We start from the raw sequence: 60,735 nt of genomic DNA on the forward strand, positions 1-60,735 counted from the left end.
GTGTTATACGTTGTTTTTTTTTCTTACGTTCTCTCGAGGCTATCTGTATAAGGACGCCTCTGGTAAAGGCCTTGTGAGCGCACCATATCATAGTCGGGGAGCACTCCTCACTAGTATTGAGATGAAAGAACTCCTTGATCTTTGCTTCTATCTCGTCTCTAATAAGGGGACGAGACAGAAGAAAGGTATTGTTACGCCAGAGAGGTCTACTAGCAGTTTTGTTGATGTCCACAACTTCAATTGTCACTGAAGCATGGTCCGACCATGTGATGTTATGGACATCAGTTCTAACAACATTTTGTAAGATATACATATCCGTGAGAAAAAAATCAATCCTTGAATAGCTATCAAGTACTGTAGAGTAATACGTATAGTCCTTCTCAGTGCCCCTCGTGCAGCGCCAGGGATCAAAAAGTCTTTCCTCATGGCAAAAGTTACCTAGGCAAGGTCGCTGCTTGAGGGCCACAGAGGAGGAGTCAAGTTCAGCATTAAGCACTACATTAAAATCACCACATATTATTAAGTAACCTTTCTGCATTGCTTTAGCCTTATGCACCACTTTACGTATAAAGTGTATAGACTTCACATTTGGTGCATAGAGGTTTACCAGTGTATACACAGAATTATTAATTTCAGCAATCAGGATAATATATTGACCGCGAGGGTCAGTGTGTTCCTGCAATAAAGAGAAGGTTACAGTGTCCCTTATGGCGATCATTACTCCATTCTTTTTCGTCTGATCGTTTGCAGAAAATACATGTGGGAATTTCCTATGTGTGCATCTAGGTGGATTAGAACTGGCAAAGTGAGTTTCTTGCACACATAGAATATCACAGTGCATGTCAGAAGCAGATTTCCAGAGCGCCCTACGTTTGTGGGGGCTATTAAGGCCTCTCACATTGTGAGACATGAGTTTAATGTTCATTCCAAGGTAGGTGAGCTATCCATTGCCATCCAGGTGTAAGAGTTAGACGTGAGACCAGGTAGTCATTACAGATGATCAGGTGAGTAGTAAATGACAGCATGTTTGACAGAGATGGTAGGGGAACGAGGAACTGGGAACAAGACCATGAGCGGTCAACAAATAACTGGGTAGGATCATCCGTATGGAGGTCCAATGAACAGAATACAGGGTTCATCCTGTAAATGCTTAAAGGGGGAAAATAAATGTTCACAATTAGCCGTTCAGCGGGTGCTTAGTTGAACCAATGCCTGGATAGTCAACTATAATATAGGCACTTGGGTGATAAAGTGCGGAAAGGCTGGGAGAGGAGGTCTCAGCAATAAAGCACTGTTGTGCTAGTCGTGTACTTATCTGTTCCGTCTGTGGTGCCGGTGGTAGTTCCGCCGGTCCTGCAGGGGGTCAGGGTCCGCCGCTTCTCCATTGGTCGGTAGAAGACGCCACTTCTTGAGTAGTTCCATGCCTTTTTCTACAGAAGCAATCACATGCGATTCATTATTAATTTCCAGAAGGAGCTTAGCTGGTAAGCCCCACTTATACAATATCTTATGGTTACGCAGGATCTTGGTGATGGGGACTAGATTATGTCTAGCCGTGAGAGTAGCTTGTGACAGGTCAGCATATAGAGCGATCCCTGTAAAGGGATCCGGGAGTTACGGCTGTTGTCTAGCATATCGCATTAGCTGATCTTTCACGTGGTAGAAGTGGATTCTTGCTATAACATCTCTGGGGACTTGCTCAGATAAGAATGGGGGTTTAGGCAGTCTGTGTGCTCTGTCAATGATAACATCTGCAGGTCCCAGCATTGGAAGAGCAGTGGTCATAAGCTTTTGTAGATAGGCAGTAAGTTCAGCTGGTTTAACAGTTTCCGGGACTCCTCTAAACTTCACATTGTTCCTGCGTGCCCTGTCTTCAATATCCGCCATTTTAAGGCGCATAGATTTTATTTAATCTTCAACATCAAAATGAGCATCAACTAGTTCATTATGTGCAAAAGTGAATTGCTCCATTTTGCGTTCCACATATGTCACTCTAGCTTTAACTGCAGACAGCTCTGCTTTAGTGGTGTGTACAAACGAAGCCATGTCTTGCTGCAGGGCCCCCCTCAGTGTTTGTAGCATCTCCTTCATAGTGGTATCTAATATGGGTTGCCCTGATGTGGGGAAAGTATCCAGCTGCTGTGCAGATATGGAGGATTCCTCCATTCCATCCCCCTCTGCTGCCTGGGTGTCCTCACCCTCCCCTATCCTTCTTTTCTGTTTGACTGGGCTCACAAATGGGGAGGGGGGCATTGGGGGGAGTAATGAGCATGACTCACCCAGGTCCGTCTGAGCTGCATGGGCTGTGTGTCCAGGGGAGGCCGCAGCGCTGTGTGCATCGCGGGCGCCATCTTGGATCTCTCTGCCTGCTACTGGAGGGAAGAAATCGGTCAGTTTTCGTGGCCCTTCTCATTCCTTCCTCTTGCTCATGGTGATCGGCGTGTGCCTGGTAGGTTCCCCATTCAGAGGATGCTATTTTGAGGCTTGTAGGTTCGCTGTGTGCCGCGTTAGAATCCCCGCTGTGTCGGAGCTCTCCTCTCACACCACAATGCGCTCCGGCTGCTGGCTCCGCCCCCCCATTTTTGTTTCATTTTTGCATATGGCCATTATATTATTTCCTTGGTATATATCTTTTGGGATGTGATTGAGCTGAGATCCACATACGTGCCATTTGATGATATATTTGGAAGAGATTGGACTGTTGAGTCGGTCTGAGAATAGGAGGAAATCCAGAACTTAAACGTATATGGTTGTGCTTTATGTGCATGATTAAAGGGGTTGTAAAGGTAAATGTTTTTTCACCTTAATGCATTCTATGCATTAAGGTGAAAAAACATCTCACACTGCCGCCACCCCCAGTCCCCCCGTTTTACTTAACTGACCCCTCGAAAGTCCCACGCTCGCCCCCGCCGTCCTCTTCACCACTCAGCCTGGCTGCTGATTGGCTGGAGTGGATGGATTGAAAGCAGCGCAGCCATTGGCTCACGCTGCTGTCAATCACATCCAATGACACAGGGTGCAGGGCCGTGTGATACAGTGAGCGGCTATAGCTGCTGGCTGTACCACGGGAGCACGCCCGCAGGTGCTTCTCACCATGCGAGGGAGCTCGTATGAACGTGAGAAGTACCTGCGGGAGGAAGCAGAGACAGCTGCCGAGGGACCCCAGAAGAGCAGGTTCGGGGCCACTCTGTGCAAAACGAGCTGCACAGTGGAGGTAAGTATAACATGTTTGTTATTTTTATTTTATTTTTACTTTACAATCCCTTTAAATGTACTGATGGTAAGAGTCAGTGTGATTGGTGCTGGTGATGGTCTCCTTCTCTCATCTTTTGGACAAGCACAGATTTCACCATGCAATAATGTTTATGAACTTTTTCTTTATATTGTTTATCATATTTATTTAAGCGTTACACTGAACCTTTTGATTATTTTGTATTGTATCCAACAATATTGTGTTAGCAGCTACCTTCTTGACCTTAAGCTTTATAGCGCAACAAATTTCTTCTTTTAATAATTATTTTAGTATTTTTCAATTACAGGGGCGGCTGGTGCTCAAATTTTTTTTTGGGGGTGGCGCAAACAAACTGAAAAAAAACATCAATTGCACCCTCACTATGCCCAACAAACGCAGCCACTGTGCCCATCAAACGCAGCCACTGTGCCCATCAAACGCAGCCACTGTGCCCATCAAACACAGCCACTATGCCATCAAACGCAGTCACTGTGCCCATCAAATAGTGCCACTGTGCCCATCAAATAGTGCCACTGTGCCCCATCAAATAGTGCCACTGTGCCCATTAAATAGTGCCACTGTGCCCCATCAAATGCTGTCACTGTACTCATCAAATAGTGTCACTGTGCCCCATCAAATCTTGCCATTGTGACCCCCGCCCGCTCGCCCTCTGCCCTGCACTTACCCTGTCTTAGTGGCGGGTCAAGCATTTGGGTGATGGCGGCGAGCAGCGGGACCTTGCAGCGGGTCAGACAGCAGCTCCTGTGTACTCCATGCGTCTCCTCCCCTCTTCCTGATAGGTGTCCAATCACAGCACCTGTCCATTCAGCCAATCAAGGAATGAGTAACAGACCCATGCACCTGATTGGCTGAGAGGAGGTTCAGTGTTAAGAAAGCGAATATTCATTCGCTGTTCTAACACTCCTGGGTAAACTGTAAGCGCAATGCTCTGCGCTCGCATTTTTACCTTTTTTAAAGCCCATAAGAGCCTATGGCTCTAATCAGGTGTTTCAAAAACACCACCCGCCACTGTAATTCAGATGCTCTGCATTTTAAAAGGGGCTGGAGGCCTGAATAGGGTGTGGTGCCGGCGGGCAGTGATAGATTCATGCAATGCATGAATCTATCCATTAGTCATAGAGGGGGGTGGCTGGAGAGAGGGGACAGCACCCGTGCACCCTTAATGGACGCACCGCCACTGTTCAATTGAACGAATACAAAAATAAAAGTTTACAATACAGTATAAACTTTTCATTAGTTGAACATAACCCGCTGCCTCCTAGCCCTTTAAGAAGTTTCAGATGCCGGGCGGGGGAGCTGGGTTTATGATCATGTGACAGCTGTGATTGGCTGTCATGGCGGTAACATGATAGGAAAGCTCTTAATCGCAAGTAGCAAAACTGAGCTTTCCGTTAGCAGCCGTAATTGTGTGTGGCAGTATACACCAATTCATGCAAATATGTGGCTGCTTGGCGCCAAGGCCCACCTACAGAGAGGACGCATATTTGTGTGCGGCCAGCGCCAACAGGTTAAAACTGTATTTATGTATTGCTCTGCTATGTCTTGTAAAGAAGCCTAAGCCCTTGATTTCTTATTTTAGGTGAAAGAGGTTATTTTAAAAGGAGAAGGTAAGTGAAGTAATGCAAAATACATTGGCCTTGCCTTAGCCATAATTTTTGTTAACGTGAGACCCATATTTCCCAGTGCTTAAAGAGAGACAATAGAAAAGGCTGAAGTCACATGACAACTCAGTACTTGTGTCCCAATAAAATTTAACAAAAAAAATAAAAATGGAAACCATTCATTAAGAAGAAAGCATTGGCGTGGGTCCAAAAGTGGTCAAGGTATCCAGGACCTGATGTTTAACCTCAGGCAAACCTTGGAGAAGATAGAAGAGCACAAAAGAAAGGCCAATATGTGATTGTTATACCCGGAGATGGCGTTTTATTACATACCATGTAAAGTTTTGCAAAGTGCTCCAAAAAAATAAAAAATCAGTCAGAGCCTAATTACAATTAATTGAAGCTTTTAAAGAAGACAACCTACAGTATCTCTGTTGTCCATAATGCTGACTGGGTGGACTCCCCATGAGACCAATGGGAATTCCCTGAATCAGCTAGCCCTGGTGTTATTGCCTTTACATGTTAGTATCCATTTATATTTTGTGCATTTATAGAAATTAGGTGAGCTGGAAGTCTTTCTGCAGTCACGGAGTTCACTAGATGTTCAATGTTGGCAGAGGCTACAGCCAACAAGATCGGTGTTGGATTCATGCAAATCCTCAGATAGACATGAGAGGCAAAGTGTAGTCAGGAATGAAGAGGTTGGGAAAAAAAGTGGTTGAACCGTCAAGGGGATGAGGCAGAAAGACGTGAAATACAAAACTAGGTAGGATTATATGAGAGCAAATAAAAATTGAGTATTCGGCAAACACAGAAAAAAATAAATCTGTTGATCAGGCACTGGGTGGAACTTCAGAGTTTTGTGGAGTCGGGAAACACATCCTTTAATCCATTCCATTCTATCCTTTAATCCATTCCTGCCCAACCCTAGGTTTCCATGGATTTGGTATGATGTCTTCAGGATTTCAGCACTGTTCACTTAGGGAACTCCTGCAGGGAAACCCAGCCAGGCAACAAGCAGCACTCCCCGGAAGCTTTTAGCCCTTGTACACACGGTAGGAGATTCTGATGGAATGTGTCCGATCGGACCGTTTTGTCGGATATTCCGACTGTGTATGGTCTCCATCGGACTGTTTACGTCTGAGTATCCGACGGACCAAGTTTTCCAACTTGTTGGTAAAATTTTCCGACAAAATGCTCCGATCGGACATACTCCGATCATGTGTAGAGAATTCCGATCGGACAAAGTGCCACGCATGCCCAGATCAAATTCCTACATCAAAGCTATTGGCTACTAGCCTGAACGTAGTCCCGTCGTAACGAAATATCGTCATCACGTTCTGAACGAACGGATTTTCCAACAACTTTGTCCAACCGTGTGTATGCAACTGTTTCGGACAAAATCCATCCGACAAAATCCGACGGATTTGGTTGTCGGAATGTCCGACCGTGTGTACAAGGGCTAATGCCGCGTACACACCACCGGACTTAGGTCCGACAGACTTTCGACGGAGTTCTGACAGAGTTCTGACGGACTTTCCGAATGCACGGACTTGGCCACACACAATCACACCAAAGTCCGACGGATTCGAACGTGATGACGTACGACTGGACTAGAATAAGGAAGTTCATAGCCAGTAGCCAATAGCTGCCCTAGCGTCAGTTTTTGTCCGTCGGACTAGCATACACACAAGCGGATTTCTCGGTAGGAACTGGGTCCGGCGGAGTTCTGGCGGAAAAATTTGAAACATGTTCCATTTCTAAAGTCTGTCAGACTTTTGCAAATCAAAAGTCCGCTGCAGCCCACACACGATCGAATAGTCTGCCGGAATCATTCCGTCAGACTTTTGATGTTGAAAAGTCTGGTCATGTGTACGCGGCATTACACCCTTCCTGGCTTAGCTGGTAATGAACCCAACTGTGACCCCCAATAAAGGGACTATTTCCAGGAGATGTCCCTATGTAGATTAGAAGTAGCAGTCCACACCAGGAAGTGTCTTTATAACAGTTTATAATTCAGTCATGTGAAGTGCATGTAGGCAGGTGCAGTCTGTACTCCCTACTGCAGGTGATGCATGACAGAAGCAGTAGTGAAGAAAAGGGAAGGAAGTTGTGAGGAACTTGGTTGCTCTATGACTTCCTGTGGTCACAAGGAGACAGCTGTCCGATTGGACGCTGGTGCCCCATGTGACTTCAGTGGCCATCTTGGGTCAGGCAGAGTCTATTTAAGACTGTGGCTCCCAGGTTTGGCATGCTTTATGCAAGTGACTACTCTACATCTACCTTGCTTTTGGAAGCCTTCACTTTGGGTGTGGACGGGCCAGGCCGCATTCCGCTCCTCGTTGCAGATGCTATCAGCATCTTTCAAGTCTTCAAACCACTATTACAGTTTATAAGTGGAACCGGATGGTTGTGCCTACCAGCTGGGCCTAGTTGTATTGTTTTGGAATTTCCTATAATATATCGCTATTGCCTAACTTGTAGTGCATCTTGCTTACATGCAGGTCAGCCTCTCATGATGGGTGAAGGCACACAGATTCAAGGCTACCACAAGTCTATAGTAGAATCCAGAGAGTGTAGAGTTAAGCAGAAAGTACCATACCTACAAGATCAACGTCCCAGAGTCCAGCATCTCCAAATAAGGAATATGGGTAGTCCTAAAGGGCAAAGTCCATGCACTGCCTGGCTTCTCCAGAGGGAAAGCACCAGCTACATACTGAGTCTTGATAGTCCAACAGAGAGCATACAGGTGACCATTTCTCCAGTAATGGCAACAAATTGCTAGCTCAAGGGGTGGTAGTGTCTAAAGAGAAAAGAACTGTTCTTCACAGGCTGGATCCCAGTGAAAGAAGACACAGAGCTCGCTGAAAGCCTTGCATGTTTTTTACTTACCTTGCTAGTTGGTGAGCCTGGTCTGTTGTCCTTTGAAATGGGCTGGAGCTAAGCACTTATCTGCTTCTGTTTAAACACTGTGTATTGTGGTGATAAGAACCTAATTATATATACTCACAATATCTCACAAAAGTGAGTACACCCCTCACATTTTTGAAAATATTTTATTATATCTTTTCATGTGACAACACTGAAGAAATTACACTTGTCTACAACGTAAAGTAGTGAGTGTACAGCTTGTATAACAGTGTAAATTTGCTGTCCCCTCAAAATAACTCAACACACAGCCATTAATGTCTAAACCGCTGGAAACAAAAGTGAGTACACCCCTAAGTGAAAATGTACAAATTGGGCCCAAAGTGTCAATATTTTGTGTGGCCACCATTATTTTCCAGCACTGCCTTAACCCTCTTGGGCATGGAGTTCACCAGAGCTTCATAGGTTGCCACTAGAGTCCTCTTCCACTTTTCCATGATGACATCATGGAGCTGGCGGATGTTAGAGACCTTGCTCTCCTCCACCCCAGAGATGCTCAATAGTGTTTAGTGCTTGATGCATGCTTGGCCAGTCCATCACCTTTACCCTCAGCTTCTTTAGCAAGGCAGTGGTCATCTTGGAGGTGTGTGTGGGGTCGTTATCATGTTGGAATGCTGCCCTGAGGCCCAGTCTCCAAAGGGAGGGGATCATGCTCTGATTCAGTATGTCACAGTACATGTTGGCATTCTTGGTTCCCTCAATGAACTGTAGCTCCCCAGTGCCGGCAGCACTCATGCAGCCCCAGATCATGACACTCTCATCACCATGCTTGACTGTAGGCAAAACACACTTGACTGTACTCCTTACCTGGTTGCCTCCACACACGCTTGACACCATCTGAACCAAATAAGTTTATCTTGGTCTCATCAGACCACAGGACATGGTTCAAGTAATCCATGTCCTTAGTCTGCATGTCTTCAGCAAACTGTTTGTAGGCCTTCTTGTGCTTCATCTTTAGAAGTGGCTTACTTCTGGGATGACAGCCATGCAGACTGATTTGATGCAGCGTATGACGTATGGTCTGACCTCTGACAGGCTGACCTCCCACCCCTTTAACCTCTGCAGTAATGCTGGCAGCACTCATACGTCTGTTTCCCAAAAACAACCTCTGGATATGATGCTGAGCACGCAACCTCAACTTTTTTGGTCAACCATGGCAAGGCCTGTTCTGAGTGGAACCTGTCCTGTTAAACAGCTGTATGGTTTTGACCACCATGCTGCAGCTCTGTTTCAGGGTCTTGGCAATCTTCTTATAGCCTAGGCCATCTTTATGTAGAGCAACAATTCTTTTTTTCAGATCCTCAGAGAGTTCTTTGCCATGAGGTGCCATGTTGAACTTCCAGTGACCAGTATGATAGAGTGAGAGCAATAACACCAAACTTAACACACCTGCTCCACATTCACACCTGAGACCTTGTAAAACTAACGAGTCACATGGGGGAAATGGCTAATTGGGCCCAATTTGGACATTTTCACTTAGGGGTGTACTCACTTTTGTTTCCAGCGGTTTATACATAAATGCCTGTGTGTTGAGTTATTTTGAAGGGACAGAAAATTTACACTGTTATACAAGCTGTACACTCACTACTTTACATTGTAGCAAAGTGTCATTTCTTCAGTGTTGTCACAGGAAAAGATATAATAAAATATTTACAAAAATGTGTGGGGTGTACTCACTTTTGTGAGAAACTGTATATATATATATATATATATATATATATATATATATATATATATATATATATATATATATATATGTTTATTCACAGTGGCTTCCCTAAAGTCCCCATAGGGACTTCTAGTGGCATGTCAGGGCAACTATCACAGACCACACCCATGCCCTACCCTATAAGAATACTCTAAATGGGTCGTTAACCATTCTATGGAACTGCTACAATGGACAGTAGACACCACCAGGTATCACATCTCAAGACTCATGATTGCAACAAGGTACAATACAGAATAAATATGCAAATAGAAACAATGCATCCAATGACACATCCAAAGATTGTTAGTTTCATTGTTTATGTAGATCTGAGAAAACCTTTGAAAAAACCTTTCAAACCTCTCATAATGAATTACTGTTCAGATTTTCAAATTAGTAGTGGGGAGACTCTGTTCACGGTGCACCGGGAACCCCGGAGTTGTGACTGTTGTCGTGGACCGTTCCCAAACATAAAGCTCAGAGACCAATTTAAGAAGGAGGTGATATGGCTGCATTCTGGCGAAAAATTGTCCTCTTGTAATTACAATGTAAGTCCAATTTCTAAACCACCAAAATAAAGTATTTAATATACAGCAAAGTGACCAATGGGAAGCAAGCAAACTGCGCACGGGAAACATTTGCATGGCAGTTTTCCCAGTGAAAGTGCATGGGAATTCATTCTGTGTGAATGGGGCAAAAAAAACCCCCAAAAACTAATAGGCACTACCTGTGTCAATTTAAAGCGGAGTTCCACCCAAAAGTGGAACTGCTGCTTTAAGCACTCCTCGCCCCCCTTACATGCCACAATTGGCATGTAATTTTTTTGGAGGGGGGGAGTGGGTAACTTCTTTTTAGTGGGACTTCCTGTCCCACTTCCTTCTTCCTTTTCTTGGCTGCCTAGGCGACCCCTCCCTGCCAGCAATCTTCTGGGACACGTCGCAGGTGCTACCAACACAAAGTGGCACATAATAGTGAAGTGGAAGGAAAATGATAAATGGTTTTCGACCCTTTTTACAAATAAATATGTGAAAAGTGTGGGGTGCATTTGTATGGTGCCCCTTGGAGTCAGTACTTTGTAGAACCACCTTTCACTGCAATTACAGCTGCAAGTCTTTTTTGGGGATGTCTCTACCAGCTTTGCACATCTAGAGAGGGACATTTTTGCCCATAAAATAGCTAAAGCTCTGTCAGATTGAATGGAGAACTTCTGTGAACAGCAATTTTCAAGTCTTGCCACCGATTCTCAATTGGATTTAGGTCTGGACTGTGACTGGGCCATTCTAACACATGAATATACTTTGATCTAAACCATTCCATTGTAGCTCTGGCTGTATGTTTAGGGTCGCTGTCCTGCTGGAAGGTGAACCTCCACCCCAGTCTCAATTCTTTTGCAGACTCTAACAGGTTTTCTTCTACAATTGCCCTGTATTTGGCTCCATCCATCTTCCCATCAACCCTGACCAGCTTCCCTCTGCCTGCTGAAGAAAAGCATCTCCACAACATGATGTTGCCACCACCATGTTTCACAGTTGGGATGGTGTGTTCAGGGTGATGTGCAGTGTTAGTTTTCCGCCACACATAGCGTTTTGCTTTTAGGCCAAAAAGTTAATGTTTGGTCTCATCTGATCAGAGCACCTTCTTCGACGTGTTTGCTGTGTCCCCCACATGGCTTCTCGCAAACTGAAAACGGGACTTCTTATGGTTTTCATTCAACAATGGCTTTCTTCTTGTCACTCTTCCATAAAGGTCAGATTTGTGAAATGCACGACTAATAATTGTCCTGTGGACAGATTCTCCCACCTGAGCTGTGCATCTCTGCAGTGTTACCATGGGCCTCTTGGCTGCTTTTCTGATGAATGCTCTCCTTGCCCGGCCGGTCAGTTTAGGTGGACGGCGTTGTCTTGGTAGGTTTGCAGTTATGCCATACTCTTTACATTTTCAGATGACGCATTAAACAGTGCTCCGTGAGATGTTCAAAGCTTGGGATATTTTTTATAACCAAACCGTGCTTTAAACTTCTCCACAACTTTATTCCTGACCTGTCTGGTGTGTTCCTTGGCCTTCATGATGCCGTTTGTTCACTTAAGTTCTCTAATAAAGCTCTAAGGGCTTCACAGAAAAGCTGTGTTTATAGGGAGAATAAATTACACGCAGATGGACTCTATCTACGAATTAGGTGACTCCTGAAGGCAATTGGTTCCACTAGATTTTAGTTAGGGGTATGAGAGTAAATGGGGCTGAATACAAATGTACACCACACTTTTCAGATATTTATTTGTAAAATAATTCACAATTATGTTCCACTTTGTGTTGGTCTATCACATAAAATCCCAATAAAATACATTTATGTTTTTGGTTGTAACGTGACAAAATGTGGAAAATGTCAAGGGGTATTAATACTTTTGCATTGCATTGTGTTCCTTCTCTTTGTGTCCTGGAACTGTGCTTTAATGTGCAGCTTTCTTTTTTTTTTCCCCATGGTTCCTCTCCTCTTTCTTTACAGTTAAAAGTGGTCACCCTCCCAGAACAGACAATTGGTTATGTTAAAATTAATTCCACATTGGTAAACTTCAACGTTGGCATTTAGCGGAAAATGGATGAACCTGTGTGTACCGTAAGTCTACCAGTGTCCAACACAACTGCATGGAACAACTCCATAAAGGTGGGTCACGTTTCTCAACATACTGTATGTATAAAATGTTTTATTTGTTGGGTTTTGTAGGCTGAAACAGAGACCTGACAACATGAGACGTGAGCAAAAAAAATAAATTCAAAATATCCAAAACTTCTAATTAAGTTAGGGATCAGAAGTGGATTCAAGCGGAACTTCACTCTATCAATTTTTAATCCTTATGCTGCTAGCATTAATAAATAGGAATTTATATTATATTTACTTGTTTTAAACTTTTTTTTTTTTTACATTTCTTCAGTCACTTCCTGGCTTTCAGGCCTTGGCAGGTGATGTCATACATCCCAGGAGTCTTCAGGAGGGGAGGAGGTGTTTTCTCAGCTAAGCACCCTGCTGAGGGCAGATGGATCCAGGAAGTAAATGCTTCGTGAATCATCTGCCCTTACCCAAGATGGCCGCAGACAGAAATGCTGGGGGGGGTGTTTTTCAAAATGATTTCTCAGCAAAGTAAAGCATGGAGACATGGAGGGGGGGGGGGGGGGGTTGCTTTGAATATTTAAAAAGAGGGAAATAGCATTTTTGGGTTTGTGGTGCTCAGATGCAGTGAAGATCCATTTTAAGGTAAATTGGGCTGTAGGCAAGTGTTATAATAGGCACAGAGAAACTGTTCCATTTGTATTGTCATGGCCCCCATCTGAGGCCAAGTGTATCCCCCCCAGGTGCACAGCCTTCACCAAATGCACTGTGCCTATTGTACTGCAGGAGCATGGAGGTTGTAGCTGGGCCACTTGGGCATCCACCTGGCCCTAGTCGTCTGCCTAGTTTTCCTTGTGCATAATCTGGCTATATTTGGAAGGGATGTTAGTTTGAGACAGAGTGGGTAAGAGTCAGAAATCGGTCAAGTTTCAATGGCTATGTCTACACTGGGTAGATGTCCCCTTTTTCCTGTTCTGATGGCACCAGGACAAGAAAAGAAATGGTGCAGATGTCACTGTAATAAAAAGGTACAACAGTAAAGAATATTCTCCCTGAGTTTTCAAATCAAAGAATACCCAACCCTTCCGGAAATGTCACTCTCCTGGTCCCTGATAGTGCTCAGCAGCTCCTCCCACCAACTTCCTTAAAAATGCCAATTTTCCAATTTAATAATCACATGCTGACACTGCTGGCAGCTAAATATGAAAAAGTGTTTCTGAGTTCCTGTTGCATATTATTCTGTCCATCCATGGATTTTAAGGAAATTAATTCATTTTGGTTTCGCTCTCCCTTAGATACGTAGTATGTATGGATCTGCTCCTGGTGTCCAAATAAACAAGGTGAAGAAGAAAAATTCCTCACAATTTGTCTTCCAGTTTCCATCAGACATGGAGGCCGTTCTGAAAGGGCTCATCCTGAGTGCCTACCTGTACATGGTGAGTGTGACAACACTTCCACAAGTATTTCATGTTTAGTGGTGTCACTGGAAGGAAAATTGGCCCTGTATCGTGGGATTATTGGAAGGAAAAATGGCCCTGCGTTGGTGGTGTCAATGGAAGGAAAAATGGCCATGTGTCGGTGGGGTTACTGGAAGAAAATATGGGCAAGTGTTGGTGGGGATACTGGAAGTAAAAATGGCCCTCTGTTGGTGGTGTCAATGGAAGGAAAATTTGCCATGTGTCAATGGGGTTACTGGAAGGAAAAATGGCCCTGTGTTGGTTGTGTAAATGCAAAGGAAAAATAGCCCTGCGTCAGTGGGGCCACTTGAAGGAAATTTGTGTCATGTGTCGGTGGGGCTACTGGGAGGAAAAATAGTCATGTTTTGGTGGTGTCACTGGAAGGAAAAATGGCCCTGCATTGGTGGTGTCACTGGGAGGAAAAATGCCTCTGTGTCCGTGGTGTCAATGGAAGGAAAAATGGCCGTGTGTCCGTGGTGTCAATGGAAGGAAAAATAGCCATGTGTCAATGGGGTTACTGGAAGAAAAAATGGCCATGTGTCGGTGGGGTTACTGGAAGGAAAAATGGCCATGTGTCGGTGGGGTTACTGGAAGGAAAAATGGCCACATGTCGATGGGGTTACTGGAAGGAAAAATGGCCATGTGCCGGTGGGGTTACTGGAAGGAAAAATGGCCATGTGTCGGTGGGGTTACTGGAAGGAAAAATGGCCACATGTCGATGGGGTTACTGGAAGGAAAAATGGCCATGTGCCGGTGGGGTTACTGGAAGTAAAAATGGCCACATGTCGGTGGGGTCACTGGAAGGAAAAATGGCCACATGTCGGTGGGGTTACTGGAAGGAAAAATGGCCATGTGTCGGTGGGGTTACTGGAAGGAAACATAGCCCTGTGCTGGTGTATGTCAATGGAAGGAAAAATGGCCATGTGGCGGTTGGGCTACTGGGAGCAAAATTAGCCATTTGTCAGTGGGGCTACTGGGAGGAAAAATGGCCATGTGTTGGTGATGTCAATGAAAGGAAAAATGGCCATGTGTCGGTGGGGTTACTGAAAGGAAAAATAGCCTTGTGTTGGTGGTGTCACTGGAAGGAAAAATAGCCTTGTGTTGGTGGTGTCACTGGAAGGAAAAATGGCCCTGTGTCAGTAGTGTCACTGGAAGGAAAAAGTGTCCCTGCATTGATGATTTTGCTTATTGGAAACTAGTGCTGCGTCAGTGTCAGTGATGAACAAAAAAGCAAACTGATGCGACACACCACTGCTGAAATGTCCAGATGTAACTTTTATATCAATAAAAGTCAGGGGGACAATCTAAAGAGTAGTCAACAGGTGTCGGAGGTTCAAAAACACTCCCTTCATTGGGGCTAGAAAAAAATATCTCTTTGAATAAAATATAATATAACACAATGTAATACCAATATTAATAGAGGGGAAAATGTCCCTACATCAGTGGTGTCTGTCTTAGGAGGACTGCTTTGGTATTTATGTCAGTGGAATGTAGAGGGGAGGAAAGGTAGGCTCTGAGGGGTGCATGTAACTAAAGCGATCTAGGGGGGCTCTGAGCGAGAAAGGGGGGCTGAAGGGCTCTGAGGGTGGAAGCAGGTTAAGGGGCTCTTTGGAGGAGAGAGGGGAGGTCTAGGGCTGAGTTGTCCCCTTAACTTCTGTGTACTTTCCATCTCTGGGCATGTGATCTGTTACTAAACAAGGGAAGATAGAAGGGCAGTCCTTCCTCACTTCCCCAGCAGCATTATGTTGAGATGAAGGTGTGTTCTGTTTGCTCTCTTCTGCCCGCAGTAGGTTGCTATTGGATGGCAGAGAGCAGCATCCCCCCAGCAGCATCAAGGCCCCTGCTCCTTTTGATAGAAGGGCTCCTGCCATCACTCCTGTCAGTGAGGTGCCACAGCAGCCTTCCACATATTGATTTCTGGAGAAATCGGTCCATGGATTTCCTGTCCTCTTCCTGTATCTGCACTTTTTGCACTGCAGTGACTAACAGTTCTTCAGACAGAACAGCAATACAGATGGTCTGACACACCCCTTCCTTCCTCTATTGATAAAAGTTACTGTTACAAGCAATGTAATCAATGGAAGAACTTTTCTCAATGGAAGAAGGAAGAGGAGGCCGGTCCCTTCGGATCATTTCTTCTGCTGTTCTGCTTTAAGACCTGAAGCTGTCACTCATTGCAGCCCTGAAAGTTAGACATGGGCACCGTCAATAAATTCATTTCATTCTGTTCCGTTAAGGTTCGTATTAAAATTAATTCGTAATTCGTATTTCGTGTTCGAAATTCCGTTTCCGTTTGGTACGAAATACGAATTGTCGTCAGGTTCGTTAACTTGTATGAACGTTCGTTACGATGAATTTAAAGGCAAAAAATATACCTCAATATGACAGTCGATGCTGATGGAAGTTTGGTTTTTATCCAAAATACGAAATTCCGTTGAAGAATTTCCTATCCGAAATACGAATTTTCATTAGATGAGAAAGAGAGAAGCGGATTGTCTGCCATGCACCGCTGGTCCAGTTTGCGCCTTCTCCTCCTGGGGCTGCTTATTATGAGGGGCTCCCACCATCCCTGTGCTATGCTGACTTCCTCCTGGGGCTGTACCTCTGCTGTGCATATTATGAGGGGCTCCCACCATCCCTGTGCTGTGCTGACTTCCTCCTGGGGCTGCTTATTATGAGGGGCTCCCACCATCCCTGTGCTGTGCTGACTTCCTCCTGGGGCTGTACCTCTGCTGTGCTCATTATGAGGGGCTCCCACCATCCCTGTGCTATGCTGACTTCCTCCTGGGGCTGCTTATTAGGAGGGGCTCCCACCATCCCTGTGCTGTGCTGACCTCCTCCTGGGGCTGCTTATTATGAGGGGCTCCCACCATCCCTGTGCTGTGCTGACTTCCTCCTGGGGCTGTACCTCTGCTGGGCTGGGAGCCCCTCATAATAAGCAGCCCCAGGAGGAAGTCAGCACAGCACAGGGATGGTGGGAGCCCCTCATAATAAGCAGCCCCAGGAGGACGTCAGCATAGCACAGGGATGGTGGGAGCCCCTTATAATATGCACAGCAGAGGTACAGCCCCAGGAGGAAGTCAGCATAGCACAGGGATGGTGGGAGCCCCTCATAATAAGCAGCCCCAGGAGGAAGTCAGCATAGCACAGGGATGGTGGGAGCCCCTCATAATATGCACAGCAGAGGTACAGCCCCAGGAGGAAGTCAGCATAGCACAGGGATGGTGGGAGCCCCTCATAATAAGCAGCCCCAGGAGGAAGTCAGCATAGCACAGGGATGGTGGGAGCCCCTCATAATAAGCAGCCCCAGGAGGAAGTCAGCATAGGACAGGGATGGTGGGAGCCCCTCATAATGAGCACAGCAGTGGTACAGCCCCAGGAGGAAGTCAGCATTGCACAGGGATGGTGGGAGCCCCTCATAATTAACAGCCCCAGGAGGAAGTCAGCATAGCACAGGGATGGTGGGAGCCCCTCATAATGAGCACAGCAGGGGTACAGCCCCAGGAGGAAGTCAGCATAGCACAGGGATGGTGGGAGCCCCTCATAATAATCAACCCCAGGAGGAAGTCAGCATAGCACAGGGATGGTGGGAGCCCCTCATAATGAGCACAGCAGAGGTATAGCCCCAGGAGGAAGTCAGCATAGCACAGGGATGGTGGGAGCCCCTCATAATAAGCAGCCCAAGGAGGAAGTCAGCATAGCACAGGGATGGTGGGAGCCCCTCATAATGAGCACAGCAGAGGTACAGCCCCAGGAGGAAGTCAGAATAGCACAGGGATGGCGGGAGCCCCTCATAATTAGCAGCCCCAGGAGGAAGTCAGCATAGCACAGGGATGGTGGGAGCCCCTCATAATGAGCACAGCAGGAGTACAGCCCCAGGAGGAAGTCAGCATAGCACAGGGATGGTGGGAGCCCCTCATAATAAGCAGCCCCAGGAGGAAGTCAGCATAGCACAGGGATGGTGGGAGCCCCTCATAATTAGCAGCCCCAGGAGGAAGTCAGCATAGCACAGGGATGGTGGGAGCCCCTCATAATGAGCACAGCAGGAGTATAGCCCCAGGAGGAAGTCAGCATAGCACAGGGATGGTGGTAGCCCCTCATAATAAGCAGCCCCAGGAGGAAGTCAGCATAGCACAGGGATGGTGGGAGCCCCTCATAATAAGCAGCCCAAGGAGGAAGTCAGCATAGCACAGGGATGGTGGGAGCCCCTCATAATGAGCACAGCAGAGGTACAGCCCCAGGAGGAAGTCAGCATAGCACAGGGATGGTGGGAGCCCATCATAATAAGCAGCCCCAGGAGGAAGTCAGCATAGCACAGGGATGGTGGGAGCCCCTCATAATGAGCACAGCAGGGGTACATCCCCAGGAGGAAGTCAGCACAGCACAGGGATGGTGGGAGCCCCTCATAATAAGCATCCCCAGGAGGAAGTCAGCATAGCACAGGGATGGTGGGAGCCCCTCATAATAATCAGCCCCAGGAGGAAGTCAGCATAGCACAGGGATGGTGGGAGCCCCTCATAATAAGCAGCCCCAGGAGGAAGTCAGCATAGCACAGGGATGGTGGGAGCCCCTCATAATGAGCACAGCAGAGGTACAGCCCCAGGAGGAAGTCAGCATAGCACAGGGATGGTGGGAGCCCCTCATAATTAGCAGCCCCAGGAGGAAGTCAGCATAGCACAGGGATGGTGGAAGCCCCTCATAATGAGCACAGCAGGGGTACAGCCCCAGGAGGAAGTCAGCACAGCACAGGGATGGTGGGAGCCCCTCAAAATAAGCATCCCCAGGAGGAAGTCAGCATAGCACAGGGATGGTGGGAGCCCCTCATAATAATCAGCCCCAGGAGGAAGTCAGCATAGCACAGGGATGGTGGGAGCCCCCCATAATGAGCACATCAGAGGTATAGCCCCAGGAGGAAGTCAGCATAGCACAGGGATGGTGGGAGCCCCTCATAATAAGCAGCCCCAGGAGGAAGTCAGCATAGCACAGGGATGGTGGGAGCCCCTCATAATAAGAACAGCAGAGGTACAGCCCCAGGAGGAAGTCAGCATAGCACAGGGATGGTGGGAGCCCCTCATAATAATCAGCCCCAGGAGGAAGTCAGCATAGCACAGGGATGGTGGGAGCCCCTCATAATAAGCAGCCCCAGGAGGAAGTCAGCATAGCACAGGGATGGTGGGAGCCCCTCATAATAAGCAGCCCCAGCAGGAAGTCAGCATAGCACAGGGATGGTGGGAGCCCCTCATAATGAGCACAGCAGAGGTACAGCCCCAGGAGGAAGTCAGCATAGCACAGGGATGGTGGGAGCCCCTCATAATTAGCAGCCCCAGGAGGAAGTCAGCATAGCACAGGGATGGTGGAAGCCCCTCATAATGAGCACAGCAGGGGTACAGCCCCAGGAGGAAGTCAGCACAGCACAGGGATGGTGGGAGCCCCTCAAAATAAGCATCCCCAGGAGGAAGTCAGCATAGCACAGGGATGGTGGGAGCCCCTCATAATAATCAGCCCCAGGAGGAAGTCAGCATAGCACAGGGATGGTGGGAGCCCCTCATAATAAGCACAGCAGAGGTATAGCCCCAGGAGGAAGTCAGCATAGCACAGGGATGGTGGGAGCCCCCCATAATGAGCACAGCAGAGGTATAGCCCCAGGAGGAAGTCAGCATAGCACAGGGATGGTGGGAGCCCCTCATAATAAGCAGCCCCAGGAGGAAGTCAGCATAGCACAGGGATGGTGGGAGCCCCTCATAATAAGAACAGCAGAGGTACAGCCCCAGGAGGAAGTCAGCATAGCACAGGGATGGTGGGAGCCCCTCATAATAATCAGCCCCAGGAGGAAGTCAGCATAGCACAGGGATGGTGGGAGCCCCTCATAATAAGCAGCCCCAGGAGGAAGTCAGCATAGCACAGGGATGGTGGGAGCCCCTCATAATTAGCAGCCCCAGGAGGAAGTCAGCATAGCACAGGGATGGTGGGAGCCCCTCATAATGAGCACAGCAGGAGTATAGCCCCAGGAGGAAGTCAGCATAGCACAGGGATGGTGGGAGCCCCTCATAATAAGCAGCCCCAGGAGGAAGTCAGCATAGCACAGGGATGGTGGGAGCCCCTCATAATAAGCAGCCCAAGGAGGAAGTCAGCATAGCACAGGGATGGTGGGAGCCCCTCATAATGAGCACAGCAGAGGTACAGCCCCAGGAGGAAGTCAGCATAGCACAGGGATGGTGGGAGCCCATCATAATAAGCAGCCCCAGGAGGAAGTCAGCATAGCACAGGGATGGTGGGAGCCCCTCATAATGAGCACAGCAGGGGTACATCCCCAGGAGGAAGTCAGCACAGCACAGGGATGGTGGGAGCCCCTCATAATAAGCATCCCCAGGAGGAAGTCAGCATAGCACAGGGATGGTGGGAGCCCCTCATAATAATCAGCCCCAGGAGGAAGTCAGCATAGCACAGGGATGGTGGGAGCCCCTCATAATAAGCAGCCCCAGGAGGAAGTCAGCATAGCACAGGGATGGTGGGAGCCCCTCATAATAAGCAGCCCCAAGAGGAAGTCAGCATAGCACAGGGATGGTGGGAGCCCCTCATAATGAGCACAGCAGAGGTACAGCCCCAGGAGGAAGTCAGCATAGCACAGGGATGGTGGGAGCCCCTCATAATTAGCAGCCCCAGGAGGAAGTCAGCATAGCACAGGGATGGTGGAAGCCCCTCATAATGAGCACAACAGGGGTACAGCCCCAGGAGGAAGTCAGCACAGCACAGGGATGGTGGGAGCCCCTAAAAATAAGCATCCCCAGGAGGAAGTCAGCATAGCACAGGGATGGTGGGAGCCCCTCATAATAATCAGCCCCAGGAGGAAGTCAGCATAGCACAGGGATGGTGGGAGCCCCTCATAATGAGCACAGCAGAGGTATAGCCCCAGGAGGAAGTCAGCATAGCACAGGGATGGTGGGAGCCCCCCATAATGAGCACAGCAGAGGTATAGCCCCAGGAGGAAGTCAGCATAGCACAGGGATGGTGGGAGCCCCTCATAATAAGCAGCCCCAGGAGGAAGTCAGCATAGCACAGGGATGGTGGGAGCCCCTCATAATAAGAACAGCAGAGGTACAGCCCCAGGAGGAAGTCAGCATAGCACAGGGATGGTGGGAGCCCCTCATAATAATCAGCCCCAGGAGGAAGTCAGCATAGCACAGGGATGGTGGGAGCCCCTCATAATGAGCACAGCAGAGGTATAGCCCCAGGAGGAAGTCAGCATAGCACAGGGATGGTGGGAGCCCCCCATAATGAGCACAGCAGAGGTATAGCCCCAGGAGGAAGTCAGCATAGCACAGGGATGGTGGGAGCCCCTCATAATAAGCAGCCCCAGGAGGAAGTCAGCACAGCACGGGGATGGTGGGAGCCCCTCATAATATGCACAGTAGAGGTACAGCCCCAGGAGGAAGTCAGCATAGCATAGGGATGGTGGGAGCCCCTCATAATAAGCAGCCCCAGGAGGAAGTCAGCATAGCACAGGGATGGTGGGAGCCCCTCATAATAAGCACAGCTGAGGTACAGCCCCAGGAGGAAGTCAGCATAGCACAGGGATGGTAGGAGCCCCTCATAATAAGCATAATGACTGAGTCGTCGATGCGACGACAACTGATCCGAAATCCGAAATTCGTAAACAAAAGTTCGTATTGCGTACAGAATTAGGACGCATGGCAATTCGTATTTCGGATCCTCCCGAACGTACGAATTTTGGGAAATTCATACGAATTTGAGATTCGTACAAAACGAATCGCACATGTCTACTGAAAGTTCATCAGCAGGAATTGGATGGGACATCCGTGCACAGAAGGTTACTCCTGGATCCACTTGTCTGCACAACATGGGACATCCTCCATTTCAGATAAGTGATGTGACTAAAGTTGTAAGACATACTCACTCCCTTGTAACGCTCGATATCCAGTCTGTGGATATCTTTTAAGGCTGGGTTCACACTATTGCGCATTGGATGTTTCCCCGCATCCAATTCACATGTCAGGAGCCTGTGCCTGGCTCTCTATGGAGCCAGTTCACACAGCTCCAGGGTGGCTGCGGAGCAAATTGCACAAGAGTCCTGTGCGTCGTCTGGTCCATTTCAGGTCTGAATTCAGCCAAAAATTTGGACCGAAATCAGACCTGAAGTGGAGAACAGGGACCCCTGCTGTGAGCTGCTCCGGTCGGAGATGTGAAACCAGCCTAAAGGTTTTATGTACAACAAAGGGGAACAGGGATAGGTGAAATACTTAGAGTAGTACATCTTCTCAAAGTTGACAATCCCTGGGTGGAACTCAAGATGTCTTCTGTATACAGTAGACAGTAGTTCCATCCAATACAACAGAGGTACCAGGTAGGTGATTGGGTGACTATTGCATCAGACCAGTAGTGATTCAGGTTTTACTCCATTGCCCCAATCGATAAAATTTCAGCTTCTGGATCAACATGGGTGAGGTCCGAGACCAGTGGATATTCTAATGTGGCTCCAGTATATCCACTGATATCCATTTAGCAGCCAGATCAGCATGGGTAATGTCTTCCTATTCAGGTAGCATTTGGTGGCCCCAAAGGACTGAGACCCTCAGGTGTGGGCTTCAGTGCAGAACTTAAATCTCAGTCAACAGCCTTTAACCCTTTAAAGTCCACATTTTTCAATGAGTTAGCGTGACTCAAAATGTGTGCAACCAAACGGTGGAGCAGAACGTTAGGGGGTTAAGCAAAAGACTCTTTCAGAGGTCTGCTTGGGATGTGTGCCAAAGATTGGCACAGCTAACCAACGAAAAGAACATCAATGATTGGCTAGGTAACACATATTCAAGATCAGCCCATTCTGCATTTTTGACCCAGCCCACCAGACCTCTCAACAGAGCTCAGCAGATGGCATCATAGGAAGCGACTAAAGTTGTAAGACATACTCACTCCCTTGTAACGCTCGATATCCAGTCTGTGGATATCTTTTAAGGCTGGGTTCACACTATTGCGCATTGGATGTTTCTCCGCATCCAATTCACATGTCAGGAGCCTGTGCCTGGCTCTCTATGGAGCCAGTTCACACAGCTCCAGGGTGGCTGCGGAGCAAATTGCACAAGAGTCCTGTGCGTCGTCTGGTCCATTTCAGGTCTGAATTCAGCCAAAAATTTGGACCGAAATCAGACCTGAAGTGGAGAACAGGGACCCCTGCTGTGAGCTGCTCCGGTCGGAGATGTGAAACCAGCCTAAAGGTTTTATGTACAACAAAGGAGAACAGGGATAGGTGAAATACTTAGAGTAGTACATCTTCTCAAAGTTGACAATCCCTGGGTGGAACTCAAGATGTCTTCTGTATACAGTAGACAGTAGTTCCATCCAATACAACAGAGGTACCAGGTAGGTGATTGGGTGACTATTGCATCAGACCAGTAGTGATTCAGGTTTTACTCCATTGCCCCAATCGATAAAATTTCAGCTTCTGGATCAACATGGGTGAGGTCCGAGACCAGTGGATATTCTAATGTGGCTCCAGTATATCCACTGATATCCATTTAGCAGCCAGATCAGCATGGGTAATGTCTTCCTATTCAGGTAGCATTTGGTGGCCCCAAAGGACTGAGACCCTCAGGTGTGGGCTTCAGTGCAGAACTTAAATCTCAGTCAACAGCCTTTAACCCTTTAAAGTCCACATTTTTCAATGAGTTAGCGTGACTCAAAATGTGTGCAACCAAACGGTGGAGCAGAACGTTAGGGGGTTAAGCAAAAGACTCTTTCAGAGGTCTGCTTGGGATGTGTGCCAAAGATTGGCACAGCCAACCAACGAAAAGAACATCAATGATTGGCTAGGTAACACATATTCAAGATCAGCCCATTCTGCATTTTTGACCCAGCCCACCAGACCTCTCAACAGAGCTCAGCAGATGGCATCATAGGAAGCCCCTGAGCACCTTAGAGATTCATGATTCTTTGTTTGTGGCCCTAGAGAAATGGCAGGTGTTGCAATTTTTTATGTAACAGTATTTGCGCAGGGAATTTGCAAAAGTAATTTTGTGGTTAAAAGAAATACACTTAAATTAATTTTATTTTAAAACAAAACACAATATATAACCCAATTTTGTGTAAAGTATAAAAGGTGATCTTATGGTAAGTAAATAGATACCTAACATGCCCTGCTTTAAAATTGCGCACACTCGTGAGATAGCAACAAACTCTGATGCCTAAAAATCTCCATAGGAGACAAATGTTTACAGGTTACCAGTTTAGAGCTGCACAGGAGGTCTAGCACTGGAATTATTGTTCTTGCTATAAAGTTCACGGCGATACCTCACATGTGGTGCGAACACCATTTACATATGTGTACAGGACCTATGTGTGCAATCGCTTCTGAGTGCTTTAGCATGATATTGTTTTTTAAAAGGTCCCTATAATTTTTTTTTATCACTTTTATTCCGATTCACAAAAAACATAAACACATCCCTTGTGATAGAAATAAGGCATGACAGGTCCTCTTTATGGAGCCACCTGATCTCTCTTCTGCACTGGAAAGCATAAGATTAAAAAAAAAAAAAAGATTTTATGCTTTCCAGAACAAAAAATGGCAGTGGTTACATTTGCCAAAACTGGAAGTGAAGTCATGACATCACTTCCAGCCTCCCACGACCATTGAGATAGTCGTGGACCATCTGGTCACATGGGAGAGCCCGGAGAGAGGCGCCAGTGGGCTGCTAGGATGGCTTTTACATCAGAGGGAATCTCTGGCTCAAAAAAAATCTGCAGGCATCATCCCGGTATAACTAAAGAAAGCCAAGAACGTCCATGGATTGCCACCCGGCAGAAAGTGGTTAACCATCCAAGAGAGTGTATGTGTGTGTACAGTATATATTCTCCTGCCTATCACTTGCTATTTGGAGTAAATGTAGCATTTTTTCTGCTCCCACTGCTTTCTCATGTATTTTTTCTCTTTCAGTATACTAAATGTACTGGCTATTTATTATTTTTATTTATTCCCCAAGGACTTCCTTATGATCAGCAAAATTATTTTTAGAGAGTACAGTAATGAACGACATGGTGATGTTTCAAGGACCAAGACCACTTCTTCTGGGAATCATGGAGGAAGAAGCCGGTTCAGCGGTGGTGGATACAGGAGGGGAGGAAACGATGGAGGAGGTTCTGAATTGTATTGGGACATTGGCGGAGGAGGTGATTTTGGAGGTGGAGGGGTTTGTGGGGGAGGAGACTCTGGAGGAGGAGCCTGTGGGGGAGGAGACTCTGGAGGAGGAGCCTGTGGGGGAGGAGATGTTGGCAGAGGAGATTGTGGAGGGGGCGGACACTCTGGGGGTTGTGATGACTATTGATGTAACATTTCGTGCCCAGTTTGGTTCTATGTTTATTACAATAAATGTATTATCACTTTGAAGGCACTATATACTGTAGTACAATGTAATTATTGTAATATCAGTTTACAAATATTAAACTTTTATTGTTGGCATTAGCTGTGTAGATTCTCATTTATCCAGTTCATGGTATATCTAATAGTAGTTAGTAACAGTCAACTGATTTTAATGTTGAAGACCTATCTATAATGGTGTATACAGCTTATCCATATACAGTAACAACATTTAGCCTCCAAGGATAAGGGTCTGGTATGTATTTGTAGCGGCACCCCGGTTTGAGCTGCTGAGTATTGTAGTCACCCTGCCCAGCCCAGCATTCACCTCTTAGACACTCTGAGACATAGAACAGTCCATGTACTTTGTTTTGTATTTTTATTGAGGGGATTAAACTTGAATGGGGTAAGGGAAGTATGGGATGTCCATTAGAATTAGTAGAACTTGCTATATACCCGGTATATACACTCCATTTCTCCATCTACACATCACTTCCAATCTAATCTTCTTTCCTTTCTCCTCCTGCACATCGCTTCCTCTCTAATCTTCACTCCTTGAAGTTTCAGGCACAGCTAGCACAAAGTGGTTAGGCCTGACACTGGCTCCGCCAGGCCTTAGCAATTGCCCTTTGCAGGGAAGGACCGCAGGCCCCTATAATGTAGCAACAAAATAGAAAGTTTCTGATTCTAGCTGTCCTACATGCAGCTACTGAGCCCAGTAACCCATCTTCAGGCCCCGCCAGTCCTCCTGGCAGCAACTGCCCTTCTGCTCTGGCCGTAACACCACAGTCCACTCCTCTGGTTGTGCACTCATCCCAGACTGCATTCTCCCAGTCCTCTCAGGCCTGTGCATGTCACTCACCAGCCCTCCTGGCTATGACCAGTTGTTCCTCTCCCTGGAGACTTTCCCGACAGTGCTCTCTCCTGCTGTCCTCTCTTGCTCCTCCTGTCCAAGACACACCCATGATTTCTTGGAGGGCCCTGTCCATACCTGAGCCCAGGCCTAAAGTCACCCCCTCCTCTAGACTGGGGAGCTCCCTCAAAGGCCCAGACAGAGTAGCACTCCATCTCCAGCTCTTCCACCCGAACAACTCTTCCCCAGCTGGGCTGACCCTGGATATTTAAGGAGGCCTACCCCCTGCCAATCCAGGTTGGGGATTGGTCAGGGCTCCCTAAAACACACCGGGCGGCTCCACGTCTCCTCTCCTCCTTTCTTTCCAGAACTTTCCAAAAAACTCTAGAAAGAAGAGGGAGGTCTTAGGGATGTTTCCTGTGAGTCCACAGCTGCTACCCAGAGCTACTCCCAGCCCAGATCAGATCAAAACAGCCAGGCCTGCCTACATTTACCTGTCCTACAAAAATCCTACTTCTAGAACTCACATACCTAGAGGGTGCTACATATGTTTAAGGGGAACCCTACACCATTTTTTGTATGGTGTCCTCCGTTAACATCTATACCAGTCCCTAATCTAGGATTGCACTTGTGAACAGCAATCTTTAAGTCTGACCACAGATTTTCTATTGGATTGAGATCTGGGCTTTGACTAGACAATTCCAACACATTTTCCCTTAAACCACTCAAGTGTTGCTTTAGCAGTGTGTTTGGGGTCATTGCATGAAATGAAGCTGCGCTAAGGATCAATAATAAAAAATCCCAAACCAAAGGAATTGGGCCAATACGTTTCCCAACAGCAAACGGTAAATGCAAATAATAAAGACAGATGAAATCCAATGCAAATATCATGTGAATACAAATACAAAAAATAAAATAAAATGAATTATATAAAACAATAAAAATGCAAAAACACTATGTGTATATATATAGATGGGTTAATGAAACCCAATCTCAAAGTGACACAGTGATGTCAAAAGATGTAATAATATAAAAACATTAATGACAAAATGTAATAATAAACAAGTGAGTCCTAATTAACAAAAAAAAAAGCGAGTCCATATGACATATAATATCTGATGAAAAAACAAATAAAGAAAGACAGATCCAAAATAAGTCCATACTGTCCATACACAATATGTGAAAAACTTGACACCATAAACTACGTGCAGAGAGTGAGAAAGATGCCTCCACCTACAGACACACTGCAGCTTACCAGAGTGGTCCCTTAAGGTCCCTTATTACAGGGGACCCAGGAGCGTGAGTGGCTTATAACCCAGCCTTAGGTCTCAATGGCAGGCACAAAGCTCCTCAATCCCAGCAGCGATAATCATCATATCAATGAAGCCAGATGGTTGAATCCCCATAAAGATAAAAGAAGGCTTGCATAGTGTAAAACCTTTATAAATGTATTAATCAAAAAGACAACTGCACACTTACAAAATGGTTGGTTAAAAGCAGTAAACAGAGAACGATCGAGCTGGCTGGCTCACGACAGCAGTCTGTTACTTCCGGAACTAACGTCAGCACGCCGCTACTCCCTACGCGTTTCGTCACTACAAAGGATATCATCACAGGCTATGGGCAGCATCCTTACATACAGTTTAAATAACAAAACACACCTAGCCAAAGCTTAGTCTGAGTCCGTATTGTTGTCAGACAGCGCCATCTTGGCTGTGGGAAAGGAACACTAAATGTGCATATGTAAATGCCTTTAACTAGTTGCTGACCACCGGCCGTCAAATGACAGCCAGGCGGCGCACCTATTGTGGCGGGAGGCCGTCATATGACGACCTCCCATTTAAACAGGGAATGCGCGCGATCGTGCATGCGCATCCCTGTTTCTTCGGTGGCGGCGTGTCACGGAGACACCTCTCGCCACCGAAGGGGGTGAACAGCCATTGGTTATGGCTGTTTACCACGTGATCGGCCGTGATGAAATCACGGCCGATCACAGATGGTCACCCCGCCTGTGCACGGCACATGCGCGCAAACACGAGCATTGGCCGGCTGTTTACCCACGTGATCGGCTGTGATCCTTTCACAGCCGATCACTAAAATGTAAACAAACCGCGGTAACGAGATGTTACCGGGTTGTTCTCCTCACACACCGATCGTGTGTGAGGAGGAGATTGCGGTAACATCCCGTTACCGCCTAGTGTACACCAATCACACTGATTGCCCCCCCCAATAAATAGGACCTGTCACCACCCCTCATAGTACCTGTCAATCACAGTCCATCAGAGTACCTGTCACAGTCCATCAGAGTATTTGAGTACCTGTCCCAGCTCATCAGAGTACCCGAGTACCTGTCCCAGCCCATCAGAGTACCCGAGTACCTGTCCCGGCCCATCAGAGTACCCGAGTACCTGTCACGGCACATCAGGGTACCCGAGTACCTGTCACGGCACATCAGGGTACCCGAGTACCTGTCACGGCACATCAGGGTACCCGAGTACCTGTCACGGCACATCAGGGTACCCGAGTACCTGTCACGGCACATCAGGGTACCCGAGTACCTGTCACGGCACATCAGGGTACCCGAGTACCTGTCACGGCACATCAGGGTACCCGAGTACCTGTCACGGTCCATCAGAGTACCCGAGTACCTGTCACAGTCCATCAGAGTACCCGACTACCTGTCACAGTCCATCAGGGTACCCGAGTACCTGTCACAGTCCATCAAAGTACCCGAGTACCTGTCACAGCCCATCAAAGTACCCGAGTAGCTGTCACAGCCCATCAGAGTACCCGAGTAGCTGTCACAGCCCATCAGACTACCAGAGTACCTGTCACAGCCCATCAAAGTACCCGAGTAGCTGTCACAGCCCATCAGAGTACCCGAGTACCTGTCACAGCCCATCAGAGTACCTGTCACAGCCCATCAGAGTACCCGAGTACCTGTCACAGCCCATCTGAGTACCCGAGTACCTGTCACAGTTCATCTGAGTACCCGAGTACCTGTCACAGTTCATCTGAGTACCCGAGTACCTGTCACAGCCCATCTGAGTACCCGAGTACCTGTCCCAGCCCATCTGAGTACCCGAGTACCTGTCCCAGTCCATCTGAGTACCCAAGTACCTGTCCCAATCCATCTGAGTACCTGAGTACCTGTCACAGTTCATCTGAGTACCCGAGTACCTGTCACAGTTCATCTGAGTACCCGAGTACCTGTCACAGTTCATCTGAGTACCTGAGTACCTGTCACAGTTCATCTGAGTACCCGAGTACCTGTCACAGTTCATCTGAGTACCCGAGTACCTGTCACAGTCCATATGAGTACCTGTCACTGCCCTTCAGAGTACCCAAATACCAGTCACCAAGCCATCAGAGTACATGTCACCAGGCCATCAGAGTACCCGAGTACCTGTCACCAGGCCATCAGAGTACCCCAGTACCTGTCACCAGGCCATCAGAGTACCCCAGTACCTGTCACCAGGCCATCAGAGTACCCGAGTACCTGTCACCAGGCCATCAGAGTACCCGAGTACTTGTCACCAGGCCATCAGAGTACCCGAGTACCTGTCGCCAGGCCATCAGAGTACCCGAGTACCTGTCGCCAGGCCATCAGAGTACCCGAGTACCTGTCACCAGGCCATCAGAGTACCCCAGTACCTATTTGCAGCCCATGTCTCATAAAATATAGGTTGGGGTGTTTGCTTTCCAAAATGGGGTCATTTTGTGGGTAATTTCACTGTCCTGGTGGTCCAGGACCTTCAAAAGTGTGATGGGCAGGAATGAAATGAGATGTGTCATTTATGCTCCTAGAACGCCTGAACGTACTACTTCAATGTTCGGCCTCTCTATGTGGCCAGGCTGTGTAAAAGTCCTACACATGTGGTATCGCCATACTCGGGAGGAGTAGCAGAATGTGATTTGGGTTGTAATTTTTGCTATATACATGCTATGTGTTAGAAATATCTCATAAATTGACAATTTTGTGTAAAAAAAAAAAGCGTTTACATTTTTTTCCACATATTCCAAAAACTTCTGGAAAAAAATTAACCATTCAAAAGACTCATTATGCCTCACAGATTATACGTTGGGGTGTTTTCTTTCCAAAATGGGGTCATTTTATGGGAAATTCCATTGTCCTGGTACTCCAGGGCCTTCAAAAGTGTAATAGGTGGTTGAGAAATGAGATGCGTCATTTTTGCTCGTAGAACGTCTGAAGATCCTACTGTACATCAATGTTAGTGCTCTGTATGTGGCCAGGCTGTGTAAAAGTCTCACACATGTGGTATCGCCGTACTCGGGAAGAGTAGCAGAATGTATTTTGGGGTGTAATTTGTTGTATGCATATGTTGTATGTGAGAAATAACCTGATAATATGACAATTTTGTAAAAAAAAATAATAAAAAAAAATCTTAATTTTGCAAAGAATTGTGGGAAAAAATGACAACTTAAAAAAACTCACCATGATACTTACTTAATACCTTGGAATGTCTACTTTGTAAAAAGGGGTCATTTGGGGGGTATTTGTACTTTCCTGACTTGTTAATGTCTCAAGAAATGAGATACACCTGATGTACTGAAGGCCTGATCAGATGTAATCAATTTTCAGCGATTGGCACCATAGTTTGTAGACTCTCTAACTTTCACAAAGACCAAATAATATGTACTAATGTGGGTTATTTTTACCAAAGATATGTAGCAGTATAAATTTTGGCCAAAATGTATGAAGAAAAATTACTAATTAGCAAAAATTTATGACAAAAACAAAGAAAAAGGCATTTTTTTCACAAAATTTACGTTTTATTTTATTTATAGCACAAAAAATAAAAAACTCACTAGTGATTAAATACCACTAAAAGAAAGCTATATTTGTGTTGAAAAAAGGACGCAAGTTTCATATGGATACAGTGTTGCATGACAGAGTGTCATTCAAACTGTGAGAGCGCTGAAAGCTGAAAATTGGTCTGGTCAGGAAGGGGGTGTAACTGCACTGTATTGAGGTGGTTAAAGAAAGGGCAAAGACTGAGCATCCACTTATGGGGGCATAAAATCTCAAATACATAAAATCACAGTTAGATACAGGCCTACTTACAAAGAAAAACAATAATAATACGATTAATACAAACATGAATGTACTGGGCTAATAATACGAGGCGGAAAGGCGTGCAACCCTATAGGATAATACACACCTCCAAGCCAAAACATAACGGCCCTATGGGAAAAGGACTTCGGATAATTGAGTTACAGAATAAGTTACAATAATAATAAAAACCAAGTGGTTTCATAAATCCATACCTAAAATGGCACGATGCATATCTATATGTAAAAATGAAATTAACACTTCCTAAAAGTGAAAATGAAATAGACAAAAATATGAATGATTCTTCTACCAGAGAAGTAACACTCGGCTATCGGGACTTAGATCAAGTTCACATATTAATGTCACAAAAAATTGTAAAAAACATAATCACAATTTTATCCAAACAATACACTTAATCATGGATGTAAAAATGAGAAAAATAAATTAATAAAAATAATAAAAATTACAATAAAGCTAAAAAATAAAAATAAAATGAAAGTCACTAGGAGTTAAAAATGAAGGAATTGACATCCACCTCAATGTTTAAACCAAAAGGGGTATAACATTTCAACTTATGCACCCATGCCATCTCTAACTTGGAGATGCTCTTGACTAAACAGCTACTCCTCCAGTGGGACCTATATTTGTCTATACCCAAAAATATGGTGTTGGATGGATCCCTATTGTGCACTGTAAGGTAATGCTTTGATACCAAGTGTTTGGTAAAACCATTGGGTATGTTGTTAATATGTTCATTCAAGCGTACCTGCAATGGTCGCTTAGTCCAGCCTACATACTGCAGGCCGCATGGACATTGAAGCATATAAAAAATCTCCCACAGTGGAGCAAGTGATAAAGGGCTCGATGGTGTAGCTCTTGGAGGTACAACTGGAACTAAACCTAGTAGTCCTTCTAGTCCTACACCCATTGATGGAGCAGATCTGACATCCCACAAAAGGTGGGTCTTATGCTGGGAGGATTCAGAATATTGGGAGTTAACTTGTCCTTCAAAGAAGGTGCACCCCTAAAAACCACTTGAGGTCTGTCAGGCAAAATTGACTTGAGGACTGAGTCATTCTTGAGAATGTGCCAATGCTTATTCACTATATGTTTGATGTTAGAATGTTGACATAAATAGTTAGTAATAAATGGGTTGCGGAATGCTTCATTCACACACCCTCCCGTGTTCTTTTTCAATAAATCAATTCTATCAACACGCTCTAAAGTGTTGGTAAGAGACTCAAGTGAGTAACCCTTATACACAATTCTTTGAGCTTGTGCCAAGAACACACTGTGTTCAGTGCACTTGAGCCTAAGTCTCAAATATTGACTTTTTGCCAATGCCTTGAGCCAGGAGGCATGATGACAACTATTGTTGGGGAATAAACAAATTTCTGTCAGTGGGCTTGAAATAAGTAGAGGTGACAAAACGCTCTCCACTGACAGAAATCGTAAGGTCCAAGAAATGAATTGTCTCCTGGCTGGCGTCATAATTAAGATGTATACCCCTATCATTGCCATTAAGGGAATTCATAGAGGTTGAGAGGTCAGACTCACTGCCCTCCCATAGGAGGAGGATGTCGTCTATATAACGAGCCCACAAGGTCAACTCAGGCCTTGGCTGGGCATAGACTGTTTGGGGGTCATTGTCCTGCTGGAAAGTGAACCTTCATCCTAGCCTCAAATCACACACAGAGTGGTACAGGTTTTTCTCAAGAATATCCCTGTATTTAGCACCATCCTTTTTTCCCTCAACTCTGATCAGTTTCCCTGTCCCGACTGCTGAAAAACATCCCCACAGCATGATGCTGTCACCACCATGTTTCACTGTGGAGGTGGTGTTCTTTGGGTGATGTGATGTGCTGGATTTGTGCCAGACATAGTGTTTTCTTTGATGGCCAAAAAGTTAAATTTTAGTCTCATCAGACCAGAGCACCTTCCACCATACATTTTGTGAGTCTCCCACATGCCTTTCGCAAACTCAAAACGTGCCATTTTGTTTTTGTAAATAAGTAATGGCTTCCTTATGGCCACTCTGCCATAAAGCCCGACTCTATAAAGCGTACAACTTATTGTCGTCCTATGTACAGATACTCCAGTCTCTGCTGTGGAACTCTGCAGCTCCTCCAGGGTTAACTTAAGTCTCTATGCTGCCCCTCTGATTAATGCCCTCCTTGCCCTGTCCGTGAGTTTTGGTGTGTGGCCGTCTCTTGGCAGGTTTTCTGTTGTGCCATGTTCTTTCCATTTGGTTAGGATAGATTTGATGGTGCTCCTAGGTATCATCAAAGATTTTTTTATAACTTAACCATGACTTGTACTTCTCAAAAACATTGTTCCTTACTTGTTTGGAGAGTTCCTTGGTCTTCATGGCAGTATTTGGTTAGTGGTGCCTCTTGCTTAGGTGTTGCAGCCTCTAGGGCCTTTCAAAAATGACTGATCATGCAACATGATGTAAAATTATGTCCACAAAGCTGGACATCATTTCTCTAATTATGTGACTTCTGAAGGTAATTGGTTGCACCAGAGCTTTTTATGGGCTTCATAACAAAGGGGGTGAATACATACGCACATGCCAATTATCTTTTTTTTTTTTTCCTGAAATATAGTTTTATGTATATATTTTTTTATTTTACTTCACCAACTTAGACTATTGTGTTCTGATCCATCACATATAATTCAGATTAAAAAACATTGAACTAAAGGCTTTAATGTAACAACATAGGTAAAAAGCCAAGGGCTGTGAATACGTTTGCAAGGAACTGTATATGTATCATTTAAAGCCAAAGGAAAATGACACCTGGTAACACAGTAGAACTGAATAAGGAACACAGAAAAATGGCGCTGTACACCAACAAACATAAGCGGGACTACAAAAAAATGGCACCGGCTGATTGCATATAAATTAGAGAGCAACATGGCTGCCACTCATATCACCCTGAGGAAGCCATGTGGCCCTGTGGCATAACACATAGGGGAGGGGCTAGATGTCACAAAGCTCGAACATCGAACACCAGGAATTTACACATACCGTGGAAATTTGTACTGGTGGATGCAATAGTTTTACTATATGTGGATACGTGCAATTATAGTCTGGTGCACAGTCTGAGTGTTTTTTACATTGTATGGTGTTTCTTTATATTTATGTGGATGAGTGCTGGAGCGAGTAAGAAGGAGGAGGAAGTATCTGTGCTGCCTTGATATAGGGAAAGATTACTTTAAGTCCCTTCTGGTGGGACAACTAGACCATATCATTGTGTGTCTGTGGTCAAATAGCCCAGATGAGAGTAAACCCGGCAAAGGGGTTTTAACACAGTGTGGAGCATGTTTTTGACACTGATTAGTGAAGTGTGATAAGAAGAACACCAAGCAATTTATATCACTGTGGCAGTGGCATCACTAGGGGGTGGCTTCTGGGGCTATAGTCCCGAATCTGGGACCTATACCACCGAGTCCATGCAGGGGTCCCCAACCACCGGGCCATGGCCTCTTTTCAGCCAGGCTGCATGACAGAGCTGACGGGTAGAACGGGAGAGCTGGAGAGCGGACGGGCCGCATGACAGAGCCTGCGGGCAGGACCAGCTGACCGGCAGCACAGGAGAGTCGGAGAGCAGACAGGCATCATGCGAGAGCCAGCCGGCGGTCGAGCAAGAGAGCACAGAGATGACATCATCTCTCACCACTGTTCCACCCTCACTGTGCAGCTGCGGGCAGCAGAGTGATTACATCATCTTTCACTGCCTGCACTCTCTGGGGGATACTTATGTAAGTAGGGAAGCTCTCTGGGGACCCTGAGGTAAAGGGGAGGCTCTCTGGGGACCCTGATGTGTGGGGGAGGCTCTCTGGGGACCCTGATGTAAGGGAGGGCTCTCTGGGGACCCTGATGTAAGAGGAGGCTCTCTGGGGACCCTGATGTAAGGGGGGGGTTCTCTGGGGACCATGATGTAAGGGGGATGTTCTCTGGGGACCCCGATGTAAGAGGAGGCTCTCTGGGGACCCTGATGTAGGGGGGTTCTCTGGGGACCCTGATGTAAGGGGAGGCTCTCTGGGGACCCTGATGTAAGGGGAGGCTCTCTGGGGACCCTGATGTAAGGGGTGGCTCTCTGGGGACCCTAATATAAGAGGAGGCTCTCTGGGACCCTGATGTAAGGGGGAGGCTCTCTGGGGACCCTGATGTAAGGGGGAGGCTCTCTGGGGACCCTGATGTAATGAAAGGGGCTCTGGGGATCCTGATGTAATGATAATTTATGATATATAATGTAATGTATATGTATAATATATACATGTGTATGCCCGCCAAGTGTATGACTTTCTTGACATCGCTGTTATGGGCTCTAGCCCGAGATATTTTGTAGACCTAGCATCACCCCTGTGTGGGTGCATGCAATTCACATATTGGGGTTTTGTTGTTTTACATAGCAGCGTGCAGGATAATCAACAATATCAATCAACAATATCAATCAACAATATACCTCCCACCCACCATATAGATGTAATCCTCACTCATTCTGGGACGACATCATATGACGTCGCCCCAGTCTCACCGCGCAGGTGGCTGGCAGGGGGCATGCAGCAAAGCGATCCCAGGCTTGCTGTGTCCCTGGGACATGGCGTTACCCTGATCTTGGTAAGAGCTGATGACGTGGCTCTTTACCCATGTGATCAGCTGTGTCCAATCACGTAAACAAGGAAGTTCCAGTAATCGGCTCTCCTCGCCTCACACTGACAGCTCAACAGTGCCCAACAGTGATGCCAATTTGTGCCCATTAGTGATGCAAGTCAGTGCTGCCTTTCAGTGTCCATCAGTTCCGCCTATCCATGCCACCATCATTGGCCATAAGTGCTGCCTATCAGTGCTCATCAGTGCCCATCAGTGCTACCTCATCAGCGCACAATAGTGAAAGAGAAAACATTTCTGACAAAGTAAAACTTTTTTTTTAAATTTTGGTATTTTTTCTCTTTTTTTGCCAAAAAAAAAAAAAAAAACTGTTGAGATTACATACCACCAAAAGAAAGCTCTATTTGTTTAAAAACATTTTAAAAATGTATTATGGGTACAGTGTTGCATGACCGCACAATTGTCATTCAAAGTGTGACAGCTCTAAAAGCTGAAAATTGGCCTGGACAGGAAGGGGGAAAAAGTTCCCAGTGTTGAAGCGGTTAAGCTAATAACCATTGGGATGGAGTCTTCATTTCTAACTGTGATTGGGATTGCTGCTATTGGCCCATGTAAAAAGCCGGTACCGCTTCATACCAATGTCCCAGCAGTCATAAAATCTGCCATCCTATTATGGCATTCATAGGCCTTTATACAGTGGAGGACATAAGGACATTTAATTTATTCTAATTTGGCTATTCCCTTTATTTTATTCCTGCCTATTTTGGCTCCGGTTGCTTTCATGTTGAGGCCATGAAGTTCACGCAGTTAGTTGCGAGCAGCCATCGTGGTGTTATGTCTAAAACGAGGCTTGGTACAGTTTGATTTGAGGTTTGGTGCGCACGCAGCCATAGACCCAGCAGACGTTACTGCGTGTTGACCAGAATGAGGCTTGGACGTCACGCATGGATTCATGTGATAGACTATGTTCTGCCCATTGGCTCTCAGAATGAGGCCTGCAGCTCACACCAGTGGCCATGTTTTTGGACCTTGATGCCACAAGCGGAGATACACCACTCCTATAGGCTTATTCATTTGCATCTTTTCTATAAATATAGGCAATGTGGGGGAGCTGGCGAATGCCCCAGTTGAAGTCCAGTGGGACGAAACGCGTCAGTTTGCTTGCCTAACCCCTCACATTGCTTTTAAATTGTGGTCACAGATACACAAACACATCTTTACCTTCATGTTTGTACTTATTTTATTAAATCCATCTGTTTGACCTACACTATATGGAGGCTTTTTTTCTTTTCATGATCCCCATATTTTTACCGGATGAGAGTGTTTTCAAACACTATCTGCACCTTGAGTTACCTCTACCTGAGTTCCATAGACCCACTGCCACTGGCAGGTGAGTCCATAGGTTTTAGAGTTCCAGTGTCCATCACCTGAGTTCCATTTCCTGGTTTCCTCCGCTTGGTTGACCCATTGCCACTGGCATGTGAGTCCACAACGTCTGGTAAGAGTGTTTACCCCCTACCCCGGGTGGAGGATGAACCATCCCTAATGATTTTACTGTGGTTGTGGTTATCCCATTTGCTTCCGAATTGGATTGTATTACTGAGTCTATCTCCCAGTGTGAACTGTTCCAGGCATACTCTATCATCAATTCCCATTTCATTTGAACTCATTTCACCTTCCAGTTTTGTTATTTCATCTGGTTCCGTCCAGTGGAATTTTTTACTCATTTGCACATAGCACTTTAATTTTCATCACTGTTGTATGACCCATATGCATTAGATGATATATTGCACATGAACTATAATGTTGTAATTTTAGCGCTACACTTTGCTTCACCTTTTGCTTCAATTTTGTAGATTTTTGTGTGCTTTTTATTGTATACTATTTTGGTAAGGGCAGTAATCTCACCCACATTTCCAATTAATAGCAATGCAATGTTTGCTTGTGATGGCAAAGGTGTCAGATCCCAGCCTGAATATGTGACGAATGTCGGGTCACTAACCTGTTGGCACAGTCAGCCTCACCCTGCACCGAGATTCTCCAGCATGCAGGGCAACAATCTAAGTACCAGGAGACTGAAAGCACTGATCATTGGGGTTGGTTAACTCCACAGCTAACCCTTTCTTCACACACAGTAGCTGCCACCACGTATTTCATCGGAAACATTCACCGTTCACAGTGTCTGCTGTAGAAATTCTGCCTTTTAAGAAAAAGGCTGTAATACACACTGTCACACCAGACAGGAATACGACAGAGGTAAAATACATTAGCACCTCAAAGGGACAGGGATTAGTTACGTTTTGGTTTAGAGCATTAAAGCCGCGTACACACGGGCGGATTGTATGGCCTACTTAGTCCGTCATACAATCCGACGGACAGTCCGTCATACTTTCGAATGAACGGACTTGACCACACACGGATGCACAAACAGTCCGTTGAAAGCTTGCGCGATGACGTGTACAGCACGTACGACGGGACTAGAAATAGGAAGTCCAATACACAGCAATGCAACCTTCCGCCGTGTAAATCCTTTCTGAGCATGCGCCATTCTTAGTCCGTCGAACTAGCCTACTCACGAGCGGATTGTCCGCTGAAACCAAAGTATGACGGACAGTATCACGGAAATTCCGAAATACTTAGTACGCCAGACTGCACGCTGAAAAAGTCCGCTGAAGCCCACACACGAGCGGACTGTCCGCTGAAATGTGTTTCGGCGGACTAAGTTGGCCATACAGTCCGCCCGTGTGTACGCGGCTTAAGGCTCCATTTACACCTAAGAATAGTGCGGGGACATGTGCTGCACTGCATTTGTTTCCGTATGTTTTTTTGGCGCGTTTTTGGCTAGGCCTCCCTTCACTCCAAAGAAGCTCATATACCAAATTTTGGCACAGAACCAGGAGCGTTTGGCGGTGTTATTTTTGTGCAGTTTTGTCACTCAATAATCGCAGCAAAATTGAACCGTGTTTAGGGTGCCATTAAGAAATAATAGCTTTGCAAACGCGTCCTGTGTTTTTGCGCGATTCTGCAATCCCAAGTACACTCAGCAGTAATACAAAATAAATAATAAGCTGCATAAAATAAAAGGGAGTAAAAAGGAAAAATAAATAACAAGGTTTTCCTGATCTTTTGTTCAGGTCTAGTTCAATGTAGCCTAAGGCTGGCAGTAGACAGATGGAAAATAGGCCAGACCAACAGGAAGCAGACACATTTTGATCCATTTATGGGCAGATTGGTTCTATTGAAGTCAATCCATTGATCAACTTCAGTGCAACCAGCCTGTTTTTTTTTTTTTTTTCACCCGGTTAACTACTGGCGGCTATAGCTGCCAGCAGTGATCATTGTAGGGAAGGTTCCCCATGCTCCCCATTGCCAGAATACAATAGTACTACCGGGGTAAATCACAGTCGATGGGGAAATCAAGCAATATTATTTGCTTCAACCTGTGGTTGAAGGAAAGAAAGTTGCATAACATATGGCCTGCCCAAGTCTAATATGGTGCATCAGAGTCACTGGCCCTCAAAATGATATAGAGGGTACGTGCGTTGTTTTGAGGAATAAGGGAGCTGTAAACGCAACAGTTTTTTTCTTGGACTTCCAGTAGGTATAACCGAGCAAGCTCCTAGCCAATCAAAAGAGCAAAGGGTTGGGATGTAGGAAATATTTGATTATACTTCAATGATCAGAACTCAAAGAATGTACACCACACTGCGCATGTACAAACAGCAGACAAGTAAAGATATTTTTGTCAGAGGAGTCATGACTGTGAAAAGTAGACATGAATTAGAGTCCCAAACCAATAGAGAGCCTTGCCCAAAAAAGCATAAGAGACTAATTATTTTGGAAAGGGCAAAGCCAAGGCTTTATTGGAGTTAAAAAAACATCATATTCATGTCTTTTTAACAGCAAAAACAAAGACTGGACTGACAACCAAGTAACCAAATGTCCACATGACATGAAACAAATGGCGTTAATATGCTGACAAGGTAAAACCCACTAATAAAGCTGCCAGGAGACTAGAGAGAGCTCAAGGCCAGTAGATCCCATACCTTCCAAACATAAAATGTATGCCAAGGCAAAAAAAAAGGGAAATCACTGTAGTAGACACCAATAATATACAGTAGTCTTCACTAGCTTCAGAGTCCCGTCCCAACTACCTTCCCTGCTGCATTGTGAACACAGGAGGTCACCTGCTCACCATTTCCTTTTCCCCAAAAGGGTAGATTATCAACCAAAAAGCAGTGGCGGCTGGGGCTCAAACTTTTTTTTTGGGGGGGTGCATGTAAACTGAAAATTTCCCATCCTCTGCTATGATCGGATGCTTGATGGGCATCCAATCGCAGCGCTTGTCGTTTTAGCCAATCAGGTAGCACCTGATTGGCGGAGAGGCAGTTCAATATTTATTTGCTTTTCTAACACAGCTGGGTGAACTGCTGTTTACCTTTTTTGACTTCTATTAGAGCCTACGGCGGGGTCCGGATAGCAGGCGCGTGTGCCGCCGGAGGTGCTCACGTGCATGCTGCGTGCTGTGGGGGTGCCAATGCTCGTGGCTGACGGTCGCGATGACCGTTGGGCTACGAGCGATCAGGAGCTGGAGACATAGAACAGGGACGAGTGTGTGTAAACACACACTTCCCTGTTCTGTTCTGACAGAAGTGATAGATTGTGTGTTCCTATTAGCTAGGAACCATGATCTGTCACTTCCTATAGTTAGTCCCCTCCCCCTTCAGTTAGAATCACCTCCCAGGGAACACAGGTAACCCCTTCAATGACCCCCTAGTGTTAACCCCATTCACTGCCAGTGACAATTTTTACAGTAATCAATGCTTTTTTAATTGCACTGATTGCTGTATTAATGCCAAAAACTTCCAAAAATTGTCCGATGTGTCTGCCATAATGTCGCAGTCACAATAAAAATCGCTGCCATTACTAGTAAAAATAATAAAAATGCTATAAATCTATCCCCTATTTTGTAGATGCTATAACTTTTGTGCAAACCAATCAATATACGCTTATTGCGATTTTTTTTAACAAAAATATGTAGAAGAATACATATCAGCCTAAACTGAGAAAAAAATAGCTTTTAAAAAAAAAAGAATTGGGATATTTATTATAGCAAAATGTACACAATATTGCTTTTTCTTCAAAATTGTCGCTCTTTTTTTGTTTATAGTGCAAAAAATAAGGGGCAATCTTCCCATATGAACATTTGTTCCAGTGACAATCGTCAAAGAGGGGATTTCCCCTCACCCCTCTGTGGTGGAAAGTGCAGGTAGTTCCTCCTAGTGAGACCTACACAGTGACCCTTCTTTTCTCTATCGTAATTTAAGGAAAATAATTTGGCTTTATATACACCTAACCAGGCATGTAGGAAAGGTGAGGAATCATTGATCTGACCCATACACTTCCGCTTGTAAAAAAAAATTCAGACTGTGCTATTGAGCTCTATACACAACAGATCTTGTTTTTTCAGAAAAGCATGGAAAACACTTTGAAAATTAGCTTAGAGTGGAGGGGCGCATGCGCGAGGCTCTGCATGGAGGACGTGTTCCACTAGAGCTCCGCACTCCCCGCCACAACATCGGGCTTTTATTACGGGTTTGAGCCACCCCGCAACCCCGTTATTTCAGCACATCACCTCCGGAACGCTCACTAACCATTACGGTATGGTCCTAACAAACCAGCGAGGCAAGAACAAGCCTAAACCGATTAAGGAAGCCCTAGCCCGCGCCTCGTCCAAGATGGCGGCGAAGGCCCTAGCTCTGCAACGTGCTGCTTCCCCAGACGGTACAGGCCATACTGATAGTGAAGAGGATGACCACGCTGAGGGCCCCCCTGCTATTCCACCCTCAGGCTTGTCTCAGGCGGACTTTTTATCCCTGATGGAGACCATGCTGCATAAGGCACTTAAATCCACCTCTGACCAGATCACCAATAAGCTGACCAGAGAGATCAGGGAATTGGGCCAACGCACGTCGGATCTGGAATCCAGAGTTGATGACATCGAACTTACATTACAAGAACAGGTCCGGGAGCAAGCGGTCCTATGAGATGAGAATACCACCCTTCTCTCTCGCCTTGAAGACGCGGAGAATCGTTCCCGTAGATCTAACCTGCGCTTGCGAGGCATACCAGAAGCCATTGATGATATACAATCTTTTGTTACTGCCCTCTTCCAAGAACTGTCGCCTTCCATACCGATCGAACGACTGGAATTCGATCGGATCCATAGGGCCCTCACCCGTCGACAGCCTGATGGCCCCCCGCGGGATATCATCATTAAACTCCACTTTTTTCGTAGCAAGGAACAATTACTGGCTGCTGCACGTACGAAAGACAACCTTATCTTTCAAGGCTATACATACCAACTCTTCTCCGATTTAGCCCCTCTAACGATCGCAAAACGCCGTGCGATGAAGCCACAGCTACAGGTCCTGCAACAACATCAGGTGAAATATACGTGGCGTTTTCCCTTCGCTTTACAGTTCTCGTACTAAGGGCAGCAACACTCCTGTGCCTCTCCTGAAGCTCTCCAGAGTCTCCTGGAAACCCTACGCCTGGCTGTTCCGCCTCAGCCATCTGAGGTGGCCTTACCTCGCACCCCAGCCCGGATCTCGAATCATCCCTACGCCGCCACACCGAGAAGACCTCCGCCAGCCCCTTCTTCTGTACGAAAAGGGACCCCGGCTCGTCCACCTCGTGAGGCCGCATCTGACCGTTCGTTATACTCACCACGCTGAATCCTGTCGTTTACTTTTACACTGAGTGCTACCGGAGGTACCCTGGTGTGAGGCCCCGACTCGTTCGTATTTTCATTGTCTAACTCCTCCACCAGGGCCCAAGGAGACTGTCCTGTGATGGGCTTTCCCCCTTTTCTTTGTGTGTTTTGGGGGGAGCTCATGCAGTCTCCTATCACCCTCTGGGGTTGCACAGGCTCGAACCCTGTTATTTCTGAACATTTTTTTTTTATATTATATTTTATATATATTATTCATGCTGTTGTTTGTTTATTTTTGTTCTGCTCCTGTTATATGTGCACTGTTACATGGTCTAAACGACTTGCTTCTTTACTCAGCATTCGATTACTCTTGTCCACACAGTGAGTTTGTCTGTGAGCTTGCTTAGCTAGTCACACTAATGTTCATAGCTTGTTACTGGTTGCTATCCCAGTGTGATGTCTCACTGCTGTTTAAAGACCTCTTAGACCTGATTTCAAAATATTCCATTTGTGGCGGGGAACTGTCATCGCTTCCCCCTAATATGGTGTGCACACCCTTCAGTTGGCTGGCCGGCTGGGGAGTCTGCGCACTATTTGGTCGGGCAACAGCTTTCTGTTTTCCCCACCATAAGATACCTGTGTCTTTGCCTTACGAATACAACTTCTCTATCTTCACTTCTCTATTCTTCTTTCCTTTTTCCCTTCCTCCCCTTTTGGTCGTGTGTCGGTGGGACGACGGGGTCCTGGAGATGCCCTTTAGTATTTTTCCAATACCCTCCCGATGGCCCCCATAAACATTCTTTCATTGAATGTTAAGGGCTTAAACTCCCCTAACAAACGGGTCAAGGCTTTCAAGACTTTTGTGTCCCTGAAGGCCGGCATAGTAGCTCTTCAGGAAACCCATTTTTCCTCTAACGCAACCCCAAAATATTTTAATTCCCGATATCCCCAGGTTTTCACTGCATCCGCAGCCGCGAAACAGCGTGGTGTGCTGATAGCTATCCATCATACCCTCCCCTTTTCGGTACTCTCAAGAAATTAAAGACCCTGAGGGGCGCTATATTATTCTAGTAGGCCTACTCCAAGATGTAGAAACTACTTTGGTCTCCTATTATGCCCCCAATAACAACCCCATCCCCTTCTTTTCACATCTGCTTCAGGTCTTACGGACCCATTGTAAGGGCACCCTGCTTATATGTGGGGATTCCAACCTAGTTCTGCAACCTCATTTGGACAAATCCCCATATGCCCCTGAACAGTACGCTCTGTCCCTACGGTTTCGGAAACTGCTACAACAAGCCTCCCTGCTTGACACATGGCGTGAATGCCACCCGTCCAGGAAAAATTACACATTTTATTCCTATCCCCATAATTCCTTCTCCAGGATTGATCATATCTTCCTGTCAGTTGCTTCATCCCCGATTCTGATTGATTCCTCTATTCACCCCATATCGTGGTCGGACCACTGCGCAGTAATAACCTCCATATCTTCTCTGATTCCACAATCTAGAGATCGCTCATGGTGCATTAATGAAGCTCATCTCACCAATCAGTCTTTCCTACTAGATATTCAAGTTGCCCTTAGGGACTATATAAGAAATAATTCCACCCCTGAAATCTCCCCTACTTTACTCTGGGAAGCACATAAGCCAGTAATTAGAGGCACCTGTATCTCAGTATCCACGCATCTCAAGAGAAATAAAAAACTCCACCTGGCTGGGCTGGAACAGAAATTCCACCAGGACTTTCTACAGTTCCAGTCCTCCCCAACGGATCAAAACCGACTGGCAATGGAAAAATCTAGAGTTGAGTTGGATCTGCTATTGGCTGAATCAGCTGACAAGGCTATCCGTAGATCCAATCATACTCTCTATATGAAAGCTAATAAACCGGATACGTTATTGGCTATGCGCCTTAGACGCCCTGATAGAGCCCAGGTCCCCATTAGGCTCAAAATACATGCTTACACGAGTAACCCCGTTAAAGTACTCCAGGAATTCCGTAATCGCCTTGAAACCCTATATAAAGCTAAATCTACTTTCTCTCAACGAACGGCCGACCAGCTGTTTCAGGACCTTACCCTGCCATCTATGACTGACTCTGATAGGGAATCCCTAGAAGCGCCTATTAAATCGGAGGAAATACTTGCGGCTATTAAGACCCTCAAGCCGCATAAGAGACCTGGCCCAGATGGGCTCTCTGCCACATATTACAAAAAATTTGCCCCCATTCTGACCCCTCTCCTTTGTAAATCCTTTAATGCCCTGCTGCTGAATCGGACATTTGGTCGAGACACCCTAACTGCTATAATAGCTATGATTCCCAAACCTAACACTGATAACTCATTATGGTCTAACTTCCGACCTATTTCCTTGCTGAACCTGGACATTAAACTCCTAGCCAAAATTTTAGCCCTTCGTCTTAACCCACTGATTGGTAAGTTGATCAATAAGGATCAGGTGGGCTTCATGCCTCGACGCCAAGCTAGCGATAATGTTAGGCAGGTAATCTTACTCCAGGACCTAGCCAAGACCCGTAAAATCCCGATGCACCTGTTATCTTTTGATATAAGAAAAGCATTTGACACGGTGTCCTGGCCCTACCTAGATTATATCCTCAAACGCTGGGGGTTTGGCCCCCATTTTCTTCAATGGGTGCACGCTCTTTACAATCAACCACAAGCCTATATTAAATACTCGGGTTTCCGCTCAGATGCTTTTCCCATAGAAAGAGGAACTAGACAGGGCTGTCCCCTTTCCCCCCTTATTTTTGCTTTGACTATCGAGCCTCTCGCTGCCCTAATCAGAAATTCCCCTGACATAAAAGGACTTGAAGTAGCATCCACCTCTCACAAAATTTGTTTATTTGCCGACGACGCGCTCCTATTCGTGACCTCCCCTCGAACAACCCTTCCGAATCTTGTTTCTATTTTAGATAAATTCGCAACTATCTCGGGCCTAGAAGTTAACCAGCAGAAATCTAAAGCTCTAAATGTGTCCCTCTCGCCCTCGGAATTGGCACATGTACAAAGTAACTTCCCCTTCCCCTGGTCCGCCTCTACACTCCCATATTTGGGAGTTAAACTGACCGGAGATCCTTCCGCTCTTTTCCGTGCTAACTACATCCCTATGCTATCGCACCTCACCTCATTGTTAGAAGCCTGGAAACCCCTCTGTGTCTCCTGGATAGGCAGAATAACGGCCGTTAAGATGACTCTACTACCTAAACTCCTCTACCTTTACAGAGTTCTCACAATCCCAGTCTCGTCCTACTTCCATCGAATCATACAGTCCCGGGTGTTCAAGTACATTTGGGGTCCAATCAAACCCAGGGTTCCGAGATCTATTCTTCTCCGGGATAGGGGTAGGGGAGGTCTAGGTATACCTAATTTTACTCGTTATTACCAGGCTGCCCAGCTGGCTCAGGTTGCCCTGTTTTATGCTACCACTGAAATCCCCCTATGGGTCAGCTTGGAAGCGATCGAGTTATATCCTTTACTGATACATAACACATTATGGCTCCCGCCCTCGGCGCGTGGCCCTATAACTAATCCTATTACGAAACACTCTCTAAAAATATGGGACAGATTACGTGGCCCTTTTGGGCTGGCTTCTCGGCATTCCCCCTTACTTTCCTTCTTTGGCCACCCCCGTTTCTACCCGGCTTTTACGGAGCCTGGGTCATTTAGCCACTGGTCCCAAGCTGGTCTCTGCAGAATACTTGATCTTGTTACTAATACCTCTCTTAAATCTTTCTCGGTTCTTCAGACCCAAAACGGTTTACCCCCCACTGAAGCCTTCCGATACTTCCAAATAGCCCATTTTGTCAAAACAATAATTGGCTCCTCTTCCTCCCTTACCAATATGTCTTTCTTCGAGAAAACTTGCTCCTCAAACCCTCACGCCCCGGGCACCATCTCAACCATCTATGCTCACCTAACCAACTCCTCTACTGCCCTCCCTTCTTATGCTGCGCAGTGGTCCAAGGACCTACAACTGACCCTTGATATGGAGGACTGGTCCCATGTGTGGGCCATGACTAAATCATCTACCCAAAACATAGTAGCCCTGGAGGCTAATTATAAAGTGCTCATGCGGTGGTATCTGGTCCCAGCCAGGATCTCCAAATTTTTACCAAACTACTCTCCGGCATGTTTCCGAGGCTGTGGGGAAAGGGGCACACATGCTCATATATGGTGGACATGCCCGATAGTACAGCAATTCTGGTTAGCAGTTTTCCAAATTGCTTCTACATTGCTTCATGACACCCTAGCCCCTGACCCGGCCATAGCGCTTCTAAATCATATCCCGGGAGATTATACCAAATCGCAATACCGTCTTCTCCTTCAATTGACTACGGCTGCAAAACAGACCATAGCCAAAGCCTGGAAGACCCCGAACCTTTATATAACTGAAACTAAACACAGAGTGACTCGTGCTATGATCCATAGCAAGATTGAAGCGACGTTACTAGACCGTGTCCCTCACCATTCTCGAATTTGGGCTCCATGGGTGGATAACTTTCTTCCCCAAGATTTTGATTCTACCCTTCTTGTACCATAAACTCAGCCCACTCTTTAATTGGTTAATCTGATGGCTATTTGGGGCCCCGAGTGTTCCTGCCGACGCCGACCACCCCTCTCCCCCACTTCTTTTCTGTCTCCCCACCACATGCTACCTTCTTTCTTCCTACTCTGTCTCCCCCTTTTCTCTCTTCTTCTTAGCCTATGGCTGCATACGATTTACCTGTGTTCCTTGAACCATGAACAAGGCCTGTTTACTGACAACTTAACTGATCTTATGTTCTCCCTTACCCTAACATAGTAGTTTTGCTGTTTTATGTTGAAGTTGGGTGGGGGGGTCCTTCCTTCCCTACTAGATTTCATTTTATTGAATTCCTTAGCTCCCTTGTTCTAACTTGAAGAGCGCTAACGTTATACCTCCTGCTATGTAAACTTTGTGACTCGTAAGCTATGTTTTCTCTCTTTTTTTTTTTTTTTTTTCCTGCTGAATTGATGTCACGCGCTGTATTTACGGTCTCGAATGTGTCTGTCTGTAACCTTTATCCTTATGTTTCTACGCAATAAAAAAATTTGAACAGAAAATTAGCTTAGAGTTCAACCTGTTGGCTGACACTGTGTACAATAATAAGACAAGAAAAAAAAATAAATTTTAAAAACGGAATTTCAACTTTTGTTTGTGAACAGAATAAGGAAAAAAAAATCTATAAAAAACACTAACACATACTTAAACTGACAAACATTGATTGCAAAGGTTAAAAAAAAAAGATGATTTGGTTTTCGTGTTGATTAGCCTTTGCTCTGGAGGTCAAAACCATCTATGAATGTAAAATAATAATTAGCTCTGAAGATTTATCACTCCCAATGCTGCTTGGCTCATGGGACAGATAAAAATAAAGTCCTTTGTGAAATGTATTGTTATTTCTCCTACCATCTTATATAAATATAGTGTGTTATCATACAGTTACGTGACACAAGTTGGAGACATGTGCTATACTAGTAAGTACTGGTTTGCTTTTTAAAAAAAAAATAGATTTCTGAAATAAATAGTTTCATGTCAATGGGGGGGGGGGGGGCTTTTGTAGAAAAGTCTTGATTCCTTTGGAGCTTCCATGGAGCAACTCCAAAACCTTTTCTCTAAACCTCTCCCAGGTTGGTCAGTTTGGTTCATTTGCAGCTTTCTCCTCTATAGATGGACCCTTCCTCATCGTTTTCCACTAAAACCTCTAGAAAGCTGTTTCTGGTTTCCAAAAATATATAACTCACATTTTTCTGAAGCCAAGTGGGGCTGATAACATACGGACCTGCTCTCCTACAGATGGGTAATTACAACTCTGGCTGGGTTTATGTGTAGCCAGCAAAGGGCACCAAGACTACTGGTGTAGTGGTTAGCACTCTCACTTAGCAGTAAGAAGGGTCACTGGTTCAAATCCCAACCACGACACTACCTGCCTGGAGTTTGCATGTTCTCCCTGTGCCTGCGTGGGTTTCCTCCAGGTACTCTGGTTTCCTCCCACAATCCAAAGACATGCACGTAGGTTAATTGACTTCTGTCCAAAATTGGCCCTAGTATATGAATGGGGATCTTGGATAGTGGGCTCCTTGAGGGTAGGGACCAATGTGAGTGTGCAATGTACAGGGACAATTGTAGACACTCAGGTTGAATTTGATGGACTGGTGTCTTTATTCAACCTTAGAAACTATGAAACTACCAAGGTGCTGACTGTCAGTAACAAATTGCTGTGCATACAAAAAGGAAACTTATTCAGACCCTTGATGTACTTAAAGGTTTCAATCACATCTCCTCTTTCCCGACTTTCCTTCACATGGTGATATATGTTGCTGACATCTTACCTGAAATATTTTAGCTATCAGATCTTTAATAATTTTTGTTGCCCGTTCTGTCTTAGCAATAACTTTCTGTAAGTGAATTCTCCAGAACTGGGCACAATAATATAATTTAGGTTTAACTATATAGCTGTATAAAGGAACCAGGACCTGTTTCCTCCTGCTGGTGATCCCTCTAGTGATAACTAAAGATCTATATAGAGGAATCAGTACCTCTGTCCTCCTGCTGGTGATCCCCCTAGTGATAAGGAAATATCTATATAAGAGAATCAGAACCTATTTCCTTCTGCTGGTGACCCCTCTAGCGATAACTAAAGATCTATATATAGGAACCAGGACCCCATTCCTGCTTCTGGTAAACCCTCTAATGATAACTAAAGATCTATATAGAGGAACCAGGACCTCCTTCCTTCTGCTGATGACCCCTCTAGTGATAACTAAAGATATATATAGAGGAAACAGGACCCCTTTCCTCCTGCTGGTAAACCCTCTAGTGATAGATCTATATAGAGGAATCAGGCCCTCCTTCATCCTGCTGGTAACACCTCTAGTTATGCAATCTTGAATTCTGTTCACTTTTAACACTGCATGACAAGACTGCTAATTTTGAAATCTTCAGATATAAGTACCCCCACATTTAGTAGCAGTTGTTTACATACAACTGGGCTTGTTATATGTTTGTAGCTTTTCAAGCCACTTCTTAATTTCTTATATACTGTAACTGAAAAAGTGGCTTGGTAAGTTATGAAATGTCTTCAACATTGCAGAACAAATTCAGCTGAATGTGACCAATGGCTACTGGATACAACTGTCCAATATGTCTTTAAATGCTGTAGTGTTAACAGTACCCTTTCCTGGAAAAACCTAAACGCAGTTATTTTAAGGGGTGCCAACATTATTTTATCCCCGAACATCTAGTAGAGTGACGATTTGCCAGTTCTTCAGTTACCGACTCAACCTCAACTTGCATTGTTTAGCCATGATATCTATAGACTTATTAGTGTAATATTAAGGCAAGCCAATGTTATTAATGTGATTTTAAAGGAAGCCAATCTTATTAGTGTAATATTAAGGCAAGCCAATGTTATTAATGTGATTTTAAGGAAAGCCAATCTTATTAGTGTAATATTAAGGCAAGCCAGTTGACTAGGATAGAAGGAGAGGCCATACAAAAAACTTGGCCTGAAAAACAAGACGTGCAAAGCTAGCTGTGGATGTTGAAAATGCAAATGGTATTTGAATTTTGCAAATGGCGCACTTTGTTTTTTTATAATACCTGGTACAGAAGCTAAAGATCTACAGGCAGAGAATATTTATACATAGGTGGTGAATGGGTTAAAGACAAAAGACAAACCGGGAAATGTATGAACTGCTGTTATTCTCTTTTGCAGGTAAGAATGACCTTTGAGTTTATTTGGAGTATCCAAGCCTTATAATAAGTCATGGATATATTGTATTCAGCTCGCCGGGTTGCAAAAATTACTAAAATCTTATTCTTGCAGGACTGATTCTTGAATTATAGGGTTCTATTATTTGACAGCTGGATTCCCCAAATACTATACTTGGTCTGTATTATTGAATTTTATTTGGTTCATTTGACTTGGCTTATCACTTTTGCTTTTCTGTATTCTTTATAAAAATGTATATATGCAGTATCTCACAAAAGTAAGTACACCACTCACATTTTTGTAAATGTTTTATTATACAGTATCTTTTCATGTGACAACATTTTACAATTTTCTACAATGTAAAGTAGTGAGTGTACAGCTTGTATAACAGTGTCAGTTTGCTGTCCCCCCCTCAAAATAACTCAACACATAACCATTAATGTCTAAACCGCTGGCAAATGTGAGTACACCTCTAAGTGAAAATGTCCAAATTGGGCCCAATTAGCCATTTTCCCTCCCCGGTGTCATGTGACTTGTTAGTGTTCCAAGGTCTCAGGTGTGAGTGGGGAGCATGTGTGTTAAATTTGGTGTTATCACTCTCACTCTCTCACACTGGTCACTGGAAGTTCAACATGGCACCTAATGGCAAAAAATAAATGTTGCTCTACATAAAGATAGCCTAGGCTATAAGAAGATTGCCAAGACCCTGAAACTGAGCTGCAGCATGGTGACAAAGACCATACAGCCGTTTAACAGGACAGGTTCCACTCAGAACAGACCTCACCATGGTCGACCAAAAAAGACTAAGGACATGGATTACTGGAACCATGTCCTGTGGTCTGATGACACCAAGTTAAACTTATTTGGTTCAGATGGTGTCAAGTGTGTGTAGCGGCAATCAGGTGAGGAGTACAAAGACAAGTGTGTCTTGCCTATAGTCAAGCATGGTGGTGGGGGTGTCATGGTCTGGGGCTGCATGAGTGCTGCCGACACTGGGGAGCTACAGTTCATTGAGGGAACCATGAATGCCAACATGTACTGTAACATACTGAAGCAGATAATGATCCCCTCCCTATGGAGACTGGTCCGCAGGGCAGTATTCCAACATTATAACGACTCCAAACACACCTCCAAGATGACCACTACCTTGCTAAAGAAGTTGAGGGTAAAGGTGATGGACTGGCCAAGCATGTCTCCAGACCTAAACCCTATTGAGCATCTGTGGAACATCCTCAAATGGAAGGTGGAGGAGCGCAAGGTCTCTAACATCCACCAGCTCTGTGATGTCGTCATGGAGGAGTGGAAGAGGACTCCAGTGGCAACCTGTGAAGCTCTGGTGAACTCCATGCCCAAGAGGGTTAAGGCAGTGCTGGAAAATAATGGTGGCCACACAAAATATTAACATTTAGTTCCCAATTTGGACATTTTCACTTAGGGGTGTACTCACTTTTGTTGCCTGCGGTTTATACATAAATGCCTGTGTGTTGAGTTATTTTGAGGGGACAGCAAATTTACACTGTTATACAAACTGTGCATTCACTACTTTACATTGTAGCAAGGTGTCATTTCTTCAGTGTTGTCACATGAAAAGATAGAATAAAATATTTATAAAAATGTGAGGGGTGTACTCACTTTTGTGAGATACTGCATATATACATTTTTATAAAGAATATAGAAAAGCAAAAGTGATCAGTCAAGTCAAATGAACCAAATAAAAATTCAATAATACAGGTACTGTGTGTATATATATATATATATATATATATATATATATATATATATATATATATATATATATATATTACATGTAATATATTTATTATAAAGGTATACATAAAGCCTTAATAAAAATGTACAAAAGTTATTAAAAGTTATAGAAATTATTTATAAAAATCAGCAAGTGTTTAGAATTCTTTGATTATGTTAAACTGCGAGTAGCGCATATTGTGAAATTTGCATAACTCATTTCAGTTTGCCCACATTGTGGTTCACTTCATGTATTGCCTGGCTGAAGAATAAAGCAAGTGACCTGTTGTCTATATTTTGGTCACCTGTATAATACACCACACTTTCTAAACTGGTTCAATTTGCCAGTAACCATTCCAACCAGAACCAAAAATATCAGGTTCAATGGTAGCTGACCTTTACAGCACTAAACCCAGTTTTATAATCTGAACACAGAACACAGAATTCTCAGTGCTTGCAGAAGGCAGGATATTGCTTTCAGAAGATTAGGAAGTTCCACATGTGGGAACAAAAACACACCTGAAAATTAAAAAACATTTAAAATAGTAGAGGAAGGGGGGGCGTGCCCGGATGTAGCCGAGTGAGGACGTGCTTTTGAGGAGCTCCACTGATCCTGAAATCATCCGCATCCATCCTGCCTTTCCAGCGCATGGAGAGTCTCCAAACTCTCCATACATAGCCTGACTACCCTCCTGCACAAATCCCAGTGGATATTGCCTGGCCCGGCCGACCGATTGCAGCTCTGCGGAGCTGTGGCTGCTTCTCTGCCCTGTGGACCCGCCGCCATCTTGCGGCCTACATCGCTTCCGCGATCCCCGGGCTCGAGTGCCGCGATCCGCGGAGCGGCGCATCAGGGAGCATCGCCGCCATCCGGATTGCCTGCCACCCCTCTGGGGGACCCCGAGAGGTGAGGAGGCTTTGAGGATTGACGGGGAGGAGAGCTGTTTATCCCCGGGAGCTCGCGGCCGCCGCCATCTTGGGCCCAGACAATCCGGAGCCATCCTCCCTTCCCTTGTACCTGAGGGGACTCCGGACTCATCCTGGGGGCTGATGGGCATCGGCTGCAGCCACCCCACCTGAAATTGTACAGCCTGCCCGTCCGGTGGATCACTGCGGGGTCGCGGCCGGATCTCCACTCCCGGGGCCTACTACCATCTTGAGGCCTGCTCTGTCTCCCCCCCTCACTGAGTTCCGGAACTCCCATCTGCAGCTGAAGAGGCATCAGACTCCTGTATCCCTGTTGGAGGACCCTGGGACAAGGTTGGTCTGGGACTGGGGGGTAGTTTTGCAACCGTTCACGGGTGCCATCCTGAGCCCTTCTCCCCCCACCTCATCTTCCACTCTCGGGGTCAGGGCTGTTGTACTGTTTTGCCCTCCTATCATCCTGGGCCCTGGAACCACCCCTCTCCCTCCCTGTGTTCCCCCCGTGGTGGCCATGCTTTCCTGAGGACCCCACTCCTGTGTGGCAAGTGGACTGCCCCCCTGTCAGTTGCCCCAAGTCCGGCACCCGCCCACTGGACTGTTGCCCTTTGGTGGAGAGACATTGCTCCTGACCCGGCCCACCACCATCGCTGCAACCCCTGCTTTGTTGCTGTGGCGCAGGCTCTCAGCTCTCGGCTGGAGGACTTACCAGGACCCTCTTACATCTCGAGGGGTGCCTCGGATGGGCCGACCTAAGACCCGCTGCTCCAAGTCTGGCTCCTGCTCCCCTCGTGTCCCTCCGCCGACCACTGCCTCATCTTCCAGGCGGTCCACCGCGGTGATGGCGTCTGGCTCGCGGGTGGTCGCGGACTCGGGGGTGGTGGAGGCCCCCACGGGTGCAGAGATCCTAGCAGCCATAACATCCTGTAAAGAAACTTTGATGGCAAAGATCGACTTCTTGAGTGTAGATGTTGGCCTCATCCGCCAGGACATGGATAAGTTCCGCTCGCGTGTTGCTGAGGTGGAGGATAGACTCTCCGCGGTGGAGGATACAGTTCGCTCAGATTCCAGAGAGGTAAAGGCCTTGCAGCTACAAGTGAAAGCGCTACAAGATCGTGCGATAGATACTGAAAATCGCCTCAGGCGAAATAATATCCGCATACTTGGACTGCCTGAGAGGGCTGAGGGCCCCAGACCCGCTGAGTTTGCTGAGAAGCTCCTGTCCACCCTGCTCAACCTGGGGGAGATGCCGCCCACCTTTGTAGTGGAGAGAGCTCACAGGGTCCCACCACTCCCTCCGAGGCCTGGGGCTCCTCCACGCCCCTTTCTGCTACGGCTGTTAAATTACCGTGACAGGGACCGCATCCTGGCGGCGGCTCGCACCATGCCTGAAATCAAATATGAGAACACCAAACTTCTCTTTTTCCCGGATTTCTCTCAGGAAGTACAGCAGAGACGCAAGTCCTTCACGGATGTAAGACGCAGGCTCAGAGAGAAGGGAATTCGCTTTGGTCTTCTGTATCCCAGCAGGTTAAGAATCTCGGACGGTGATAACACCCGTTTTTTTGACACTCCGGAGGCTGCGGCAGCATGGCTGGATGCCCGTTGAACATATGTGGTCAGGAAGACTGAGTAGCTGGGCGTGATCGACGGGAGGTGGCCAGCTCTTCCTCTTCTTCATTACAAAATTGATTCGATTGAACCCCTGGCATCGTTTGTGCTTGTCTCCAGCCACTTCCTCCCCATTGGGTCCCACTTTGCCCTTACTGATTGCCCATTTATTTTCCATTGCGGGATAACCTGCTGTTACTCCTGCCTGAGGAGCTCCACTGCAGATCACTGACTTACCCCACTTTTTGGTTAGACGCACCCCCCTGTTTATTCCCCCTCCCTCAGTCCCCCCCCCCCCCACGATCGGACTCCCTCTTCCGGAATTGATCCGGATTCTACCGGGAAGGACTGTACTCTTCTGTGACCCACCATACAGGGGTCTCAGTGATCTGAAGATTTTGAAGTTTTGGGAAGAAACCCCGCATCGGTTTGTATGGCTCGATGGCCGAATGTTTTGGTCATTGACCTTGGTTTGTATGATGTTGGGGTAGGGTTTTTTATGTGTTCTATGTTTTGTGGGGAGGGGATTTTTTCCTTAAAAGCTAAGTTTACATTTAGTGCTGCTCGAATATGGCTGAATATGTGTACTGACTTTGGGTTGGCCTACGCCTCCTGGTTATCTAAGCTCATCCTGATTTTGTTCCCCCCTGGGGTTCCATGATGGCTCCCTCAGATACCGAGTCGCTGACTATTATATCATGGAACGTCAGGGGACTCAACTCAAAATATAAGCGGTCTCTGTTATTTCAATATTTAAAACTACATAAACCTCACATAGTCCTGCTGCAGGAAACACACCTCACCGGCAGCAAGGTTCTAGCTTTGAAAAAACCCTGGGTGCAAAGGGCGCTACATGCGACCTACTCCTCGTACTCTCGAGGGGTATCCATACTAATTAGTAAGCGAGTGCCTTGCGTGCTCCAGGAGGTTCATCTGGACCCCCAGGGGAAATTTGTCATGGTGGTACTGAGCATTTATAATAAGAAATATGTCATTGTTAATGTCTACCTGCCTCCTCCGAGCCAGATTCACGTCCTGTATAGCTTATATGAGAGGCTGGCTCCGCATTGCCCGGCGTGTGTCCTGTTTATGGGAGACTTCAACGCCACCTTGTCTCGTGATCTAGATAGACCCTTCCCACAATCGACTTTTAATCCTGATCTTAGTGTCTGGGCCCAGGCAGCGGACTTTCGGGAGGTGTGGAGATGGCTTCATCCCCAGGATAGAACCTACTCCTGTTTTTCATCCACGTTTAAAACATCCTCCCGTATTGATCTGGCGTTTGCTAACGACCTCCTCCTGGCTAACGTCCAGGAGGCTAGCTACCTTCCCTCTGGCTTATCGGATCACCACCCCCTTAAATTGATTGTTAGGACCACCAAGTTTAAGAATAAAGCCCTCTGGAGACTGCAGCCCCATTGGATTAACAACACGGCAGTCCAAGATAGAGTTTCTCCCTCCTTGCAGGACTACTGGCTGCACAATGCGGGGTCAGCCTCCTTGGGGGTGACATGGGATGCCTCTAAGGCTTATGGTAGGGGGCAGTATATCTCTGCAGTGGCGGCGGTTAGAGCAGAAGTTGGGGACAAAGTGTCTGATTTGCAGCATGAAGTTGAGGAGGCTTTGACTCAGTACTCGGCCTCGGCAACGGTCCCCAACTTCGAGCGCCTCTCATCACTTAGGCGGGAATTGCACCTCCATGTCTCAGACACTACCAGGCTTGATATACAAGACAGCAGACAGAAATACTTTGAATATGGTGATAAGAACAGCAAACTGCTGGCTATGCTGGCGCAGCAGGACAGGCCTGTAGCGGTTATACCAGAAATATTCACAGCAGAAGGGTCACTGGTTACCTCTCCGGAGGATATTTTGACTGCCTTCACCAGGTTTTACTCCTCTCTGTATGTCTCCTCACTCCCTGACAGCTTTGACCCCACACCAATGACCTCGTTGTTAGATACGCTAGCACTGGGATGGCTCTCTGACACGGAGCGACTACTCCTTGTCTCGGAGATCACACCAGAAGAGGTCCTGACAGCCATCAGGTCTTTCCCAGCGGGGAAGACCCCGGGGCCGGATGGACTACCTATAGAGTATTACAGAGCCCACGCGGAGCTGCTTGCCCCCAGGCTGGCTCAGATGTATCGAGCCTGTCTTCAACAGGGCTCTCTACCGGCTTCTATGAGAGAAGCTCATATTGTTCTCATTCCGAAACCTAATAAGGATCCTAAGCAATGTGCCTCTTACAGGCCGATAGCACTCCTGAACTGTGATTTAAAAATATTGACTAAGATTTTGGCCACTAGACTCAATACAGTAATCAAATCTCTGATTGACTCCGATCAAACAGGCTTCATGCCAGGTAGGTCCACTGACATCAATATCCGCAGATTGTTTTCTAACATTCATGCCCCCCATGATAATCAAGGTACTAGGACTATTGCCACCCTTGATATGGAGAAAGCATTTGATACAGTGGAATGGGTGTATCTGTGGGAGGTCCTTAGAAGAATGGGTTTTCCATTGCGGTTTATTGCCTGGATACGTACACTTTACACCGGTCCTACGGCATGCATTAAACTGAATGGTTCCCTGTCACCCTCGTTCCCCCTGCAGCGGGGCACCAGGCAGGGGTGCCCTCTCTCCCCGGCCTTGTTCGCCCTAGCCATGGAACCTATTGCTGAGGCTCTTCGGAGTTCGGTCGAGGTCCGTGGTCTTCGGGTGGGCTGGCTGGAGGAGAGAGTGGCCCTCTATGCGGATGATCTTCTGCTTTTTTTAAATGATCCCGGTGACTCTCTGCGGGGCGCACTTGGAATCATGGATGCCTTCTCTGCCTTCACTGGGTTGAGGGTGAATTGGCATAAATCTCAGCTCTTTCCGGTGGACGAGGGGGCCAGGACCTCACCATCCTCCACCACGCTTCAATGGGTGGATAGGTTTACCTATTTGGGTATTGTCATTTCAAGAGAGACCAAGGACTTTGTCCGGCTCAATCTTGAACCTGTTCTGATAGAAATCAAGCCCAAATTAAAGGCTTGGGGCAATCTCCCCCTCTCTCTTATTGGCCGCATAAACCTTCTTAAAATGAAGGTCCTTCCCAAACTTACATACATATTTAGGAACTCCCCACAATGGCTGACTAAAGCCTTCTTTAACTCTCTGAAACAACTTTTTCTCTCCTTCATCTGGGGACCCAAGTCCCCCAGATTCAAATACACCACGCTCACCAGGCCTGTGGGCAGTGGAGGGTTAGCTCTTCCCGACTGTCACAAATATTTCCTAGCTACCCAGCTTGTTACCGTCCACTGGTGGCTGCAGCCGGACCTGACCAATGCTGCGACGGTCTTGGAGGCAGCTATAGTGGGGTCTCTGGAGGCCTTAAGGGGGTTGGTTTTCAGGGGCCCAAAAACGCCTCACTGCCTCACCCCTTCTATGCGCACCACTTTAAGGGCGTGGAGGGCGGAAGAGGCACTGAGGGCGTCCCTGCCGAACTCCTGGTCTCCTCACACCCCCCTGTGGCTGAATCCTGGCCTTCCGCAGTTTAATACCATCCCGGACCCTCAGGCCTGGGCCAAGTGTAAGATACTGACGCTCGAACATGTCGTTCTCAACGGGGAACTTGCTCCCTTTCATATCCTGCGTGACAAATTTAATGTGCCTACATGGGCCCACTTCCGTTATCTTCAAGTCGCGCATGCTTATCGCTGTCAATTTTTGGGACAACCGGTCGTACTGGAGTACTCTGAGCTTGAGTCCATCCTTCGGGTAAAAGACCTGGAGAAACCCATGTCTCAGATTTACAGGTCCCTACTGGTTGCTGCCGTCCCCGAGCTGTCCTCCCTCCGCAGGAAATGGGTGGTGGACATACCGGAGTTGGATGACGATGACTGGAGGGAGATTTGGGATTTTCCGTTCTCCCCTTTGGTTTCAGCCAGGGACAAATTGGTCCAATACAAAATTGTACACAGAGTCCACTACACGCCCCACAGACTGCACAAGATGTCGCCGACGCACTCCCCGGAGTGCTGGCGCTGCTCCTATCAGCCGGGAGACTTCATTCACATTTTCTGGGCTTGCCCAGCGATTGTATGCTTTTGGAAAGAGGTTCTCCTGGTGATAGTTAAGACCACTGAGGTTAATATTCCTTGCGATCCTAAATATTGCCTGCTGGGGCTGGTGGAACAAATGTCGATCCTCAGGGCTAGGAAAACACTCATATCCCTGTTGCTCTACTATGCACGCAAGGCCATCACCATGACCTGGAAACAATCGTCTCCCCCCTCTATTAAATTCTGGAAAAACCTGGTGAACGCTAGCTTACCCCTCTATAGGGCCACCTACTTGAACAGGGGTTGCCCAAAGAAATTTGAGAAGGTGTGGAACTGCTGGCTGGATGATAACACAACGGCAACAGATGTAGTAAATAACCCATAGTTCGGTATGGATGTAGTATGGTTATAGGCTGACCCACCTGCTCCTATGACACTTTATCCAGTCATTTTAATACTTAGCACGAATTATCCTACAATATCCTCTCCCCACAGTGGGGTATAGATAGGCAAGTTTATGTTTGTGTTAATTTGCCCTGTTGCGGTCGGTTGCCGCATCAGAGGCAGGGTATATGTTTTGTAATGTGCTTTGTTGTGGCCTGTTGCCGCATTTGGAAGTTTACCCCTGTGTGGGAAATGTTTGGCCCCTGCGTGGGCGATTTTGGATGACACTGAAAATTCAATAAAAAAAAGATTTAATAAAAAAAAAAAAAAAAAAAATAGTAGAGGAAAAAAGCTCCTAATTTAACTTTTTTTTTTGTATTGTAGGCAAGGATGTTCAAACAAAATTCAACTTCAGTTGCCAGTTTTATTCTTGTTGGCTTCAGGGGTTTGACGAATTTCAGATTTTTGCTTTTCAGCATCTTTCTTGTGATCTACATTCTGATACTAGCAGGAAATGTGTTGACCATCGTCATAGTGTCGATCACACCAAGCCTTCGTTCGTCAATGTACTTTTTCCTTTGTAACTTGTCAGTGTCAGATATTTTGTACTGTACAGGAATAGTGCCCAACATGTTGTACGTGGTCTTAAATAATGGTGGTTCCATAACTCTGGTCGCTTGCCTCACCCAATTTCAGATCTATGGAGAATCATTGGCAGTAAGCGCTATCCTGTTAGGGATGATGTCCTACGACCGATACATTGCTATTTGCAAGCCATTGCACTATTCCATGATTATGAACATCCGACTTCAGTATCAAATGGCCCTTTTCTCTTGGTTGTCGGGCTTTATCATAACATTGAATTATTCCATCAAGTTTTCCCAGATAATTTTCTGCGGTTCCTATGTCATTGACTATTACTTTTGCGATTTTTACCCTTTGTTGGATCTCTCCTGTTCTGACGTCTTGGTTTTGGAGATACAGTCCAATGTTTTTTCTTTTATTTTGGTGTCCGTTCCATTTTTCTTCATTTGTGTGACTTATGTGTGTATCATTCTCTCTATTCTGAAGATCTCCTCTGTCTCCGGGAGGCAGAAAGCCTTCTCCACGTGTAGTTCCCACCTCTCCATTGTCTGTCTTTTCTATGGGTCTCTCACTGTTGTCTATTTGTCATCGGCCAAAAATTATTCTTTGAATGTAAATAAAGCTTTATCACTTCTTAATACCATGGGAACGCCACTGCTTAACCCCATAATATACAGCCTGAGAAATACAGAAATTAAAGAGGCGCTGTGGAGATTAAGTCTCAGGTGTTTTCTGGCTGTAAAAAGGATTTATGGAAATCGGAAGCCTAAAGATTAAATGGAAGACATTATAATCAACCAAGGCTGATCATACCAGGATCAATCTCTTCCCGATATTATATTGATATCTATATAATGCCATGAAAACTATTCCAACCAAAATCAAATCCCATTTTAATTATGCAAGTATTATTTTTTATTTTGTGTTTGACACATACACTTTTTTGAAGAATTCAGTCCTATTAACCCCCCTGGCGGTATGATTAGTTCTGGTTTTAGGTGCTGAAAGAGGTATAATTATTTTGCATGGAAATTTGGCGTTTTATATCATAGGCCTGTAATTCTTAGCCCCTGTACACACGGTCGGAGATTTCGACAACCAAATCTGTCGGATTTTGTCCGTCTGATTTTTTCCGTCGGATCTTGTCCGAAACTGTTGCATACACACGGTCGGACTAAGTTGTCGAAAAATCCGATCATTCAGAACGTGATGACGTAATTTCGTTACGATGGGACTACGTGCAGGCTAGTAGCCAATAGCTTTGATGTAGGAATTTGATCTGAGCATGCGTGGCACTTTGTCCGATCGGAATTCTCTACACATGATCGGAGTATGTCCTATCGGACCAGTTTGTGGGAAAATATTTCCAACAAGTTGGAAAATTGGGTCCGACGGATATTCCGACGGAATCAGTCCGATGCATACCGTACACAATCGGATTATCCGACAACACGGTCCAATAGGACACATTCCGACGGATTCTTCCGATCGTGTGTACAAGGCTTTAGGA

General features: G+C 46.0%; 1 long non-coding RNA gene across 1 annotated transcript; it reads left to right on the top strand.

Annotated features, from left to right (window-relative positions):
• The first annotated feature begins 9,895 nt into the window (after nucleotides 1-9,895).
• LOC143963878 (uncharacterized) lies at nucleotides 9,896-24,732 on the top strand. Its single transcript, XR_013271052.1, has 4 exons — nucleotides 9,896-10,035; nucleotides 11,991-12,149; nucleotides 13,388-13,528; nucleotides 24,541-24,732. It is a non-coding gene; the product is annotated as an uncharacterized LOC143963878 (long non-coding RNA).
• Nucleotides 24,733-60,735: the final 36,003 nt, after the last annotated feature.

The sequence above is a fragment of the Lithobates pipiens genome, unplaced genomic scaffold (assembly GCF_037356315.1).
Source record: "Lithobates pipiens isolate NorthernLeopardFrog02 unplaced genomic scaffold, aLitPip1_a1.2 Scaffold_8, whole genome shotgun sequence".
Taxonomy (NCBI): Eukaryota; Metazoa; Chordata; class Amphibia; order Anura; family Ranidae; genus Lithobates; species Lithobates pipiens.